Genomic DNA, 71018 nt, shown 5'->3' with positions numbered 1-71018 from the left:
CTGCCCAGAGCCACAAAAGAGCTCAGGCTCTGCCTGAACTGGGTTTTCAGGGGAGGTTTCCATATCCCTGCGAGATGTGCTCATCCTTCATCAGGCTGTGCCCAGCCTGGATCAGGGCAGGTTGGATGCCACATGGGATCCATCCTTTGCCCTGCCATGTGATCCTCCATGCAGTAGGGATAGAAAGCCCAGCACTGGGGAACCCCAGGTGCTGCAGCAGTGATAGTTTTGGGAGCAACACGGAGCTGTGCATGGCCAGCTTGAAGTCTGCACTGCTGTGAGCACCAGGCCTGCCATGCTGAGCCCAGGGCCACAACCAGTGCTCACCCGGGCTGGGACATTGAGTCCCAACATGGGATCCCATGGGACAGGGCACGCTGGGATTCGCCCCTGCAGCTCCCCAGTGTGTCCAGAGAGACAGCAAGGAGACAGTGACCTCTGTCAGCGGGGCCCTCTGAGTGGGACAACCACTGCTTGGGTGGCTGTGCCAGCTCCCCCATGAACCTCCAGCCCTGGGAACCGGGAGCAAGTGGAAAACACAACTTGGCCAATACTGCCTGTGCCGGAAGCAAATGGAAAGAGAACTGGGGTGTGAAAACCCAAGGTTGTTTATTTACATAAGAACAGCAATGAAAACACAGAACACATTTACTTTTGTAAGGATATTTGTAATAACAACAATTTATAGAATGTATATACCTAAGAACATATCTAACGACAATATTTGAAATGTATTTACAGAAGACAAAACGAAGCCCTAAAACCTATATCTCAAAAACAAGAACTAATTCTTAACACTATGTACAAAAGGGTGCCATTTGAGTCCAGGATCTCCATCAGTCCGGGAAGAAAAGCAGGTGCCATGGTCACTCCAGTCAGGCACAGAGGGCTCTTCCGTGTGTCCCCAGGCTGGCACACTGGGACTCTGCTGCCAGAGCTGAGGCTGGCTGGGTCTGGGGGCTGGGCCCCAGGCACTGCCATGGGGCTTGTGTGGCCCAAAGCAAGAACAGGACAGGCTGGGCATGGCCACCAGAACCCAAGGCACTGAGTAACACGTGCCTGAGCAGGGAACACCCAGCCCAATCCCGCCCCAGCCTGGCTGCAGGGAACCCACTGTGCCTGTGGGGACCACATGCCTGTCGTGCTGCTGGCATCGCTCTTCATCCCAGGACCATGGCCTCCTCTTCATCTTCCTCATCAATGTCCATCTCCTCGGTGTACTCTTCCATTTCCACGTCCATCTCCTCATCCTCATCAACCTCCATCTCTTCCTCTCCAGTCTGTTCTCCATCCACCTCCATCTCCTCCTCCGTATCCATTATTGTGTCCACCTCCATCTCTTCCTCTCCTCTCTTTTCTCCCTCCACTTCCATCTTCTCCTCTCTATCAGTCTGTCTGTCCACCTCCATTTTGTCTTCTCTGCCTGCAACAGCCTGCAGAGGTAGCAAAACCTCAGAGTGGGGTCCCTGTCCCACCCCATCCCCCCAGAACTCCAGCCCACACTCGGGCAGCTGGGGGGATCCACCTTCATGGAATGGCACCGTACCTTCCTCAGGACAAATGTGAGCATCCTGCAGGGATGGATGACACAATCCAGGCCTTAGGCAGCTTTTGAGACTGATGAGATGAGGTCTCGGGGGCAGGAACAAGAAGGGTGACAGGAGCAGCAGGAGCAGCGTGCAGCGTGTGCTGAGCCCAGGGCCAACGGCTGTGTTGTGCTGCTTGCTGGCTGCTGGCAGTTCCAGATGGGACATGGATTGTGACATGACCACTGAGCTAGAGAGCCTTTGGTTCCATGCTTAGCAACGTTCCCCCAGACCATGGTGCTCAGAGCCCTGTTCCCAAGGATGGAGCATCCACAGCCTGGGCCAGTGCCTCAGCACCCTCAGTGGAAGAGAGCAGCTTCCTCAGATCCAACTTCAATCAGCCTCCTGCAGCTGAAAGCCGTCCCCCCTTGTCCTGTTGCCACAGGCCCTGTGGAACACCCTGTCCCAATCTTTCTTGTGGCACCCTTGCAGTCCTGCAGAGCTGCAGTGAGGCCTCCCCAGGGTCTCCTCTTTCCAGGCTGAGCATCCCCAGCCCCACGTGGAAAGCAGGCAGTGTGATCAGGGGGAGTCCAGGCTGGAGTCAAATGGCATCAGGAACTGAGAGACGGAAGCTTTAGGCCCAGGTTTGCCTCTCAATGTACAAAATTAATAAGAGTGGAGGGCAAGATGGTGGGACGCTGCTTCTGCTCTAATTGGTGAATATAGTCTCTGTTTTTTTCTTTTTTTCTCTCATGCTCTTGCAGTTTTGGCTGTTTGAAAGGAAGCTTGGCACAATATCCATTGTCTTCTCCATTTGTGAATCACCGAGCAGAGTCTGGGCAAGCTGATGTTGCAGAGCAAATCCTGCAAATGTACTGGTCATCCTGAGCCTGGAGAATGCAGTTAAACCCAGCCAAAAGTAATTTCTGGAAAGTCAAGCCTGGTGTACATTCTCTTGACTTTGGCTATGCCAACTTCACCTGAGTCTTATGAAAAAGCAAACAAAAGACTCAAACCAAAACAGACAAAACCTAGAAACAAACCAACCCATGCAAACCAATCAAACAAAGAGACTAAAAAAACCCCAAATAAAACCAAAGGGAATGAAGAGTTAGTATTAGTTTTGAGTTCATCATAGCAGGTAAATGGCTGCTTTCCACAGGATCACCATAAAAAGCCACAGATAACAGCTGCTCCAAAATACACCCAACAGGAGAATCATCAAAGTGATACATAGCAACTCTGGGGGCAGCTCCCCATTAAGGTGAGGGATGAGCACACAGTGCTACAGCTCCAGCCTTCCCCACCCTGCAGGCTGCTCTTTGCTCCTGAGGTAAGAGCCTTGCAGGACTGTGGCCCCTCTCGGTGCATTATAAATCATTCCCACAGCTCTCAGTTGAGCCACTGGCATGTCCAGAGCGAGATCCAGGCACAATCCTACTGCCTGCTGAGCCTCTCTGGGAGATCCTGAGCATCTTCCTGCCCAGAGCCACAAAAGAGCTCAGGCTCTGCCTGAACTGGGTTTTCAGGGGAGGTTTGCATATCCCTGCGAGATGTGCTCATCCTTCATCAGGCTGTACCCAGCCTGGATCAGGGCAGGTTGGATGCCACATGGGATCCATCCTTTGCCCTGCCATGTGATCCTCCATGCAGTGGGGATAAAAAGCCCAGCACTGGGGAACCCCAGGTGCTGCAGCAGTGATAGTTTTGGGAGAAACACGGAGCTGTGCATGGCCAGCTTGAAGTCTGCACTGCTCTGAGCACCAGGCCTGCCATGCTGAGCCCAGGGCCACAACCAGTGCTCACCCGGGCTGGGACATTGAGTCCCAACATGGGATCCCATGGGACAGGGCACGCTGGGATTCGCCCCTGCAGCTCCCCAGTGTGTCCAGAGAGACAGCAAGGAGACAGTGACCTCTGTCAGCGGAACCCTCTGAGTGGGACAACCACTGCTGGGGTGGCTGTGCCAGCTCCCCCATGAACCTCCAGCCCTGGGAACCAGCAGCAAGTGGAAACCACATCTTGGCCAATACTGCCTGTGCCGGAAGCAAATGGAAAGAGAACTGGGGTGTGAAAACCCAAGGTTGTTTATTTACATAAGAACAGCAATGAAAACACATTTACTTTTGTAAGAATATTTGTAATAACAACAATTTATAGAATGTATATACCTAAGAACATATCTAACAACAATATTTGAAATGTATTTACAGAAGACAAAACGAAGCCCTAAAACCTATATGGCAAAAACAAGAACAAACTCTAAAAACTATGTACAAAAGGGTGCCATTTCAGTCCAGGATCTCCATCAGTCCGGGAAGAAAAGCAGGTGCCATGGTCACTCCAGTCAGGCACAGAGGGCTCTTCCGTGTGTCCCCAGGCTGGCACACTGGGACTCTGCTGCCAGAGCTGAGGCTGGCTGGGTCTGGGGGCTGGGCCCCAGGCACTGCCATGGGGCTTGTGTGGCCCAAAGCAAGCACAGGACAGGCTGGGCATGGCCAGCAGAACCCAAGGCACTGGGTACCATGTGCCTGAGCAGGGACCACCCAGCCCAATCCCGCCCCAGCCTGGCTGCAGGGAACCCACTGTGCCTGTGGGGACCACATGCCTGTCCTGCTGCTGGCATCGCTCTTCATCCCAGGACCATGGCCTCCTCTTCATCTTCCTCATCAATGTCCATCTCCTCGGTGTACTCTTCTGTTAGAGGGAATGCCGCGGGAGACAAGACTCATGATATCATGATCATCAAGTCTCAGTTTATTGTAACAGATTTCACAGTTTATATATGTTCGTTAATTAGCTCATACATATTGCAAAAGCCAAGCTCATGATTGGTTGCTATGTGACTTGTACTATTATCTTAAAAGTATCTTTATGTTCGATACATGCCTGTCCAGCTGGCCTTGCAGTTAGAACAGCTTAGTACCCCCTTTGTTCTTCTCTATCTACTTCTACATACTAAGCAATTTCAATATCCTGCTTTCTGCACATCATCTATTCTTCAGGGCCATGCGAACTTTGCAGCAGTCACGTAGCCCTCCCTATTTGGATTAATTTTACAGTATCATGTCCCTTGTCGTTCAACCATTCCTCTGTCAGGCTCTCTTCATCTCCCCCGTTTTCCTTTTGGACAAGAAGGTGTGCATTCAACATTTTCTGCAAAAGCTGCTGCATCAAGCCTTGTAAGCAAGTAAACACACAGGGCAAAACAAGCAAAAGTATCACAATTATGCTTAGAACTATTATGCCATATTTGATGATGTCCCTCAACCATGGTCCGATCCCCAATCCTTTCAACCAGCCTTCCAAGCCCAATCCGTCCTCCACCTTCAACTGTTGAGTTAGCTCGGTCAATTTTCGTATTTGCTTATGGATAGATGTAGAGTGATCAGATAAGTTCATGCAGCACATTCCTTCAAATTCCTCACAACCATGACCTTGGGCTAGCAATAGGAAATCTATAGCCGCCCTATTCTGCAGTGTGGCATGTCTTACTCAGTCTACGTCCAAAAGCATGTCACTTAAGGCCTTCGATGTAGCATTCGTCTGTTTAGCTAGCCAGCATCCCAGCTTGTTGAGTTGAGCTAATGCTCCTGCTGAGGCAACACCAGGCGCTAGGAAAGAGGCAGCAATAATCACCTCAGGGGGCCAAAATCTAACATTATCTTGACAGTTACTGGCAAAGTTATGTACACTGCATCACAATCTGCTGCCATGATGACGCCGAGCCATGTCTAATATCATTGATGTGTTGGGTGTCAGCAATGACAATCTTCCTAACGAACAAGGGCCTCCCTTTATTTTGGAAGGTATGCCAGCCCAAGCTCTGTCACCACAAATAAAGAATATTCCTTGGGGCAAAGAAAGCGGATTATTTGTTGACTTTGAAACCTTTTTGGCCGTGTACTGACACCAGATACTACTGTTTCTGTAAATTGGCAAAGTGGAATTAACGACAATTGCAGACTCATTGATTCTCTGTTGCTTGCTTGTCCAGTTAAAGTACAAACAGCAATCCATGCCAACTGCCCCCAGTAGCTCTAGCTCCTGGGGTTCTGCCGGGGCGATCGGTAAGTAGGGCACCCACCTGTCCCAATTATCTACAGTAGTATTCAAATTTAAATTATCACAAGTTGGAACACGTGTAGGACATGGCCATGTATCCAATGGTAGACCGACTAGGCAGGTGGAAAACGGATTGCCTGGGGAAGATAAAGCAAGACAGATGGACTCTTGCCCTGTTAGATTTGCCATTGTGACCCATACATTTGTTTTAGGTTGAGGTGGGACGTATGCCTGCACACTTAGCAGCACGGCTGCGACGACGAAACCTCCTACACTGCGTGTCCCATTCCTCTGGGTCAACTTGCCACTGAATGGGGATGCCGATACCATTCTGACAACAGGAATCTATAATCCCTGTCCTTTTAACACCTAGAATTTTCTCTACTAAGTGCTGTACCCTCCAAGCTAGCCTTCTTAATTCCAGGTCTTCTGTATTTTCTATTAATCTCAGGCTCTCCCTGATAGGCTGACCTGTTAGTCGTGTTAAAGCGCGCTCTGGTGAGTCAAAGCTCCACTGGCGCTGACAGGTAAGACACCAGAATGCAGAGGTAAGGTGGTGCTGATGAATCCACCAACGATGAGAGCACCCTCCACAATATATTTTTACCCAAGATTGGTGGTCATAACTATTGCAAGTCAAGCAAGCAAGCGGACAAAAGCGGTCAAAGTCTCTAGCTAAATGAGGCAAGAGGCAGTCTTCAACTTCTCTCTGCAAGTCAAACAGGAACTTAGTCTGAAACTCTTCTTCTAGATCATACAGGATCCTGGAGATCGTCCTCTGTAGGCGCTGCCTCCTCCTCTGCTCCGGGCTGGTCATTGGTGGGCCGCACCCACTTAGCTGGGACCCACACAGTACCTGTTGGTGTAGAAACACACAGATAGCCCCTGCCCCAGTATAATACTTTGGCTGGACCTTGCCAAATCCCTGTTTTTGGATCTCTATACCTGACTACCATTTGCGGAGGGGTAGGGGCTTTAGAGGCAAAATGAGTAATTGCTGCGGGTAACCCCCCATCTCCAAAAATACATAAGTGATTAAGCACAAACAGGCATTTCAATAACCTATCCTGCACGCTGACTGTATCAATGTATTTTTCCAGATATTGTTTAAGAGTTCCATTGGTTCTCTCTACTATTGCCTGTCCAGTAGGGGAGTTTGCAATCCCTGTAACGTGTGTGATGTTCCATGTTTGCATAAAGCGGGCAACACGTTTACTGCAATAAGCAGGGCCATTATCAGTCTTGATCGTCTGAGGCACTCCCATAACCGCGATACAGCTGCTGAGATGTCGCTCCACATGAAGGGCCCGTTCTCCTGTCTGAGCAGTAGCCCATATGTAATGGCTGTAAGTATCAATAGTCACATGGACGTACTTCAAGCGACCAAAACTAGGTACATGGGTGACATCCATCTGCCAAAGTTCATTAGCTTGCAGGCCTCGCGGATTTACTCCTATTCCCAGGCCCACTCCTCTGTTGTGATGGCTACATATGGGGCAAGCCTTAACAATAGCTCTAGCTTCTTGTAGTGAAATACGGAACTCCTGTGATAGGCCTTTGGCATTCTGATGAAAGATAGCATGGTTCTCTCGGGCCATTGTTTGCAGTGGAAGTCCTACTTGATGAGCAATTGACACTGACACTAATTTGTCGGCTCTGGCATTGCCTGCTCCCAGTCCTTCATTCCATTTGTGGCTGCAGACATGTATGATAGAATATGCCTCCCTTCTGTTCCTTAAGGTGCGCTTTAATTGAAGAAAGAGCTCGTAAAGGCGCTGATTTTGGACCTCCTTGATGGCGGCATCTTCAATCCTTGATGCCACTCCTACGACATAGAGTGAGTCAGAAACAACGTTCAGCGGCCCCAACAAGTGAGACACTGCCCAAATAACTGCCCTTAACTCCAATGTCTGTAAGTTGTCCTGAAATGTTGCCTCCAGTATCTGGTAATGCCATTGTTGTTCTGTCTTCCAGACCACAGCCGCTCTGCGTGATTTGCGGCCTGCGTCTGTGAAAGCTGTAATGGCATTTGAGATAGGCTTCTCCTTTCTGAGGGGTTTCTGTATCCATGTCCATTTTCCTACCCATTGTAATTGTTTGGGTGTAAGGGGTCCTGTACTAACAGTAGCTGCAGATGAAAGCAATGCTTCGGCAAGGGGTGCAGAGTTTAGAAGGTACCAGTCCAAAGTGGGTTTTTCCATGGGTATATTGATTTTTACTGGTTCTGAACCACTTATCTCTAAAATACGAGTACGTCCCTTCTTGATAAGTGTTGCCAGGCTGTCGACCTTGGAGGTTACTGTTCTTTTTTGCTGTAATGGGGGTGAGATCCATTCTAGCACCACCGTCTCCCCCGTTTTCTTTTCATGCTGGGTGACAGCCCCTAATAGGTGGTCCTCAGTGTTCCAAATGGTCAAATGTAAAGGAAGATCAGGATCAAGACGTCTCACAAAACCAGTAGAGATGCAGTGTGTAATGTCGTGTAAAGCACGACGTTGATCTGACGTCAGATGAACTGGAGTGCAGGGATCGGTTCCTTTGAGGAGTGGGCGCAGTTTATCTAAAAGAGTATTAGGAATTCCAGTAACTGGCTTGAGCCATTGTAGGTCGCCCAAAAGCCTTTGCGCTTCATGCAAGGTGTTGACTGATGACTGGATAGATAGCTTCTGTGGTGTAATTCGCTGTTGAGTGATCGTCCATCCCAAGTATTTCCATGGAGCAGAAAATTGAATTTTGTTGGCTGCAATGACGAGAGAAGACTTCTCTAAGGTATGCAGGATATAATGGATTTGAGAGTCTAAAAAGGGGGTTGCTTGTGCGAACAGAATATCATCCATGTAGTGATAGATGATGGTATCGGGCATGCGTTGTCGCAGTGGCTGAAGTGCTGCATCCACATATAGCTGACAAATTGTAGGCGAATTACGCATTCCTTGTGGCAAAACCGTCCATTCAAATCTCCTGGCTGGCTCGCCATGATTGAGGGCAGGGAGAGTAAAGGCAAACCTTTTAGTATCTGCAGGGTGCAGAGCAATAGTAAAAAAGCAGTCTTTCAAATCTATAACTAAAATGGGCCATTCTTGTGGTAACATAGCAGGATTCGGCATCCCCGGTTGCAGTGCTCCCATAGGTTCCATCTGATCATTTACTGCTCTGAGATCATGCAAGAGCCGGTAATTGCCCGACTTTTTCTTGATAACAAAGATCGGAGTGTTCCAAGGGCTTGTGGATGGTCTAAGATGTCCCTGCTTGTATTGTTCATCAACCAACAAATGTGCCTGCTCCAGACTTTCCCGTTTCAAAGGCCATTGCTTAACTACCACAGGCTCGTTAGTAGTCCATGTAAGTGGTAGCGGGAAGATCCAAGCAATGGCCGTCACTGAAAAGAATGATCGTTGGTAAGGACGAGGCCCAACTGGGCCAGAACATCACGGCCAATCAAGCATTGAACAGCAGGTGGTAAGGTTGTTATAGAGAGCGCTGCAGACGCCTGTCTCCCTTCAATTTCAACAGTCAGCACTGGGGTGCGGCTTGCGAGTGTCATTCCGCCAATGCCGCTCACCGTGGTTGCTGTGGGCTGGGTGGGCCAAGACGCAGGCCAATGACCTGGGTCAATAATGCTGGTATCTGCGCCCGTATCCAGAAGTCCTTTAAGCACAATGCTGTGTCCCTGATGGATCAAGCGACAGGATTTCCTGGGGCGGGTGTTGAGATCCAAGGTAAGCAATGCGAGACCTCCTGTTGAGCCAAATCCCTCTGGAGTCCTGGGGACTTGGGATATAGGTTCCAATCCTTTGGTCATTTGTGGCAGTGGGATTAACTGAGCAATCCTTTGACCTTTTGGTACTGTCACAGGGGGATATGGCGTATGAGCAATGATCATGATTTCGCCGCAGCAGTCGGCATCGATGATCCCTGGTTCCACAAAGAGGCCTAAAATAGAGGCTGAAGAGCGGCCAATAATGAGTCCTCCCATAGCTTGTCCGTGTATTCGCAAGGGGCCATGGATTCCAGTTGGAATTTTATGTGGTCTTGAAGTTAGGAGATCAGTGTCTACTGCGGCTGCCAAGTCCAGGCCGAGGCTCCCGCAGGTGGCAGGCTGGAATTGCTGAGTGGCTTCATTTCTGCAGCTGCTATTTGTGTCCCGGCGCGGCCGCTGATCGCGCTGCTCCTGAAGTTTCCCTGCTTCTTTTTGCATGCGTTAGAGTTGTGGGTGTTTGATTGGCATCTGCCACACCAGACTCCTGTTGCTCCACATTCCCTTTGAGTGTGACCTAAGTTTCCACAGCGGTAGCATTTTACACGTGCCCCCCCAGTAGTATTAGAATGGGGGCGCCCAGCCGTAGCCTGAAGGGGAGCAAGGGCTGCTAAAACCTGATTTTGAGAGCTTGCCTGTTCTCGTAATCCCTGTCCTATCTCTTGCAAAGCATTAACCAATAGTGCCTGAGTTCCAACTGGTACTGAAGCAGCCTTTTCTAGCAATGCTTGGACAGTCCAATCCCCAGGGATAGAAGTAATCAAATTTCTAGTTGTGGGATTGCTATTCTGGAGTATGCACTGCTTAAGTAGGGCATCCTGCATATGATCAGCCACCCCTGCTTTGGACAACGCCTCCATTATTTTATCTACGAATGTGCCAAGAGGCTCCTCCCTGCCTTGTTTAATCCCCATATATATTGGAATTCCACCCGGGGTCTTGACTTTGTCTATGGCTCTTCTTGCCACCACTGTGGCTTCTCTTAATTTGTCAGGTCCTAGTGCCGCCTGTTGTTCTAAGCGTACATGATTACCCTGTCCCATGAGTTCGGCTACAGTAAGCCCTGCCAAAGGATCCCCCTGAGCCCTTGGTAAATTGGCACTTCTCTCCGCTTCCTCTCTCCAGCGTGCCTCAAAAAGTAAGCGTTGATGCGGCGTGAAGATCAATTTGGCCATTCCCCTAACATTGGAAGGCAATAAAGTGTGAGCATTAAAAATAAAATCAAGCATTTGCTTGGCAGGCTCACTGGCGATACCATAGCTCCCCACAGTAGCGCGCAGCTGTGTCAACAGTTTCCAGTCCATGCTCTGGACCTGCGCAGTGTACCCCCCGTCGCCATTCGGCGAAAATATCACCGGAAACGCAAGGGTTTCCTGTGCTGCCGTGAAGAGCTCAGCGTCCCCCGTCTGCATGCCCTCCTGTGCAATAGCAGCCCATAACTCACGTCGTCCCTTAGCCATGGCCTCCACGAGGTCAGAATCTGCCCTAGGGACAGGCGCCTGGCCGGGAGACGGCGGATGCCGCGAGGAGGGTGCTACGGTAACATTTTGAATTACCGGAGGGGGACGCGATGGTGGGGGTAGAGGGGGAGCTGATGGCAGCACCTCAATGCCACGAGTATCTGTGGGCGGTGCAGGCATTTCAGGAGCAGAGATGGGGACAGGGAAATTTGTAAGGACCGGAGGGTTAGGCTCACTAGAAGAAAGCGAGGGTTCATATTCCTTATTTTTCTCCCCGGCCGTCTGTATCCCTTCCACCGCCTTCTTTTCTGCCTGACACATTAGCAATTCACTATGAACTACCCGCCAAAGCTTTCCCATCTTCTTACCCGTTTTATCCTCATCTAACACTAACTCCACCAACTTATCCCCATATTTCCTCCATTCGGAAAGTTCACGAACACTATGGGGGTTAACGAAAAAGCCGTAAGACTCAGCATGATGCAATAGCGAAGGGAGATCCTTATCTAAGTCAATCCCCCTAATCTGCCTTTTTCTAAGAGAAGCACTAAATAAATCATATGCTGCTTGCCTTTCCATGATTACGTCGGTACCGTTGCTGGCTCCTTCAGGCTTCGGCAGCACGTATCGGCTGAGCCCGCTTCTACAGTCACTCAGGGCGCAGAGCAGAGCGTTTCGCCTCTTCTCTTTATTTTCGCCGTCCTTCCAGCTGCAGGACCCGAACTCCAACGTAGCACCTCTCTCGCCTTAGGCTCGGATCAGGTCCCTGCTTTCGGGGGCCAGTTGTTAGAGGGAATGCCGCGGGAGACAAGACTCATGATATCATGATCATCAAGTCTCAGTTTATTGTAACAGATTACACAGTTTATATATATTCGTTAATTAGCTCATACATATTGCAAAAGCCAAGCTCATGATTGGTTGCTATGTGACTTGTACTATTATCTTAAAAGTATCTTTATGATCGATACATGCCTGTCCGGCTGGCCTTGCAGTTAGAACAGCTTAGTACCCCCTTTGTTCTTCTCTATCTACTTCTACATACCAAGCAGTTTCAATATCCTGCTTTCTGCACACCATCTACTCTTCAGGGCCACGCGAACGTTGAAGCAGTCACGTAGCCCTCCCTATTTGGATTAATTTTACAGTATCATGTCCCTTGTTGTTCAACCATTCCTCTGTCAGGCTCTCTTCACTCTTCCATTTCCACGTCCATCTCCTCATCCTCATCAACCTCCATCTCTTCCTCTCCAGTCTGTTCTCCATCCACCTCCATCTCCTCCTCCGTATCCATTATTGTGTCCACCTCCATCTCTTCCTCTCCTCTCTTTTCTCCCTCCACTTCCATCTTCTCCTCTCTATCATTCTGTCTGTCCACCTCCATCTTCTCTACCTACAACAGCCTGCAGAGGTAGCAAAACCTCAGAGTGGGGTCCCTGTCCCACCCCATCCCCCAGAACTCCAGCCCATACCCGGGCAGCTGGGGGGATCCGCCTCCATGGAATGGCACCGTACCTTCCTCAGGACAAATGTGAGCATCCTGCAGGGATGGATGACACAATCCAGGCCTTAGGCAGCTTTTGAGACTGATGAGATGAGGTCTCGGGGGCAGGAACAAGAAGGGTGACAGGAGCAGCAGGAGCAGCGTGCAGCGTGTGCTGAGCCCAGGGCCAGCGGTTGTGTTGTGCTGCTTGCTGGCTGCTGGCAGTTCCAGATGGGACATGGATTGTGACATGACCATTGAGCTAGAGAGCCTTTGGTTCCATGCTTAGCAACGTTCCCCCAGACCATGGCGCTCAGAGCCCTGTTCCCAAGGATGGAGCATCCACAGCCTGGGCCAGTGCCTCAGCACCCTCAGTGGAAGAGAGCAGCTTCCTCAGATCCAACTTCAATCAGCCTCCTGCAGCTGAAAGCCGTCCCCCCTTGTCCTGTTGCCACAGGCCCTGTGGAACACCCTGTCCCAATCTTTCTTGTGGCACCCTTGCAGTCCTGCAGAGCTGCAGTGAGGCCTCCCCAGGGTCTCCTCTTTCCAGGCTGAGCATCCCCAGCCCCACGTGGAAAGCAGGCAGTGTGATCTGGGGGAGTCCAGGCTGGAGTCAAATGGCATCAGGAACTGAGAGACAGAAGCTTTAGGCCCAGGTTTGCCTCTCAATGTATAAAATTAATAAGAGTGGAGGGCAAGATGGTGGGACACTGCTTCTGCTCTAATTGGTGAATATAGTCTCTGTTTTTTTTCTTTTTTTCTCTCATGCCGTTGCAGTTTTGGCTGTTTGAAAGGAAGCTTGGCACAATATCCATTGTCTTCTCCATTTGTGAATCACCGAGCACAGTCTGGGCAAGCTGATGTTGCAGAGCAAATCCTGCAAATGTACTGGTCATCCTGAGCCTGGAGAATGCAGTTAAACCCAGCCAAAAGTAATTTCTGGAAAGTCAAGCCTGGTGTACATTCTCTTGACTTTGGCTATGCCAACTTCACCTGAGTCTTATGAAAAAGCAAACAAAAGACTCAAACCAAAACAGACAAAACCTAGAAACAAACAAACCCATGCAAACCAATCAAACAAAGAGACTAAAAAAACACCAAATAAAACCAAAGGGAATGAAGAGTTGGAATTAGTTTTGAGTTCATCACCGCAGGTAAATGGCTGCTTTCCACAGGATCACCATAAAAAGCCACAGATAACAGCTGCTCCAAAATACACCCAACCGGAGAACCATCAAAGTAACACATAGCAACTCTGGGGGCAGCTCCCCATTAAGGTGAGGGATGAGCACACAGTGCTACAGCTCCAGCCTTCCCCACCCTGCAGGCTGCTCTTTGCTCCTGATGTAAGAGCCTTGCAGGACTGTGGCCCCTCTCGGTGCATTATAAATCATTCCCACAGCTCTCACTTGAGCCACTGGCATGTCCAGAGCGAGATCCAGGCACAATCCTACTGCCCGCTGAGCCTCTCTGGGAGATCCTGAGCATCTTCCTGCCCAGAGCCACAAAAGAGCTCAGGCTCTGCCTGAACTGGGTTTTCAGGGGAGGTTTCCATATCCCTGCGAGATGTGCTCATCCTTCATCAGGCTGTGCCCAGCCTGGATCAGGGCAGGTTGGATGCCACATGGGATCCATCCTTTGCCCTGCCATGTGATCCTCCATGCAGTGGAGATAAAAAGCCCAGCACTGGGGAACCCCAGGTGCTGCAGCAGTGATATTTTTGGGAGAAACACGGAGCTGTGCATGGCCAGCTTGAAGTCTGCACTGCTGTGAGCACCAGGCCTGCCATACTGAGCCCAGGGCCACAACCAGTGCTCACCCGGGCTGGGACATTGAGTCCCAACATGGGATCCCATGGGACAGGGCACACTGGGATTCGCCCCTGCAGCTCCCCAGTGTGTCCAGAGAGACAGCAAGGAGACAGTGACCTCTGTCAGCGGAACCCTCTGAGTGGGACAACCACTGCTGGGGTGACTGTGCAAGCTCCCCCATGAACCTCCAGCCCCGTGAACCGGGAGCAAGTGGAAAACACAACTTGGCCAATACTGCCTGTGCCGGAAGCAAATGGAAAGAGAACTGGGGTGTGAAAACCCAAGGTTGTTTATTTACATAAGAACAGCAATGAAAACACAGAACACATTTACTTTTGTAAGAATATTTGTAATAACAACAATTTATAGAATGTATATACCTAAGAACATATCTAACAACAATATTTGAAATGTATTTACAGAAGACAAAACGAAGCCCTAAAACCTATATGCCAAAAACAAGAACAAACTCTAAAAACTATGTACAAAAGGGTGCCATTTCAGTCCAGGATCTCCATCAGTCCGGGAAGAAAAGCAGGTGCCATGGTCACTCCAGTCAGGCACAGAGGGCTCTACCGTGTGTCCCCAGGCTGGCACACTGGGACTCTGCTGCCAGAGCTGAGGCTGGCTGGGTCTGGGGGCTGGGCCCCAGGCACTGCCATGGGGCTTGTGTGGCCCAAAGCAAGCACAGGACAGGCTGGGCATGGCCAGCAGAACCCAAGGCACTGCGTACCACGTGCCTGAGCAGGGACCACCCAGCCCAATCCCGCCCCAGCCTGGCTGCAGGGAACCCACTGTGCCTGTGGGGACCACATGCCTGTCCTGCTGCTGGCATCGCTCTTCATCCCAGGACCATGGCCTCCTCTTCATCTTCCTCATCAATGTCCATCTCCTCGGTGTACTCTTCCATTTCCACGTCCATCTCCTCATCCTCATCAACCTCCATCTCTTCCTCTCCAGTCTGTTCTCCATCCACCTCCATCTCCTCCTCCGTATCCATTATTGTGTCCACCTCCATCTCTTCCTCTCCTCTCTTTTCTCCCTCCACTTCCATCTTCTCCTCTCTATCAGTTTGTCTGTCCACCTCCATCTTGTCTTCTCTACCTGCAACAGCCTGCAGAGGTAGCAAAACCTCAGAGTGGGGTCCCTGTCCCACCCCATCCCCCCAGAACTCCAGCCCACACTCGGGCAGCTGGGGGGATCCGCCTCCATGGAATGGCACCGTACCTTCCTCAGGACAAATGTGAGCATCCTGCAGGGATGGATGACACAATCCAGGCCTTAGGCAGCTTTTGAGACTGATGAGATGATGTCTCAGGGGCTAGAACAAGAAGGGTGAGAGGAGCAGCAGGAGCAGCGTGCAGCGTGTGCTGAGCCCAGGGCCAACGGTTGTGTTGTGCTGCGTGCTGGCTGCTGGCAGTTCCAGATGGGACATGGATTGTGACATGACCATTGAGCTAGAGAGCCTTTGGTTCCATGCTTAGCAACGTTCCCCCAGACCATGGTGCTCAGAGCCCTGTTCCCAAGGATGGAGCATCCACAGCCTGGGCCAGTGCCTCAGCACCCTCAGTGGAAGAGAGCAGCTTCCTCAGATCCAACTTCAATCAGCCTCCTGCAGCTGAAAGCCGTCCCCCCTTGTCCTGTTGCCACAGGCCCTGTGGAACACCCTGTCCCAATCTTTCTTGTGGCACCCTTGCAGTCCTGCAGAGCTGCAGTGAGGCCTCCCCAGGGTCTCCTCTTTCCAGGCTGAGCATCCCCAGCCCCACGTGGAAAGCAGGCAGTGTGATCTGGGGGAGTCCAGGCTGGAGTCAAATGGCATCAGGAACTGAGAGACGGAAGCTTTAGGCCCAGGTTTGCCTCTCAATGTATAAAATTAATAAGAGTGGAGGGCAAGATGGTGGGACACTGCTTCTGCTCTAATTGGTGAATATAGTCTCTGTTTTTTTTCTTTTTTTCTCTCATGCCGTTGCAGTTTTGGCTGTTTGAAAGGAAGCTTGGCACAATATCCATTGTCTTCTCCATTTGTGAATCACCGAGCACAGTCTGGGCAAGCTGATGTTGCAGAGCAAATCCTGCAAATGTACTGGTCATCCTGAGCCTGGAGAATGCAGTTAAACCCAGCCAAAAGTAAATTCTGGAAAGTCAAGCCTGGTGTACATTCTCTTGACGTTGGCTGTGCCAACTTCACCTGAGTCTTATGAAAAAGCAAACAAAAGAGTCAAACCAAAACAGACAAAACCTAGAAACAAACAAACCCATGCAAACCAATCAAACAAAGAGACTAAAAAAACCCCAAATAAAACCAAAGGGAATGAAGAGTTAATATTAGTTTTGTCGTGGTTTGACACGGAAAGATAATTTTTTCCGGAAGGAAGAGGTCAATTTAGATCTTGTCCAATTGAAAGTAGACACGCCTCTGAGAACACAGAGGGGTTGAAAGCAGAATTCCCAGGGGAACTCGCTCTCTTTGGTTCCGGTCAGCGTGCAGTGCAGACCTTCCCCCGCCCAGCCACGAGCTGGGTGGGGGAGGGGAAGCCCCCATGGCCTGAGAAAGGTAGGCCGAAAGCCCCAAGGGTGGTGAAAGGACTGGAACCGGGCTGGCCCCTGCAGATGGAAGGGTGGAAGAAATCTGGGATGTCTCCATTTCCCCCCCCCAGAGTTCCTCTCCTGAGAGGGAGAGAGAAAGCCGCAAGGAAGGAGGAGCGGGGGGAGCTGCTGCAAGGTGCCCAGTTGTGTGGGAGTTGCTGAATGTCCGGGCATCGAGCCATCCTGGGAGTTCGGACTTTTAACCCTTCCTTGAGAAATGAAAGCTTTGTGAATTTTCCTTTCCCCTCCTCGGTTTGAAAGAGAGGAAGAGGGACACCTTGGACCCTGGGATGGGATGTTGGAAGGAGGAATTCTGGATGGGAGGGGGACAAGGAGTGGCTTTTGGCTCGACTTTTCCATGTTAGCCACAACCTGAACCAAATCTTCTCCTTCAAGAGGGACTGTGTTTTGGGAGGATGCCAGTGAGTCAAGAGACCTGCTTCAGCTGAGAAAAAGACAAAAGTGGAGTGAACAGAGAAAAGGTTGGGGGGTTTGTGGTGGCGCCCCCTTGCCCTGGAAAGGAAAAGAGAAGAGAAGAAGATCTCTGTTCTTGAGCCCTCGGCCCCAGGGGAAAATGGGGGGGGGACTGTGGTCCCAAACAATGAAAAACTGAACTGTTGTTTTCTCCCCTCTTGGCAGGGCATCCTTGAAAGGGAAAATCCTAAAAGCAGTCTGTCCATCCATGCATTGGTGGTGAGAGCACTGTGCATGGAAAGGAGAAGGGTCACCATGGCAAACTTTTTCTCCGGGCGCTGCCATGTGTGACATGGAAACACAGGATGTGAAGCTGTGTTTCTTGGGGGGTCTGTGGCACAGGAGAGACTCTGTTCCCTCGATGGACTGAGTATCGGTTGTTTGAAGAGTGGAAACCTGATTGGGGTCCAGATTGTGTCTCACTGTGGTTTGTTGGAGTTGGGTGGTGGGGGGGAGGAATGTTTTGCAAGGTTTTCATTTGGATCTTTGTGTGTTTTTTTTTTCCCTTCTTTAGTTTTCTAATTTCTTTTGTAGTGGTAGTTTAATAAAGTTTTTTCCTGTTATTAGGCTTGGGCCTGCTTTGCTCTATTCTAGATTCCACATCACAGCATTCAAGGTAGGGATCACATTTTCATGGGGGCACTGGCATTGTGCCAGTGTCAAACCATGAAAAGTTTTGAGTTCATCACGGCAGGTAAATGGCTGCTTTCCACAGCATCACCATAAAAAGCCACAGATAACAGCTGCTCCAAAATACACCCAACAGGAGAACCATCAAAGTGATACATAGCAACTCTGGGGGCACCTCCCCATTAAGGTGAGGGATGAGCACAGAGTGCTACAGCTCCAGCCTTCCCCACCCTGCAGGCTGCTCTTTGCTCCTGATGTAAGAGCCTTGCAGGACTGTGGCCCCTCTCGGTGCATTATAAATCATTCCCACAGCTCTCACTTGAGCCACTGGCATGTCCAGAGCGAGATCCAGGCACAATCCTACTGCCCGCTGAGCCTCTCTGGGAGATCCTGAGCATCTTCCTGCCCAGAGCCACAAAAGAGCTCAGGCTCTGCCTGAACTGGGTTCTCAGGGGAGGTTTCCATATCCCTGCGAGATGTGCTCATCCTTCATCAGGCTGTGCCCAGCCTGGATCAGGGCAGGTTGGATGCCACATGGGATCCATCCTTTGCCCTGCCATGTGATCCTCCATGCAGTGGGGATAAAAAGCCGAGCACTGGGGAACCCCAGGTGCTGCAGCAGTGATATTTTTGGGAGAAACACGGAGCTGTGCATGGCCAGCTTGAAGTCTGCACTGCTGTGAGCACCAGGCCTGCCATGCTGAGCCCAGGGCCACAACCAGTGCTCACCCGGGCTGGGACATTGAGTCCCAACATGGGATCCCATGGGACAGGGCACACTGGGATTCGCCCCTGCAGCTGCCCAGTGTGTCCAGAGAGACAGCAAGGAGACAGTGACCTCTGTCAGCGGAACCCTCTGAGTGGGACAACCACTGCTGGGGTGGCTGTGCCAGCTCCCCCATGAACCTCCAGCCCTGGGAACCGGGAGCAAGTGGAAAACACAACTTGGCCAATACTGCCTGTGCCGGAAGCAAATGGAAAGAGAACAGGGGTGTGAAAACCCAAGGTTGTTTATTTACATAAGAACAGCAATGAAAAGACAGAACACATTTACTTTTGTAAGAATATTTGTAATAACAACAATTTATAGAATGTATATACCTAAGAACATATCTAACAACAATATTTGAAATGTATTTACAGAAGACAAAACGAAGCCCTAAAACCTATATGCCTAAAACAAGAACAAACTCTAAAAACTATTTACAAAAGGGTGCCATTTCAGTCCAGGATCTCCATCAGTCCGAGAAGAAAAGCAGGTGCCATGGTCACTCCAGTCAGGCACAGAGGGCTCTTCCGTGTGTCCCCAGGCTGGCACACTGGGACTCTGCTGCCAGAGCTGAGGCTGGCTGGGTCTGGGGGCTGGGCCCCAGGCACTGCCATGGGGCTTGTGTGGCCCAAAGCAAGAACAGGACAGGCTGGGCATGGCCACCAGAACCCAAGGCACTGGGTACCACGTGCCTGAGCAGGGACCACCCAGCCCAATCCCGCCCCAGCCTGGCTGCAGGGAACCCACTGTGCCTGTGGGGACCACATGCCTGTCCTGCTGCTGGCATTGCTCTTCATCCCAGGACCATGGCCTCCTCTTCATCTTCCTCATCAATGTCCATCTCCTCGGTGTACTCTTCCATTTCCACGTCCATCTCCTCATCCTCATCAACCTCCATCTCTTCCTCTCCAGTCTGTTCTCCATCCACCTCCATCTCCTCCTCCGTATCCATTATTGTGTCCACCTCCATCTCTTCCTCTCCTCTCTTTTCTCCCTCCACTTCCATCTTCTCCTCTCTATCAGTCTGTCCGTCCACCTTCATCTTGTCTTCTCTACCTGCAACAGCCTGCAGAGGTAGCAAAACCTCAGAGTGGGGTCCCTGTCCCACCCCATCCCCCCAGAACTCCAGCCCACACCTGGGCAGCTGGGGGGATCCGCCTCCATGGAATGGCACCGTACCTTCCTCAGGACAAATGTGAGCATCCTGCAGGGATGGATGACACAATCCAGGCCTTAGGCAGCTTTTGAGACTGATGAGATGAGGTCTCGGGGGCAGGAACAAGAAGGGTGACAGGAGCAGCAGGAGCAGCGTGCAGCGTGTGCTGAGCCCAGGGCCAACGGCTGTGTTGTGCTGCTTGCTGGCTGCTGGCAGTTCCAGATGGGACATGGATTGTGACATGACCATTGAGCTAGAGAGCCTTTGGTTCCATGCTTAGCAACGTTCCCCCAGACCATGGCGCTCAGAGCCCTGTTCCCAAGGATGGAGCATCCACAGCCTGGGCCAGTGCCTCAGCACCCTCAGTGGAAGAGAGCAGCTTCCTCAGATCCAACTTCAATCAGCCTCCTGCAGCTGAAAGCCGTCCCCCCTTGTCCTGTTGCCACAGGCCCTGTGGAACACCCTGTCCCAATCTTTCTTGTGGCACCCTTGCAGTCCTGCAGAGCTGCAGTGAGGCCTCCCCAGGGTCTCCTCTTTTCAAGGCTGAGCATCCCCAGCCCCACGTGGAAAGCAGGCAGTGTGATCAGGGGGAGTCCAGGCTGGAGTCAAATGGCATCAGGAACTGAGAGACGGAAGCTTTAGGCCCAGGTTTGCCTCTCAATGTACAAAATTAATAAGAGTGGAGGGCAAGATGGTGGGACACTGCTTCTGCTCTAATTGGTGAATATAGTCTCTGTTTTTTTTCTTTTTTTCTCTCATGCCGTTGCAGTTTTGGCTGTTTGAAAGGAAGCTTGGCACAATATCCATTGTCTTCTCCATTTGTGAATCACCGAGCACAGTCTGGGCAAGCTGATGTTGCAGAGCAAATCCTGCAAATGTACTGGTCATCCTGAGCCTGGAGAATGCAGTTAAACCCAGCCAAAAGTAATTTCTGGAAAGTCAAGCCTGGTGTACATTCTCTTGACTTTGGCTATGCCAACTTCACCTGTCTTATGAAAAAGCAAACAAAAGACTCAAACCAAAACAGACAAAACCTAGAAACAAACGAACCCATGCAAACCAATCAAACAAAGAGACTAAAAAAACCCCAAAGAAAACCAAAGGGAATGAAGAGTTGGAATTAGTTTTGAGTTCATCACAGTAGGTAAATGGCTGCTTTCCACAGGATCACCATAAAAAGCCACAGATAACAGCTGCTCCAAAATACACCCAACAGGAGAACCATCAAAGTGGTTCATAGCAACTCTGGGGGCAGTTCCCAATGAAGGTGAGGGATGAGCACAGAGTGGTACAGCTCCAGCCTTCCCCACCCTGCAGGCTGCTCTTTGCTCCTGATGTAAGAGCCTTGCAGGACTGTGGCCCCTCTCGGTGCATTATAAATCATTCCCACAGCTCTCACTTGAGCCACTGGCATGTCCAGAGCGAGATCCAGGCACAATCCTACTGCCCGCTGAGCCTCTCTGGGAGATCCTGAGCATCTTCCTGCCCAGAGCCACAAAAGAGCTCAGGCTCTGCCTGAACTGGGTTGTCAGGGGAGGTTTCCATATCCCTGCGAGATGTGCTCATCCTTCATCAGGCTGTGCCCAGCCTGGATCAGGGCAGGTTGGATGCCACATGGGGTCCATCCTTTGCCCTGCCATGTGATCCTCCATGCAGTGGGGATAAAAAGCCCAGCACTGGGGAACCCCAGGTGCTGCAGAAGTAATATTTTCGGGAGAAACACGGAGCTGTGCATGGCCAGCTTGAAGTCTGCACTACTGTGAGCACCAGGCCTGCCATGCTGAGCCCAGGGCCACAACCAGTGCTCACCCGGGCTGGGACATTGAGTCCCAACATGGGATCCCATGGGACAGGGCACGCTGGGATTCGCCCCTGCAGCTCTCCAGTGTGTCCAGAGAGACAGCAAGGAGACAGTGACCTCTGTCAGCGGAACCCTCTGAGTGGGACAACCACTGCTGGGGTGGCTGTGCCAGCTCCCCCATGAACCTCCAGCCCTGGGAACCGGGAGCAAGTGGAAAACACAACTTGGTCAATACTGCCTGTGCCGGAAGCAAATGGAAAGAGAACAGGGGTGTGAAAACCCAAGGTTGTTTATTTACATAAGAACAGCAATGAAAAGACAGAACACATTTACTTTTGTAAGAATATTTGTAATAACAACAATTTATAGAATGTATATACCTAAGAACATATCTAACAACAATATTTGAAATGTATTTACAGAAGACAAAACGAAGCCCTAAAACCTATATGCCTAAAACAAGAACAAACTCTAAAAACTATTTACAAAAGGGTGCCATTTCAGTCCAGGATCTCCATCAGTCCGAGAAGAAAAGCAGGTGCCATGGTCACTCCAGTCAGGCACAGAGGGCTCCACTGTGTGTCCCCAGGCTGGCACACTGGGACTCTGCTGCCAGAGCTGAGGCTGGCTGGGTCTGGGGGCTGGGCCCCAGGCACTGCCATGGGGCTTGTGTGGCCCAAAGCAAGAACAGGACAGGCTGGGCATGGCCACCAGAACCCAAGGCACTGGGTACCACGTGCCTGAGCAGGGACCACCCAGCCCAATCCCGCCCCAGCCTGGCTGCAGGGAACCCACTGTGCCTGTGGGGACCACATGCCTGTCCTGCTGCTGGCATCGCTCTTCATCCCAGGACCATGGCCTCCTCTTCATCTTCCTCATCAATGTCCATCTCCTCGGTGTACTCTTCCATTTCCACGTCCATCTCCTCATCCTCATCAACCTCCATCTCTTCCTCTCCAGTCTGTTCTCCATCCACCTCCATCTCCTCCTCCGTATCCATTATTGTGTCCACCTCCATCTCTTCCTCTCCTCTCTTTTCTCCCTCCACTTCCATCTTCTCCTCTCTATCAGTCTGTCTGTCCACCTCCATTTTGTCTTCTCTACCTGCAACAGCCTGCAGAGGTAGCAAAACCTCAGAGTGGGGTCCCTGTCCCACCCCATCCCCCCAGAACTCCAGCCCACACCTGGGCAGCTGGGGGGATCCACCTCCATGGAATGGCACCGTACCTTCCTCAGGACAAATGTGAGCATCCTGCAGGGATGGATGACACAATCCAGGCCTTAGGCAGCTTTTGAGACTGATGAGATGAGGTCTCGGGGGCAGGAACAAGAAGGGTGACAGGAGCAGCAGGAGCAGCGTGCAGCGTGTGCTGAGCCCAGGGCCAACGGCTGTGTTGTGCTGCTTGCTGGCTGCTGGCAGTTCCAGATGGGACATGGATTGTGACATGACCATTGAGCTAGAGAGCCTTTGGTTCCATGCTTAGCAACGTTCCCCCAGACCATGGCGCTCAGAGCCCTGTTCCCAAGGATGGAGCATCCACAGCCTGGGCCAGTGCCTCAGCACCCTCAGTGGAAGAGAGCAGCTTCCTCAGATCCAACTTCAATCAGCCTCCTGCAGCTGAAAGCCGTCCCCCCCTTGTCCTGTTGCCACAGGCCCTGTGGAACACCCTGTCCCTGTCTTTCTTGTGGAACCCTTGCAGTCCTGCAGAGCTGCAGTGAGGCCTCCCCAGGGTCTCCTCTTTCCAGGCTGAGCATCCCCAGCCCCACGTGGAAAGCAGGCAGTGTGATCTGGGGGAGTCCAGGCTGGAGTCAAATGGCATCAGGAACTGAGAGACGGAAGCTTTAGGCCCAGGTTTGCCTCTCAATGTACAAAATTAATAAGAGTGGAGGGCAAGATGGTGGGACACTGCTTCTGCTCTAATTGGTGAATATAGTCTCTGTTTTTTTTCTTTTTTTCTCTCATGCCGTTGCAGTTTTGGCTGTTTGAAAGGAAGCTTGGCACAATATCCATTGTCTTCTCCATTTGTGAATCACCGAGCAGAGTCTGGGCAAGCTGATGTTGCAGAGCAAATCCTGCAAATGTACTGGTCATCCTGAGCCTGGAGAATGCAGTTAAACCCAGCCAAAAGTAATTTCTGGAAAGTCAAGCCTGGTGTACATTCTCTTGACTTTGGCTATGCCAACTTCACCTGAGTCTTATGAAAAAGCAAACAAAAGACTCAAACCAAAACAGACAAAACCTAGAAACAAACGAACCCATGCAAACCAATCAAACAAAGAGACTAAAAAAACCCCAAATAAAACCAAAGGGAATGAAGAGTTGGAATTAGTTTTGACTTCATCACAGCAGGTAAATGGCTGCTTTCCACAGGATCACCATAAAAAGCCACAGATAACAGCTGCTCCAAAATACACCCAACAGGAGAACCATCAAAGTGATACATAGCAACTCTGAGGGCAGCTCCCCATTAAGGTGAGGGATGAGCTCAGAGTGGGAAGACGCAGGACGCGTGAGTATAGGCCGGTTTCCCGCTCGGTTTGGGGTGGTTTTCCCGGAGTGCTGTGTGTGAGAGGTCTCGTAGAGACCAAGTGAGTGCGGACTCTGTATTAGTGCGTTTTCCATTCCCCGCGAGGGGCTTGGCCACGAACCAGGGGAGCACGTGTGTGAGAAATTGAGTGCACTCCGGAAGATGGGACAGAGGAAAAGCAAGCCCTCTGGTCCCATAGGAGAGGGGTCCCATGCTAAGCTTCCCCAGATTCCCAGGGATAGCCCCTTGGGTTTGATGATAATTAATTGGGATGCTTTCCCATCTAGAAAAGGGAAAGACAAAGTTAAAATGATACATTATTGTATGGAAGTGTGGGGGGGGAAACAAATTAGGGGAGACCATTTGTATTGGCCGGTATTCGGGTCCCTTGAGGATTGGATTTGTCAGGCTCTAAATATATATGTTAACTCAAAGGAAGCCTTTGATTCAGAAGAGAGCAAATATGCTTCCCTGTGGACAGTTGGGGAGACAAGGACAAAACTATTTGCCTTATCAGCCAGGGAAGAGAACAAGAAAAACAAGGAGGATTATGGCTGCAGTTGTGCGGGAAGGGCCTAACCCTAATTCCCGTGCAAGGAATGTAGAACAAAGGGAGAATCGGGAGCAGAGTTATATTTCTAGGGAAGGAAAAGGAAGAGGTCGTGAAATTGTCTGCTTCTACTGTGGAAAGAAGGGACATATGAAGAGGGGATGCAGACAATGGATAGCGGATGAGAAGGCCTTTAAGGAAGATTAGGGGTGTCAAGGGCTCTATTTGTTGGGGAAGAAACATCATAAGGAGCCCTTGGTAAAGCTTAAAGTGGGACCCCAACAACAAGAGATGGAATTTTTAGTGGATACCGGGGCTGAAAGATCCACGGTGCAAGCCTTGCCGCTTGGATGTAAAAAGTCATCTGACACTGTACATGTAATTGGGGCAAAAGGAGAGTGTCGCGGCGCGGCATGCGCCCCCCCTCGCCGTGATACCCCGAGCGGTGGCGTGCTGGGCGGCGAGAGGGAAGAGAAGGGGCGGCCGCTCCCCCCGGGGTGCTCTGCTGTCCCAGTCGGTGGCGCAGGAACAGAGGAAGGCGACATGGGACTTGGGGGTGAACAAGATGGATTTATTCAGTGAGCCCCAAGACCTTATGGAGAGGGTGAACAAAGGTTTTATACAGAACTCAAGAGGAGGGGAGTAGGAACAACAACCAATGAGGGTAGGGCTGGGGAGGAGTTTAAGGCAGGACTAACATAGCACAAACCAATCAGGGGAAACAGGGGAGGGGAGTAACACAAAGTAACCAATAGGGTGTTGAGCCTCACTAAATAGACAGGGAATGGTCTGGAAGTAGGGGAGGAGGCCGAGAGGAATGACAGGGAATGTTCTGGGGAAAGGGGCAGGGAAAGGGAGGATTGACAACTTGGAGGGGAGTGGGTTAGGGAAGAGCTTGGGAAGATTGACAGTTGGGGAGAGGAGGAGATTGGGGGGTTGGGGGGTGAACAGACACTGAACAAATATCAAATAAAATAAAAACACACCACCGCATCTCCCCCTTTCTTTTTACAAAAGGAAGGAGAGTTTTGGTGTTTAAACATATCAATACATCATATAAATAATACAAACTTCATATTCAAGATACAGTAAAATCATATGGTAAAATTACAAATTACTAAATGGACATAAGTTGAAAACTATCAGAAAAATATAAACTAATTACGATTACAGGATTACTTAATATAAAATATACAAAATTGTTTTTGATATATAATACAAAAGTAAATGGACCACATGAAATAAAAATTTTGAAGTACTTTAGGACAAAGCTTAGAGACATCTGCTATAATATAGTGAAAAAAACTTAACTCTACACATTAATGAAGTTGATGAAATCTGAGTTCTGGAAATAAATTAAAACAGATGCTTTGCTGTTAAATGACAGAGCTTCAATTAACTCAGAAAAAAATCATATGTCTCCCAGTCCCTACTGCCGATTAAGACTTTTCTAGCAAATTGTAATTTGTTTTTCTGGAAGAACTTACATGACTTGAACCTCAATATGTTCCACTATGAAATCTTATGGAACTGAAAACTCATGTTGATATAAATCAAATAAGGTTAAAACCCAATTTAGTTAAGAATTAATTCTTGGCTGCTGTGCAGATAATTTTAATTTAGTTTAAAGTGTAAACACCTAAGGCAGATGCCAGTACTGACACAAACATCCAGCAGCATCTGATTTAACATTGTGACACATTCTTATATTCTCTGTTGGACAGTATTAGCACGACCATTCGGAAATCAAAGTGAGGAAACATTGAAATGGAGTGCTCTTCTCCCAGGAAATAATTTATAAAACTTCTTTCAGACATTTCTGACCATTTGGCAACACACAGGCTAAGAAGCGCTATTGACTCCATGTACTTAAGATGAACAGTTGTGTTTGTAAACTTTTATATAATAGAATTAAAATGCTTATCATTTCACAATCACAACAAATTAATATCATATCATTACTTAAAGGAGTAAGAGTTCAAGACCAAGTATTTCTTCAGAACTCCAGAACAGCTAGGACAGAGTCTTATCTTCAGAGTTCTGGGAGCACTTATGCAGTTCTGTCTAAGAAAACACAAGCTATAAAGAATTCAAGGAAATGTGGTCATAGGTCTTAAATGTCTCACAGCTTTGTGCCATGGCATTTGTGTGAAATCATCAGCTCAAGGGTACGTATTTTTGTACTTGCTGGGATCCAATCTCTGCGACATAAACTGCTTCACTCCTCATGTCTACATCCACAAGATGTGGCTTGATTTCATCAGCCAGCTGGACACTGTGGACTACGGCACAGTCCCCAATGGAGCCAACTGGAGGTGCTGCCAAGATTGCCAACCGGTTGATATTCAGCTGAGCTACAATCAGGTATTTGTAATCAGCAGTAAACCTGACAGAATAAAGTCCATCTTCTGAAAAACAGCCGCTCCAATACTCGAGCCACTCTCCCGTAATCTTATCTGTGCCTGTTGGTGGCTTTGAGAGAGCCTGCCGCCGTGGAGGCTGGGCTTGTTGCTGCTGCTGTTGAGCCAGTTGGAGATGGGTGGCTGTGTAGAGGAGCTGGAACTGGTGGTGCTGGAACTGCTGCTGCTTGGCTCAGGTTGAGGGAATGGCCTGCAACTTTGTCTGGCCAAATTGTTCTTACATCAGACACAAAACTACTCAAAACTTTCTGTTTTGCTGCTCTGAGTAGCAATCTAAAATAATGTAAATAATATTAGATGGGATGGTTAAGTGATTGAAAACAAGCAGAAATAAATATTGGAATCTAATTGAAACAACTGCAATAAAACAATTGAAATAAAATATTTGAATTTGAATAAAACAATTATAATTAAATTAATTGGAATTAAAATTACATAATTGTAATAAAGAAACAATTGTAACAAACAATGATAATAAAGATAAATAATGCGTTAAAATAATTAAAATGAATAAATCTAAGAAACAATCAAATAGAATTGAAATCAGATTTACCAAGAATAATTAAAAATCAGGTGATTGAAATAGAAGGAAATAATTAACAGAATTTAAACTAAATAATGGAATTAGAGTGATTGAAATCACTACTATCCAACTTAAATAGAATGATTAAATAGAATTATTGGAATTAAATAATTAATTTGGACAATTTTTTGTCTAATAACACAATCAAATAAAGTAATTGATAAACTGAAAACAATTAAGATGTAGATTTAATATAAAACTATATTATTCAAATGATTCCAACAAAAACAACTAAATAAGATAATTTGAATAATCTATATTAAAAGATCAACTAAATATAACTAATAAATTTTAAACCTCGCAGCAATGCAGCAAGCCTAAAGTAGCGCAGCAGCTACATGATCCTTGTAGCAATGATGATCACAAATGCAGCCTTTCTTTCTATAAAATATAACTTAACAAGTAAATTATTTGAAAAATAATTAGAAGTAAAAGGAAGATTTTGTAGTTAAATAAAAAGGAACATTGGGTAGGGTACATTAAGGAATAGGTTGGGGAAATCAGACAATCACTTAATTAGTGATTGCCATGATTAGTAGGGGAATCGGTAAAGGGTGGACAGGGATGCCGCCATTTTAGGGGGAAGACAAAATGGCGGATCCTCAGTCCCGGGTTTCGGCTCTTTGTCCTTGGAGGAAGATCCCTCCCGACCTTCCCCTCAGAGGACGAGCCCGAAGAAGGAGGGGAATGTCCAACCCCGCCTCCCCCAATAGGAACTGGCCTCGTGCAGGGACGGTGCAGGGCCATTGGGGAAGGGATGGGACTGGCGGGAAACTAGGGGCGGAAAAGAAGGGTCAAGGCGGGAAAGCAGGTTCCAAGCAGCGTGGCCAGCGCCATCTTGGCAGGGGGTGCCGGGTACACTGCCCTTAGTTTGAGCAGTGTCCGGCAGGGCACTTGGGGCGGCTTGGCCATAGCCATCCCCAAGGGAGGATAGGGAAAAGGTTTAGGAAAGTCCGAGGGGATGAGGGTATGGGGAGCTTCACAGAAGCAAAGGGAAATTTACAGGAGGGGGGCCCGACTCAGGTGGATATAAAGAGCCTCTTTTAATAACCCTCCCATAATTAACATGTTGCCCTCTTAACTGTTCCTTATTGGTGTTTTTTCTCTACCCCCTCCGTCCAGCCCAGCATGGGGAGGGGAGGATAGAAAAAACACCCTCTCAAGAAAAAGAAAAAGCGATCAAATATGGGTCCCCACAGAAGACTAGGGGAAAAGTACTACTCAAAGGTAGCCCCCCCCCAGAAAAAGAAAACCCACCCGCCTGCCAGGGACATGCAAGGCTACAGCCCCTGTCTGGGCGCAGACGGGGGTTAAAACACGAAAAGAAAAGTGGCAGACCCAGCCACCCGTCGGGGCGACCCCAACCCCGTATAGCCCACCTTACCTTCTGGGCCCGGGCGGTGATGACTTGAATCTTTTTCTTGATCTGATGGAAGAATCGCCCTCGAACTGGAGGTGTTCCCTCTCGGTCTGGCCCTTCCGGAGGCCTGGGTGTTCCCGTTAAACCAGGACTCGTCCCCGAAGCCCTGGTTTCGGCCACTATCGGCCTCTGGTGGTCTCACTGCCAATGCTGACCGAGGAACCCCTTCTCGGTCAGCCCTTCTTCGGGCTCCCCCGAGCCACTGCCAGACCGCCCCTCTTCGCCCTTAGGTAAGTCTACCCGCCAAAAAAATTTGCAGCCCGGCCGTGGCTGCTCCCAGGCAGGGTAGAGAGCACGATGACAAGGGCGCAAGAGGGTCCCGGAGCCTCAATCTTCTCCGCTCGGCGTCCGGCTCCTCTTAGCACCGGGCAGAGCTCTCACGGCCGCAGATGTTCTTCTTCCCTCCTTCTTCTCCTGTGAGGCGGGCGCCCCCACGAATTTGCCCGTTTCTTCTAGAAGACGAAGGAGGGAACCATCCTCTGCTACCATTTGTCGCGGCGCGGCATGCGCCCCCCCTCGCCGTGATACCCTGAGCGGTGGCGTGCTGGGCGGCGAGAGGGAAGAGAAGGGGCGGCCGCTCCCCCCGGGGTGCTCTGCTGTCCCAGTCGGTGGCGCAGGAACAGAGGAAGGCGACATGGGACTTGGGGGTGAACAAGATGGATTTATTCAGTGAGCCCCAAGACCTTATGGAGAGGGTGAACAAAGGTTTTATACAGAACTCAAGAGGAGGGGAGTAGGAACAACAACCAATGAGGGTAGGGCTGGGGAGGAGTTTAAGGCAGGACTAACATAGCACAAACCAATCAGGGGAAACAGGGGAGGGGAGTAACACAAAGTAACCAATAGGGTGTTGAGCCTCACTAAATAGACAGGGAATGGTCTGGAAGTAGGGGAGGAGGCCGAGAGGAATGACAGGGAATGTTCTGGGGAAAGGGGCAGGGAAAGGGAGGATTGACAACTTGGAGGGGAGTGGGTTAGGGAAGAGCTTGGGAAGATTGACAGTTGGGGAGAGGAGGAGATTGGGGGGTTGGGGGGTGAACAGACACTGAACAAATATCAAATAAAATAAAAACACACCACCGCAGGAGAGCCCTTTGAGGTATCTGTTATCAAGGATGTGATGGTAGAAACTGATTCCAAATTTGGTATAGGTTCTTTACTACTGGTACCTGAAGCAGATTACAATTTATTAGGGAGAGATCTGATAATAGAATTGGGTATTAATTTAGAAATTGTAAATAAAGAATTACAGATAAAGCTCTGCCCTTTAAGGGTGGAGGATGAAAAGAAAATTAATCCTGAGGTGTGGTATACCCCAGAAACGGTGGGGAAATTGCAGATTAAGCCTTTCTCAGTGGAAATAAGTAATCCTGGCAAACCCGTAAGAATAAAACAATACCCTATCCCTAGGGAGGAAAAATTAGGACTAAAACCTGAAATAGATAGGTTATTGGAAAAAGGGCTTTTAGAGCCCTGTATGTCTCCCTTCAATACTCCCATCCTGCCTGTAAAAAAAGTCAGATGGGTCCTACAGATTGGTGCACGATTTAAGAGAAATAAATAAGAGGACTTTGGCCCGGTTTCCAGTAGTTGCAAATCCATATACTTTGTTGAGCCGTCTGGGACCTGAAAATCGATGGTATAGTGTTATTGATCTAAAGGATGCCTTTTGGGCATGCCCCCTGGATGAGAAAAGTAGGGATTATTTTGCATTTGAATGGGAGGAAGGGAATTAGCTCACAGGCCTTTTGCCAAAATACAAATAGACCTCACTGAAATGCCTAAAGTGGGTAGATATAAATATTTGTTAGTAATAGTAGATCATCTCACCCATTTTGTAGAGGCTTACCCCACTACTCGGACTACTGCTCAGACAGTGGTCAGAATATTATTAGAAGAAATAATCCCTAGATATGGGATAGTAGAAACAATAGATTCTGATAGGGGACCCCACTTTGTGTCCAAAATAACTGATATCTCACATACTCTGGGAATTAAGTGGGAATACCATACCCCATGGCATCCCCAAAGTTCGGGAAGAGTGGAAAGAATGAATGGGGAACTAAAAAAGCAATTAACCAAATTAATAATAGAAACAAAATTGACATGGGTCAAGTGTCTCCCTTTAGCCCTATTGTACATAAGAACAAGACCCAGAGCAGATGTTGGGATTTCCTCTTTTGAAATGCTATACGGGATGCCATATGATTTGGAGGAACCCCGAGACCACCCCCGGTTGAAGGACTATAAAATAACCTCATATATTATTGCCTTAATAAAACGCCGCAATGAACTTTGGGAAAAAGGAATCATTACGCAAAGACCCCCTTTAGATTTAAAAATACATAAAATGCACCCAGGAGACTATGTGTTAATAAAATCCTGGAAAGAATCTACACTAACCCCACAATGGGAAGGTCCTTATCTTGTGTTACTCACTACAGAAACTGCAATTTGGACTGCAGAAAGAGGATGGACACATGCCAGTCGAGTAAAAGGACCAGTTAACAACACTGTGTGGCAAGTAACCAGTCCTCCCGGGAACCTGAAATTGAAGTTACAGAGAAACTAATGGACTCTTATCAGATTGAATACACATCAGACTTATATTACTTAGATAGTGGACTAATTAGTAATTCAAGTGTTAGAGTAAAGTGTAAAAATCAAAATTGTAATTGCTATCCTTTTGTATGCTATATCTGTAAGGTGTGTGGGGAACGGTGGTGGTCACATTGCAACAGAGGGTATCCTCCACGAGGAACTTGCAATTCCTGTTGGAACGTACAAAGAGAGATTACAGCTTGGGTACTGACCTGTAAAGTGACTAGAGGGGAAATCCGATTGGAATCTAAAGAGTGGTGGGAAATTTTCTCAAAGGGCATTCACCCAGACTATTACTGCTACCATACAAACGAGCCGAGCCCATTTGTGGCAGAGATCATAGAAGGCCTTTGTAGGAAAGACCTAAAAGGGGTCAGTTGTACCGCACCGGAGGTAAAAGATCAGAATTGGCGTTCTTATTGCATGCGGCAAGGCACTAGAGGGCATAAATCCCCTCCTGAAGAATACTCTTGCTGCCGAGAAGATGGTACACCCTGTGGCTCGAAGCACCCGAGTCGACGGGCGAGGCAGAGGAGTAAACAGCTGTGGAGGAAGGAGTCCTCAGGATGGAATACGCAAGCAATATTTGCGGAACTACCCCGGGACTGGGAGTAACAAAGGCAGAAATAGTTTTTGGGCTCAAGGGTATTTTGGTGATAACCAGCTAATAGAGGGAAAGAAGTCACAAGTGTATAATTGTTGCAGTGTGAGAAACCAGACCCCACATGCCATTTGCTTACTGCTTGTGATTTTCCTTTGTATATCTTGTAATACTGCGGAAGTAACAACTCATGAACCTTTCAAGTGGACTTTAGGAAGATGGGAGGATTCACGAGTTATAAGGAGCTGGAACTGGGGTGGCATCCCTAGTAAATCAACAAAAGGAATTTAAAGCATTAAGAATTTCAGTAGATAAAGATCTGAGTAAAATTGAGCAGGCCATCGATGGATTAGTAAAATCATTACGGTCCCTATCTGAGGTGGTGTTGCAGAACAGAAGGGGTTTAGACTTGCTATTATTACAACAAGGGGGATTGTGTGTAGCCCTGAAGGAGGAATGCTGTGCATACGCTGATCATACTGGAGTTGTTACAGACACCATGGCAGAATTAAGGAGAAGATTAGAGCAGAGAAAGAGGGAAAGAGAGGCACAGCAAAGTTGGTATGAATCATGGTTCAATCAATCTCCTTGGTTAACTACCTTGTTATCCACCCTTGCAGGACCTCTGATATTGATAATATTGGGACTGACCTTTGGGCCATGCATCTTCAATAAGGCAATAGAAATAGTGAAGGGACGCTTAGAGGCAGCACATTTAATGCTCATTAGGGCAAAATATGAACCCATACACGATGTAGATGAGACCCTAATACTAAGTCACCAAGAGTTACAAAGATTCAGTGAACAAAATAAAGATGAACAAGAAAAAGGGGGGAATTGAGATAAGTAGAAGATCATTTGTTCACTGTGGTATGCTTGCTTACCTTGGTTTGCATAAGAATGTACTGGTGTGTCTTTGAAATGCTTATTTGCTTACAAGGTGATAAGGAGGTTGAGATTAAAGTCCTGGGTGTGTGTATCTGGTCTGCTTGCTGTATCTCAAAAGAAGAGACTTAGAAACTATCACAACGACCAGACTCAGACTACATCTGGAGAGTCACGCCTGCAAGGAGAAGGGGGGGAATAAAAGGAAGGTTGGGACAGAACATTTTTGCGCGCCGTTGGTGGAGAAGGAGACTCCCGGCCGCCCAGCGCTGTGCTTTGCCTGCCTTACTCGCTTGCTATTTTAAATAAAATTTCTTTATTGAATTAAGACACTTCAAATTGTCGTGTAACAATTTATAACAGGGCCCTAAAAAATTCTGCTGGATTGAGGGATAAGCATGCCCAAGAGCATCCAGGATTAAACCTGCTGGGTTGAGGGATTTGCATTCCAAGAGCACCCAGGGTTGCAAGATTTAAGATATGCCCACGGGGATCTGGGGTTGGACAACAGTAACATTAACACCTAAAATTCTGCTGGGTTGAGAGACATCCAGGATTAAACATGCTGGGTTGATGGATTAACATTCCATGAGCACTCAGGGTGTAGATATGTAATGTAGACTGTTTGAAAGTAAAAGGTATCTTCTTGTTGTATGTGAGAGTGAGTGAAAAATAAAAGTGAGTAAATGTAGATTAATGGAAGTGTATATAATGTAGATTGTTTATTTTGAGCTTTACTTTATCTCCTTGGAGGGAGGTGGATTGTGTTGAATGGTATTGTGAGAGAAAGGACTTTTTGAATAGTTGAAAGAAGGTGGTATTCAGGTTGTTAGAGAAAGTGGGAAACAGAGGCAGAGGACTTGTGAAGAAACGTGAGGAATGGACTATCACATCTAAACTGGTGACACCAAATTGACTTTCAACCAGGACTGGGTGGTAATGGTTTGGGAAGACCCAAATGATCCAAGGCAGGTACAAAGAATAACACCTAACTGAGAAATAAGGCAAAGTTTGCATCACTGGTTCTAAGCCCTGCCTGAATAAGCCCTGAGACGCCTCCGACACCTTCTTGGAAGAGGAACACTGCCACTTCAAACAGGAGGATCGGGAGTGTTTGAGTCAAAGAGTTCTTATAGTCTGGCCTTAGCCTGTGACTTGTACAGGGAAGAAAGGAAATTGCCATCAGTGCTATACTGTATACTTTATTTGATTCATCCCAATACTGGACATGCCAGCTGGGTTACAAGTGAATGTTCAAATTATGGGAATAATTGGTGTTGTATCTCACAAAATCTATGTTCTTGTTGCAAGACGTATCAGTACTGAATCAATTCCCAATAGAGATAGAACTCAAAACAACTGAAGTAATAACTCTGTTTTGTGGATGGGAATTATTAGTGCCTGTTGACTGAGAGATACCTGAGGAACAATGGGAAACCACAGTTAAGGAGTGTCAAAAAGGACTTGCCTAAAAATATCAGTAAAAAGGAGTGACAAGGGAAACAGAGGGCAAGCCTGGATTGAGCACTGTACTCACCAGCGAGAAGATCACACGTACCTGCTGTGGGCAGCAACCCCACAGGCAGGGGAGGTGGGGGTATAAGCCATGCCAGACCTCTGTCATTCCTGTTTCTGTCTCCCATTTGTTGTCTTTTCCCTTCTGAGATAGCAGCAAGATCGTGTCACAAATGTTACAGAAAGTGTTACATGGAAAGAAACCAAAGTTCCTTTTTGTTACACACACCCATGTCAACAGCCACAGACTCACCCAAATTGAGTACCTGCAGGCAAAATGGGGAAAAATATTGGATTACAAGGAAATTAGGAAAATGTGATAATAGATGGGGCATCGAATGTCTGAAAGGAGAGAGATGGATTTGCTTTACATTTGATCTTAGAGATATAGTCCAAGATTTGGTATAAAGACAATTAATAAACAAAAAGGTGAAACCAGCACAGCAATCTAGCTCTGTATTGACTCCAAATTGTATACTGCGTCATATTATAGGCCTCCATGCTGTTATAGAGGAGATAACAAAGCTGCTCAGGCACTGGAATTAATATCAAATTGTGAGAAACTGCATTGACTTGTTTGTTCATCAAAAGTATGAAATTAGGATAAAAGGGGGGGAAGTCGGGACATGGAATTTGCAGGCTTGACTGGTAACCACAAACAAAGATTGTGAAAGATTTTGCAGGACTGGCTGGAACTGATAACCGCAGTGGAAACCCATTGTTGCTGAAAACTGATAAACCGAAGTGGAAGAAGACACACCACCCCACTTGTGAAATCCATTGTTTTTGGGACTGATAACCACGGTGGAACGAGACTCACCACCCCCACTCATGCAAGATAAAAAGGGACTGAAGAGAAGGAAAGGTTGTCAGCTTTTGGTGGAGCCAGGCTCCCAGCTGAACCCAGCGCTGTTTTGCTTGCTATCGCTTGCTGTAATTAATAAAATTATTAATTGATCTTAAAAGGCTGAATCAAATTATTCGCCTCAACTTATAACAGATTTGGTGCCGTGACTCAGATCGGAACACCCAGAGAGGAGGTCTCCTGAGGAGGCGCCCCACTGCCTTTGCTTTAACAGTGGCCTTACGGGGACACTCCTCCCCGGACTCCGACCGATGAACCTAAAATCCGATAGCAAGCAAGGAACTGCCGGCTACCCCCTTAATCTTTGTGCACGAAGCCCCAGGCGAAGACACCGGATGGTGTAAGTATTTTCCGAAGGACCTGGTGTCCGGAGGAGGCCTGTTCTGGGAGAACGGGACCGCCTGGTCGGGGGTGGGGATCCTGGAGTGTGACGAGTGTGATGTATGAGAGGGGAGCCGGCAGCTCGGACTGCCCAAGCAAGTGCGGACCTCATAGTAGTGTGGTTCCCATATCTGGCGACGGACTGGGCCACGAATTGAGGGAAGCAAGTGTGTGTGTGAGAGAAGGCACTCCAGAAGATGGGTCAGAGGAAAAGCAAGCCTGCTGAACCCATGGGTGGGGGAATCCCTGTAAAACTTCCCCATATTTCAGAGGATAGTCCATTAGGCTTAATGATTAAATATTGGAATGCCTTTCCTTCTAGGAATGGAAAAGGTAAAGTAAAAATGGCTCATTACTGCATGGAAGTTTGGGGGGGAAAACAAATAAGAGGGGATCAGTTATATTGGCCAGTATTTGGGTCTTCTGAGGATTGGATCTGTCAGGCCCTAAATATTTACGTTAATTCAAAAGAACCCTTTAATCTAGAAGAAAGTGAATATGCAGCCCTCTGGATAAGAGGAGAAACAAGAGCAAAATTATTTGCTCTCAATACCGAGAGGAAGAAAAAGAGGTCAAAAGAAATTTAATTACCTCCAGGCATTCCCCCTCCATACATACCACCACCACCCCCACCTCTTCCATTGCCACCTCCACCGCCACAGCTTTTAGACCCCCCCCTCCTGGAACCTTCGCTAATCGACCACCCGGGTCCCTCGGCACCCACCCAAGAATTATCGGAGGATGAGGGACCGGAAGGTGAAAGGTTGGAGGAAAATATCCCTGAGGGTTCTCGGCGAGTAACCCGAAGCCAGACCCAACAAAAGGGAAAGCAAGAATTGGGTATATTTCCCCTTAGAGAGCATGGAATGGGAATGGTGCCTAACCCGAATGCTGCGCAACCAGGACAGCCTGCTCAGATTCTGGGAATAGGGTACATATCCGTCCCATTAAACTCAGGGGATGTTAGGGAATCTAAAAAGGAAATGGGACATTTGTTAGAAGATCCTTTAGGGGTGGCGGAGCGGTTGGATCAATTTTTGGGACCTAATATTTATACTTGGGAGGAGATGCAATCCATGTTAGGGATTTTGTTTTCTGCAGAAGAAAGGAGAATGATTAGAGAAACGAGCATGAGAATCTGGGATGATGAACATCAACAGGGACCATTAGCAGATATTAAATGGCCCCTACATAATCCCCAGTGGAATAATCAAGACCCGTTACACCGTACCCATATGGGCGATTTGCGAAATATAATAATACAGGGAATAAGGAAGGCTGTCCCTCATGGACAGAATGTACAAAAGGCATTCAAGGAACAACAAAAGAAGGATGAAGATCCAACTGAGTGGTTGGAGAGGCTGAGAAAAGCCTTTCAGTTATATTCAGGGGTGGACCCTAACACTCCTGAAGGTGACACATTGTTGAAAGTTCATTTTGTGGTAAATTCGTGGGTGGATATTGGAAAGAAGTTGGAAAAGTTAGAAGGGTGGCAAGCAAGGGGGCTGGATGAGTTACTGTGGGAGGCCCAGAAGGTTTATGTTAGGAGGGAGGATGAGAACTACAAGAAGAAGTCTAAGATTATGTTAGCAGCTGTAAGGGAAGGACAGAGGCAATCTCCCCAGAGAAGGGGTGGTGGTCACCCAGGAGGTTTGAGGGGAGCTGGTCGACAGGTGCATGAAGGAAGACAAGGTGGAGGAGATAGAATTGTTTGCTTTTATTGTGGGGAAAAGGAACATATGAAGCAGGAATACTGACAAAGGATGGCTGATGAAGAGCAGTTTAAGGAAGATTACAGGTGTCAGGGGCTCTATCTGCTGGGGACAAGAGAAAGAACAAAGCCCTTGGTAAAATTAAAAAAAAAAAAAAAGTCCCCAGCAGCAAGAATATGAGTTCCTTGTGGACTCAGGGACGGAAAGATCGACCGTCCAGACCCTTCCCCAAGGGTGTAAGATTTCATCTGAAATAATACAGGTGATTGGAGCCAAAGGGGAACCCTTTGGAGTACCTATAATCAAGGATGTGCTCTTAAAAAGTAACTCCAAATTAAGAATTGGGTCGTTTTTATTAGTACCAGAAGCAGATTATAATTTACAGGGAAGGGATTTAATGATTGAATTAGAAACAGGGATAGAGATTAATAAGGGAGAACTGACAGTAAAATTGTGTCCTCTCCAGGCTGAAGATGAGAAAAAGATTAATCCAGAAGTTTGGTACACCCCTGAAAGTATAGGAAAATTAAGTATTAAACCCTTTGAAGTAACTATTAGGAACCCGGAGATACCTGTCAGAATTAGACAATATCCTATATCTAAGGAGGGGAGGCAAGGACTGAAACCAGAAATAGAAAGGCTTTACAAAAAAAAAAAACAAAAAAAACCAGGCTTACAGGCGATAGTGGCCACTGCTCTCCTAGTAGAGGAAGCTGGGAAGATAACCTTTAGAAGTGAGCTAAAAACCTTATCTCCCTATAACATTCATGGAGTTTTGCAACAGCAGGCCGACAAATAGATAACGGATGCCAGATTCCTAAAGTATGAAGGCATCCTAGTCTCCTCTCCTAAGTTAAGAAACAATGGGCCTGAAAAACCCAGCCCAGTTTTTTTTATATAAAGAACCAATTACAGAACTAACACATTATTACCTCCAACAAATAAAAGAACAAACAAAAATAAGGCCAGATCTTGAGGAAGAAAAACTAAAAGAAGGGACTCAATTATATGTGGACAAGTTCTCTCAAGTTCTGAGAAAAAAAAAAACAAAAAAAAAATCCGGGTATGCTATAATAGATGAGAAAAACATTTAAGACAGTAGAATCTAGTCCCCTTAGCCCCAGCTGGTCGGCCCAAGCATGCAAATTATATGCTGTGCTTAAAGCTCTAAATTTATTGAAAGGAAAAAGTGGGACTATTTTTACTAATTCTAAATATGCCCATAAAGTAGTTCATACTTTTAGTAAAATTTGAGAAGAAAAGAAGACTACAAAAACTGCAATACGGATGGCCGAAAAAGAGTGGACGCATGCCAGTCGAGTTAAAAGTCCAGCCACCACGGATGACCAGTGGAAGGTAGACAGCCAGCCTGGGAATTTGAAGGTTACCATTAAGAAAAATCTATGAACTCTGTGTACATCATTTAAGTCGATCGCAAAAGAGAACAAAAAGGGATATAATTACCTACTTATTAGTAATTATTTAGTAGTTTATAATAAGGTAAATTATAATTATTATCCTTTTGTATGTGTTAGTAATTATTTTAACGATTATTTAATAATTTGTAATAAGGTAAATTGTGATTGTTGTCCTTTTAAGTGCTTTACATGTAAAATTTGCCAAGAACGGTGGCAGGTCCATTGCCAAGGGGGGAAGCCACCAACTGGGGTCTGAACAGAAATTGTGGTAAAATCAAGAAAATTGAAAAATCAGTAGATTTGTTTGGAGTCTGAGGACTGGTAAAAAAAAAAACAAAAAAAAAAACTTTATATATATATATATATACACACACCAAAGGAGTGCATCAGGAAACTTTTGTTTCCATACTAACGAACCCACTCCATTTGTTGCCCAAATTCTAAAAAGGTGTTGTCAGAGGGAACTAAAGGGGGTCCCATGCCACCCACCCCCGGTCAAAGATAAAAATAGGGAACAGTACAAAGTTAGGCGGGAGCAGGGGAAGGGACGCCTAGGCAAGTACCGCTGCTGCCGAGAAGATAATTTACCTCGCGGCTCGAAGCAACCGGGTCGGCGAGCGAGGCAGAGGGGAAAAAGCCAGGTCCCCCCGCAATGGAATAATGCTGAAATGCTCCAACTATTGCCAACTGAGTACTAGGCTCCCCCAGACGACCGGTCTAATTTCCTCTGAAACACCAGAAAGGCAACAAACCCAAAAAGGGAAAACAGAATATCATGCCACAAAAACAAGGTCAGGACCCCACCCTTATTGGCAAATTATAAGTATTTTAATGCTTTATATCATACATAAGGGGGAGAGTTCCCCGGTCCTGCACCAGCCCTTTAAGTGGACGCTAACCGGAATAGATGGCAGGGTAATTCGGAGTCAGATAACATCCAAACCCCCTATTTTTACCCCACAGTTATGTGAACTAGCCCCTGTAGAGCCCTGTTTTAATACCGCAGGATTTTACATGTGTCCAGCATCGAACCCAGGAAAGGGGTATTGCAATTACCCTGGAGAATATTTCTGTGGGTACTGGGGGTGTGAAACAATAGCCTCAGACTGGCAAGCAGCAGGAGATAAATTTCTTAAAGTATCATGGGGACCCTATGGGTGTACCCCTCCACAAAAGGATTCTAGTGGCGCCTTCTTGGGCGGGTGGAAAGGGAGTTGCCAATTTGTACATTTAAACATAACTGAGCCCACAGACCCAGGATGGATGGTGGAAAGATCATGGGGCTTTCGGTATTGGGAACCTGGAAAAGACAGAGGGAGCGTATTTACCATAAAGAAAGGGCCTGTACCAGCAGACACATAGGCAGTGGGCCCTAATCCTGTAATAGTTGGGGATTTAACAGCTAGGAACCTGATAACGGATAACCAAACTACAACTCCTACAACAGCGCCAAGTGGGGATTCCCGGTTTAACACTCTCTGGAAATTAATGGAGGGAGTATATAAAGTCTTAAATGCTACTCAGCCAGAATTAACAGAACACTGTTGGCTCTGCTTTGATGTTAGGCCTCCATTTTACGAAGCTGTAGGGATATCTGAAAAAGCGAGACGTCTTAATAGTAGCAATCCCCCGCAATGTAATTGGAAAGATTCCCGGGGTAAAGGAATGACTTTGGCTTCAATAACAGGGAGGGGACGATGTATTGGCAGAGTACCCACACACCTGGAATATTTATGTGAGACTGTTACTAAAGCTAAATGGGAAGATACTCCAGCTAAATGGCTAGTTCCTGCTAAAAACACCAAGTGGATCTGCTCAAAAGGAGGATTCACCCCCTGTATTTCCTTAGAAATATTTAACAAAACCTCTAACTATTGTATACAGGTGGCTGTGATTCCCAAAATTATCTATCACCCCAACGAATATATGTATAATGTACAAAACATCCCAGAACACCACATACAAAAACGAGAGCCTTTGACCGCACTTACAGTGGCAGTTTTAATGCTTGCAGTGGGAGCAGGTATCGGTACGGGAGTAGCCTCCCTAGTAAAACAAACAAAGGAGTTTAATTCCCTGAGGATTGCTGTAGACGAAGATTTGGAACGTATAGAACAATCAATATTAGCATTGGAAAAGTCAGTAAGGTCCTTGTCGGAAGTAGTTCTGCAGAATAGAAGAGGACTAGATCTTCTATTCTTACAACAGGGAGGACTGTGTGCGGCTCTCCGGGAAGAATGTTGTGTGTATGCAGATCACACTGGGGTGGTACGAGACACTATGACAAAACTGGAAGCAGGACTTGAGAAAAGGAAAAGGGAAAGGGAGGCCCAGCAGAGCTGGTATGAGACCTGGTTTAATCACTCCCCTTGGTTAACTACCTTGCTATCTACAATTGCGGGTCCTTTAATATTATTAGTGTTAGGAATAACATTTGGCACATGTATATTCAACAAGGCAATTGAAATAGTAAAAAGAAGATTGGAAGCAGCACACCTGATGCTAATCAAACCCAAATATGAAACTCTCCCTGGAGAACCTGAAGTAAAAGGGACTTTGATTCTAGCCCACCAAGAAATAAAACGATTTGATGAACAAAATGATAAAATATGAAATGGGAGACTGTGAGAAACTGCATTGACTTGTTTGTTCATCAAAAGTATGAAATTAGGATAAAAGGGGGGGAAGTCGGGACATGGAATTTGCAGGCTTGACTGGTAACCACAAACAAAGATTGTGAAAGATTTTGCAGGACTGGCTGGAACTGATAACCGCAGTGGAAACCCATTGTTGCTGAAAACTGATAAACCGAAGTGGAAGAAGACACACCACCCCACTTGTGAAATCCATTGTTTTTGGGACTGATAACCACGGTGGAACGAGACTCACCACCCCCACTCATGCAAGATAAAAAGGGACTGAAGAGAAGGAAAGGTTGTCAGCTTTTGGTGGAGCCAGGCTCCCAGCTGAACCCAGCGCTGTTTTGCTTGCTATCGCTTGCTGTAATTAATAAAATTATTAATTGATCTTAAAAGGCTGAATCAAATTATTCGCCTCAACTTATAACAAATTCATAAAGGCCAAACAAAAACTGCAGTGTACCAGAATAGGCTGGCTTTAGACCATTTATTGGCTAATGAAGGGGTGTTTGTGGAAAGTTTAATATATCAGATTGTTGAAAATAGATGACAACGGGGAGGTCATCCTAGAAAAAAACAACCCAGATACCAATCCAAAAATGGGAAAACAATGTTAAAAACTAACTAGTGGGGTAATGTATTGAGCATGGGATGGTGGAAGAAATGGGGATTCTTCCTTTTATGTGTTACAACTGTTATAAATTAAAATTTGTCCAGCCAAATTAATATGAAAAAATAAAATATTTATTTTGCAATCAAATTCTATCTAGGCCAGCCACAAGGAAAGAACAGAGCCGAGCCCGGGGTCGGCCCTGGGTGTGCAACGAAGAGGTCAGCCTCAGCAGAGGTTTTCCTCTAAGCCCACACACCTCCATCCTGGCACAAGCGGTTTTTATAGGGAAAATTCTGCCTGAGGCCAAGATTTCAGCAATCAGTCTTTTCTTCCATTAAGAGTCTATATGTTAGTGAGATTTTCTTTTTTGGTGATGAGGGAGAACAATTCAGTGTCTGGAGTTTGTTGAATCCCTTGATGAAATTTACGGGAGGGAACGCTGCATTCACCTGTGTCTGCCCAAGGATTTCCATGATATCCATCTCGGGTCCTTCAGGCAAGGATCAGCACCGGGGTTCCTGTATCTCCCCAGCCATGGCCCATCTCCTGGGGAGCCGCACCTTCTTACTTGTAAATCAGTTTCCAATATACACCCGGTCTCACCTGCGAGGGTGGGGGGGGGGAATCCTTATACAAACGTGTAGAGTGTTAGAGTGTTCTAACAAATCCAACAAATATTCAATGTCACATATATCATATTAGAAATGGCGCCAATTATATCTGCTACATATAACAGTATGGTAAATGTAGCTTTGTAGATAAAATGAAGCTTTAGTAGTAAAAAAGAAACTATGTATGTGTGTGGGGGGCGGGGGGTTTAAGGAATGAGATACTCGCTTCAAGGAACACGCAAATTCTCCAGAGAAGAGCAATTTATGGTTTTCTTATTAGAAGAAGCTGATTTCTTCACGCCTTGCTCAGACTCGAAGACCCCGTGGGGATTAAAGAAAACAGTTGACATACAACAGAGTTTTTTGTTTCAAATATAATGTATGCATAACCACGAAGGATATATGAATATGCAACAGTGTATTGTTTTAGGGGTGATTCCTTTATTCACAAGGTACATTCCTCTTGGCTTAAGTACCAGAGAGCAGCTGGACCTCAGATATTCTTTCTTTTTTATTGTCTTGTAATTGTCTTAACTCTAAATTTTTATCAGTCTAATTCTATTCCTATTTTTTCCACCATTTTATTATTATAAAAATTTTAAAATTCTAAAAACCAAGTGATTGGCATTTTTCACAAATTCCTATCAGGAGACAGAGAACCCATTTATCATTTCAATGGCATCATTAGATTACAAACTGTCCTCGGAATGAGAACCAACCAGACAGCTCCAGCTCCTGACCTTCCTGCCGACGAAGCCACTGAAATGAGGAACACAACATTTCACCAGGGGATGGGATCAGATTATCTGTTAGCAGGAAAAAAAGCAGTTTGAGGAAAACTACATGACTCAAACTGCTGCTGGCAAAGAGATGACAAGGGGAAAGTGTTGAAAAAGATAATAAAGGAAATAGGAAAGCAGTTTATGTACGGGTCCAAGCATGGAAAGGATGGGAATGAGACACGGTTTTTCGGCTCCCCGGCAGACCAGGGGTTAAACGTTGGGTGTCTCCTGGATTGTCCCCGGAAAGCGCCCATCTCTGCACCGAGCTACCTTTTTTCATTTGTAAATTAGGTCTTTCTTTCTCTGCCAACAGTGGTTTCTCCAGCCCCGGCTGCAGTCACTGGTCATTTAAAACTTTAAGAATCTTTTTGTACAAGCACAACTGACTTGATGCATATTTTATATAAGCACGAATTATTCCATAACATATATTAGAATGGGGCTGAGGAAATCTCCCTGCAGGTCCATGGAGATGCAGAGATCCCCTGCGGGTCCATGGGGATGCAGAGATCCCCCTGCAGGTCCATGGGGATGCAGAGATCCCCTGCAGGTCCATGGGGATGCAGAGATCCCCTGCAGCCCCTGGAGGAGCCGGGCTGGAGCTCGGCGATGCCTGAGAGGAGGCTGTGAGCCCGCGGGCAGAGGGGCCCCGCTGGAGCAGCCTGTCCTGGCAGGACTGAGCCCGTGGCACAGTGACCCACGCTGCAGCACTCGGAGGGGGCTGTGCCCAGGGGATGGACTCCGCTCCAAGAAGTTCCTGGAGAAGTCTCGGCCGGGAGAGAGCGCAGGGTGCAGCAGGGAACGACTCCTGTCCCTGAGCAGAGGGAGAAGCCCCGGGGGATGAGCTGAGCATGGCCCCATTCCCTGTCTCCCGCCCTGCCGGGGGAGGAGGCGCAGCTGGGAGCAGGGAGGCGTGGGGAAAGCTGCATTTAAGGCTCTGCACCGACTTCTCCTTCTCCTGCTCCGAGTCTTTGGAGTTTTCTGCCAGAAATCTCTCCCCTGCCCCACCCACCCACAGGGCTTCGGGCAGGTTTCCCTTTTCGGGGGAAATCAAAGCGAAGCACTGATGCGCTAACGAGGGGCAGGGGAAGTGAGGCTCCTGGGCTTCCCGAAGAGGCGGAGGCACGGGAGGCGCAGGGCCGGGAAAGCCGTGGCGGGAGGCGCGGAGAAGTTTGTTTGTGTGGGCAGCTCAATCCCGGCTCGGCCCGGGCCCGTGCCGGGGCTGTTCCTCATCTCCGGCTTTCCCCTCACGCAGCCCGGGGGCGCCGAGAGCGCGGGGCGAGGCGGGGCCGTGCGCAGAGCCCGCCCCGAGCTCGCTGCCATTGGCCGCCGGTGCCGTCAGTCGCGGTTGCGGCGCGCTGATTGGTGGGAGCGGGGCGCGGCGCGGCCCCGGCGGCGGGCTGAGGGCGGCCGTGGCCGCCCAGCGCCGCCATTGGCCGAGCGGCTGTGCGGGCCCGGCAGCGGCGGCAGCGGCCGGAGCGCGGTGAGGCGGCGGCGGCGGAGCTCGGAGGCGGCCCCGGCGCAGGTGGGAGCCGCGCTGGGCTCTGCGGGGGCTCGGGGCTGGCTGCGGGCGGAGGGGGCGGCAGGGGGCTCCGGCGGCTCGCCGGTGCCGTGTCCGGCCCGTGCCGGCCCCTGGCTGAGGGCGCTGCGGGAGCGGCTGCCCGCGGTCTCCTTCCCGCCGGGGCCGGGCAGGAGCCGCTGCCGGAGCAGCGCTGGCTCGGCCCGGCTGCTGTGGGTAGGACAGAGGGGCTGCCCCGCGGCCGGGAGCGGGCGGGGAAATTCCCGTCGCCGGAGGTTCGTGTGCCCGGGGGAGAGCGAGGAGTCCTGTCAAAGTGACTTTATTGCCGAGCAGGGGCAGAGGCCGTGGGGCATTTGCCGTGCGCTCTCTGCCGTGGCTGTAGCCCGCAGCCTCCTTTTTATCCTCATTTTCCCGGCCGATCTCCCTCTGCCTCTGCCCACCGGCTGAGTTCCTTGGAAGGTTCCGACTTCCCGATGCGCCTGGAGCCTGTCCTCGTTAATGTGCACCCTCCATTTGTAGAACAGCCGATATTCATGGCTCTGTTAAGTCTTTGTTCTTCTCCTCGAAGTTCGGGAATGTAGCGGCACTTTGAGCAGCTGTCTGGGTAGATTTGGAACATTTATTGGACCTGATGGTTTCTCACGTTGCTTCCTTATCTACAAGTGCCCGGCCCTATCTCCAGGCAGATTCACTCCTTGACTCTGTTTTGTTCTTCCCGGGTCCTCTTTGGTTTTGGGATTATTCTCGGTGCCCTCATTCCCTGTCCTTTTGTCGCCGTTTGTGGATCAGGAGGCCTGGCTGCCACCTGCATGCCCTGGCTCAGCTGCTGGATGAGCTGCACTGCCAAGGTGTGGAGCATGGTAAAAAGATGAGAGTTGCTGCAGCACAGAAGAGGAGAAGCAGCATTCCTTTAACCCCTGGTGTGCTGGGTAGCCACGAAAGGGTGTCCCATTCCCATCCTTTCCATGTTTGGAGGAATACATAAACTGCTCTCCTATTTCCTTTGTTAGCTTTTTCAGCACTTTTCCCTTGTAATTTCTTTACCAGCAGCCGTTTAAGCCATTTAGTTTTCCACAAACTCCTGTTTTTTCTGCTAACAGATAATCTGATCCCATCCCCTGGTGAAATGTTGTGTTCCTCATTTCAGTGGCTTCGTCGGCAGGAAGGTCAGGAGCTGGAGCTGTCTGGTTGGTTCTTATTCTGAGGACAGCTTGTAATCAAATGATGCTATTGAAATGATAAATGGGTTCTCTGCCTCCTGATATGAATTGGTTTGGGTTCCCAGGGGCTGGTCCATGGTGTTGTAGGATTTGTTCTGGTGGCCCTTCAATGCTTTTCCCCATTTTAGGGTGCTCCCGCAAGCTAGGGTTGCATCAATTGACCGTTTTTTTCTTATTCCATCATCAAATACTTGAATTCCAACTGATTTCCCTAAACCTCTTCTAGCAAAAACCCCAGTGCTCTGATACAGCCTGTACAGCACAGACAGAGGCAGCAGATGTTGGAGTGGGCAGAGGGATGATCCCCCCCCCCTTATTTTAGTGAAGTTTTCCCAACATTCTCCATTTGCTGTTTCCCTTTGCAGCTTCAGCTTTTCTGTTTCAGAGTCAGACATCCTCATCATGGGCTCTGCCTTCATCTGTGCAGATTCCATCTGTGCAAGCAGGCAGAGCTCGGGGTGAGGGGCAGAGGGGATCAGCCAATTCCTGCCCCAGGCAAGAAGAGCCAGGTACATTGTCTCCTCTATGCCCCAGCGGTGTTAATTTGCATTTCTAAAGCTCCTGTCCAGACTGCCTGCTTAAGAGTTTAGGGGTCACCTTTATATCTCTTCTAGTGATGCAGCCTAAAGGTGAACTTCAAAAAACCCAGATCAAAATTTTGGTATCTTTTACAGCTACGCACAAACATAGACAAAAAATCCCAAGGTAATTCATCTTTTTCTACTTCCCCCCCCTCAGAAAAAAAAACTCATTCTCACATCCTTTACCCAAACATAACCAGCTATATAGAAGTATGAGTAATAAAAAAATACTCTGTTGCTATAAACTTTGCACTGAAACTTCAGGAAAAAGGAGAACTTCACTATTCTTTTTAGTGTTAGAATGAAGGCATTCCTTGATTCTGGCCAGGATGTGCAACAGAAGTCATTCCATTCCCACATAGCCCGAGAAAATTGTTCCATTACATATGGGTTTTACTCGGTTTTTCCCAAACTTGTGCTGTCTGAAGCAATCTACATCCACTGGTTTAATGTTCTATAGTTTCAAGTCCTGTAGTTTTTAGTATTTGGTTTCCTCTTGGACCCGGATTTCTTTGCTTCTGCTGTTAATGAGGTGGGAAGTGCTGGATTTCCTTCTCAGCCTTTTGCAGACCAGGTGTCTGCAGCCCTGCCCGGGGCAGTGTCTGGGGTAGGTGTTGGTCGCTGTTTGCTGCTGGGGTTGATGTTTTGCTGCTGGTCGTTATCTTTGTGGGTATCTTTTGGGCCATTCCCAGTGTGTTGAGATGTGAAACTCATCTCCACTGAGTGGTGTAACAGCCCTTAACAAAACCTTTAACATTTGTTTCCCCAAGGCCAAGGCAAAGCAAGCCTGAGTAGAGAAATCAAAGGTTAACAATGTTCAAGTCTGTGAGCTGGTCTATTTTCCATGGATGCACTGGCAGGCAGGGCAGTGTGTGAGTGTGAGTGAGAGCCAGAGTGGAATTGTCCCGGTGTGTCCCCAGCAGCTGTGGCAGTGCAGGCCCAGCGAGCACTGAAGCTGCAGCAGTGGCAGCAAGGGCTGGCCCCGGTGGCTGGAGCTGCCCAGGGAGGGTGGCCAGGCCGAGGATTTCAGCAGAGGAGGTGTGGGCAGGCCCAGGGCCTTGCCCCGCTGTGGAGCCCTGGCTGCTGCTGCGCTGCCTTCAGTGCAGGCTCAGGGGGGCCTCCCATCCTCCTGCTGCAGGCGGGAAGTGCAAATCTCCGGGGCTGCAGAGACCTGGAGCCCAGGCTGAGGGGTCCCCCCGTGTTCAGCTGTGCTAGCGGCTGTTTCTGGCCTCGGGGCCCCTTGGCATGGGCCACGCCACTTGGCCACCAGTGGTGCTGCTTTGCACTCCTTAGGCAGAGCCCATGTCCTGCTTGGATGTTGGCAACAGCAAAGTGCCAAGGCAGGCTCTGTGCCAGCCCAGCTTCCTGGGGGAGAGATTGCACCAGAGACAGGATTCTGGCCACGGACTGCTTTAAATGTGCATCCCTTATCTCCACCCTGCACTAGGTGGAGAATTCCCAGGTAAGGATTCCCGAGATCAATTGCAAGGGGAAATAATGGAATATCTGCCCTGGGTGTGGCCCTTCTTCTTGCCCAAGCCAATGGCAAAAGCCGTCCCCATGGCATCTTGGTTTCTATCCCCAGCTTCCAAAGGTGTTTCTTTCTTTCCCCATTCATTCTTTGTACCCAGCCTGAGCTGTGGGGGTGCCAGGGGTTCTGGAGGTCCCACTGTATTCCTAAAGCTGCCATAACCCCCTGGAGAATCTTTCCTGGAGAATGAGTTCTGCTTGTCTGAGTCTGTTTCTTCCACAATCCCTTTTATTGGAATTATTATTTTTAGAAATACCCTAATAAGTGATCCAGTAGTTGCTGAGCAATCAGAATTGCTTTTGCCCCCGTTAGGTAAGGTGGTGTCACCAGAAGATATTGAAGCCTTCCTGCTCAGGGCATTTCAGTGCCAGGCTCTTACAAGCACACACAGCTGTGCTGGTTGAGCTGACCATGGGGGTAACCTGCGCTTTGTCTGATTCCCTTTCCTCAATAACAGCGTGTCGTGGAACTCTTTTCCCTTCTGCTGCCCTTGAAGAGCCATCCACAAAGACATTTTCTGTCTCAGGCCAGGCAATGTCTCCTGAATCTCCCCCAGGCTGGGTCTGGAGCTGTGTCACTTGAATGCAGTGCTGGGTTTCTTCCCAGCCCCTCTGTGGGCTGTTCAAACAGGAGGCTGGGTTAAACCCTTCCCCTGTCCTCAGTTCTGAACCCTCCTGTGCCACTGAACAAGTTTCACACTGTAATAACCGAGCACTGCTCATCCATTGCGAGGCTCTTTTGGTGATCAAAGCTTGAACTTGATGGCAGACTGGAACAGTTGGAGATCCTGTTGTCATCAGGTTTTGGGCCTCGGTTCTGTTGAAGCTGTGGCTGCACAATTCTGCAGACAATGAGGCCACTTTGGCCACTGGGTGAAACATTTTGGCCCAAGGATTCCTTTGGCATGGCCCTGTTGAACATTCACCTGCAATTCCAATTTCTTTTCTGAGTGTGGAAGAGCCCCAGCTGAGGCATCAATATTTTTGGTTGTTCATTTTCTCAAGTTTTGCTCACTTTCTCGTGTCCATACCACAGCCTGGAGGCTGTCTGGGGTTAAAAAGTCCTGCAATGCTCTGGCTGGAACAGAGAATCCTCAATCCAGGCTGTGGAATTCCTGTTAATCCTCAGAATTGTCGCAGATCTTTTTTGGTCTTGGGAAATGTTACTTCTCATATTGCCCAGACCTTCTCTAGGTCAATCTACCATAAACCTTCAGTCAAAATATGTCCCAAATATTTAATCTTTGTCTCCATCATTTCCACTTCTTTTTCAGATACTCAAAAGGTATTTTTTCGATAGCAAATTGAGCCATTTCACAGGGTCTTTGGCTAGCACTTGTTCTTGTTCTCCTCATTGGAGCCATTCGATTCCCTGACTGGCAGGATAGGAGTGCTGTAGGGAGACATCCCTGGCTCCAAGAGCCCTGCCTTTAGCAGGGACTCCATACCAGGCTGTGAGCCCTTCCTTCCCTCCCCTGGAACAGGGTGTTGCTTTTAGACACCACTTGTCCTGGTTGCTTCCAAGTAACTTGGAGAGGCTCCACATCAAATTTTCCCTGGGGCTGCCCACACCTCTGGGTTCCCTTCAGCAGAGGCCTTGGCAGACATTTGACACGAAGGTACAGCAGCAATAGCCTCTGTATCACCTTTTACAATATTGCAATGCCACCATCAAATTCCTTCCTAGTTAATAACAATCAGAGTAGGAAGAAAAAGAAATTAGTTTATTTCAAATCTATCCTCCAAAGCATGTAATAATGATTGAACAAATGATACCAGCTCAGCTTTCCCATTTATTCCCTTAATAATGAAAACATTCCTTTACAGTTTTCCCCCCTTAGGTGTAAGATTCAGAGTGGATGGAGAGGCCCCTGTGTCCATCAGGAGAGGCTTCCTCTGGATGCAGACCCAGCCTGAATGTTCTCCAGGGCTCCAGTGTGGTGGGTCCCCGGTGGGATGGGAGCTCAGAGAGCCCTGCCAATCCATGTCCATGCAGGGGTGGACTTGCTCCTGCTGAGGGTGCTGCTGTCTGTGCTTGCAGTGTCCTTGTGGGCTGCAGCTGGAGCCCTGACTCCTCACCAGGGGCTGTTTGGGTGGGCTGTGCCCTGGCCAGGAGGGCAATGCCTCTGCCAGGTGCTTGTGGCCGACCCCGTCATGCCCCGGGTGCTGGGGCCCCCTTGGGCCCTGGGGTTGATCCCTCAGGGCTGTGGGAACTCTGCCGTGGCCTTTGCCTTCAGCTTGGCCTTTTGCTCATCCCTTCTTGCCTTCAGCTGCTGTGCCCTTGTGCCCAAGTGCTGCAGGGCCTTCTTGTGCCACTCCTGCAGCCCCGGTCACTGCCTGTGGGTGCTCATCCTGTGAGAGCTGCTGAGCTTTCTGCAAAACCTTTCCTTTCTGCAGGGACCCAAACCAAATCCTGAACAGCAAATCCTGATCCTTCCATGTGCACTCTGCATTTCCCAGCTGTTCCTTTGTGTTCCCCGTTGTGCTCAGGGTCCCTGCCCAGCCCGTGTGGCAGAGCCGGTGCCTGTCCTGCCGCAGTGTCCAAAGGCGGCCCCCCCGGCGGGCAGGGCCGGCAGCTCCCCGGGGCCGGGCAGCGGCCGGGGCGTCCCGCAGCCTCCTGGGGGCCGGGGGCCACTGCCGGCCCTGCCCGGGGCTGGTGGGGTCAGGCAGCGCCCGGCGCTGAGCCCCGGCTGCCCCACAGCCCCGGCCTGGCCCCGCAGCTCCCCACAGGCCCCAGCCCGTGCTCCCGGTGCCGCACCTCTGCGCCCGGTGCTGCCGCAGAGAAACCCCTGGCATCCTGACCTCCTGCTTTTCCTCTCCTGGAAACTGGGAATTCAAAATATTAGCTGGCAAATTGTGAGGTTAAGACTCTGTGGAAAAACATCCCTATCCAGAGTATTTTTCTCTTCCTCCTCTTTGCTATCATCCTTTTTCTTACCACATCGATTCCTCCTGCTGCTTCTTGCCTGAACCATATTGCTGCACACTCCCCTTCACCTGATTCCTTCCCAGCACACCAACTCCATCCATCCCCTGTTGTCCAAATCCCTTCTCCACTTCTTCTGCATTCTCCCAAGGGACCCTTCAGAGACATTTTGGGATCATCATCCCTTTGGCCAGGACCCCTCCCTGGCTTTCCCTTTTCTCCCCTCCATGGGTGCCCTGCCATGTTCACTCCCCGAGGATCCCAGGGCACTCACTGATGAGATTTTCAGTGCTCTCTCCCTGCTGACTCTTCACAGACCCCCTGATGTGTCACTCGTCTGTCTCCTGCTCACTCCCGGGTCCCCAATCAATCCCCGGTGCTGCCGCCAGCCAAGGGAGCCGATCACCCAAAGTGGGTGAGGCACCTTCAGCTGCACTCCCTGCCGCCGCCCCGGAGGGTGGAAGGAATTTGGGATGAGCCCCAGGGTGTGTGGAAAAATTGACATCACCAGAGGATTCTGTCCACAGAGCAGACAGAGGAGTCCTGTAAATGGAATTTTATTCCTAAAAATGGGAGAGGCCATGGGACATTCCCCATGGGATCTCTCCAATTGTTGGAGGACACAGCTTCCTTTTCATCCTATTTCTCCTGGCCACATCTCCCTCTGCTTTCCCCATTGGCTGAAGTACTTGAGCGCTACAGACTTCCCAATCCACCTACTACATACCCACCTTGATATGCTCCGTGCTTTCATATAGCAAACGATATTCATGGCTCTGTTAAGTCTTGTTCTTCTGGAAGCTCATGAATAGAGCAGGACCTTGGCTGAGCAGCAGTCTCTATCATCAATTAGTAACATTTTCTGAAACCGATGTCTTCTCCTGTCACTTCCTAACATAAAATTCCCTGGCCCTATCTCCGAGCAGATTCAGAGCATCTGTTAGTAAAGACACTTTCCTGTTGTTCCTTTCATGGGGTCCCCCGTTTGTGGGACATCCCCCCTGGAGCAGGGTGTCCCCTCTGTGCTGCAGCCCCAGGGCTCGGGCAGAGCTCAGCCAATCAGAGCCCGCGGCGCTGATGACTCACCAGTTGCCAGGCAGACTCGCAGCTCCCCGCGTTCCCCACCTGGACCCACCTGCGCCCCCCCTCGGCCCCATGGCCCCGCGAGGGGAATTCGGGGAGGTGGGAGTGGGGCAGCACCAAGGCCGGGCCCCCCCGCGCTGTCCTGGCGGGAGCGGCTGCAGTGGGGACCGAGTGCGGGCGGGAGCGGCCGAGAGCCCAGCGCTGCCCCAGCCCGACCTGCCCCAGCTCCATCCCTGCCCCTGCGCTGGGATGCTGTGGGTGTGGGGGGAAGAGGGAGCCGGCAGTGGGTGCTGGGCCTGGGGCCAGGAGGAGAAGGGAAGGAGAAGCAGGCTTGAGGAACAGAATGGTCAAAGGATGCAGGTGGCAGGAGAAGGTGGGATTGTGCAGGAGAAGGAAAAATAGCAGGAGGAAAAGGAGTGTGAGGAAGAGTAGAGACACAGGAGGAGGAGGAGGAGCAGAAAGAGGAAGCAGCAGAAGGTTCCACCCCTCCCTGTGTCTGCAGCCTCCCCCCCAGCCCAGGAGTGCTGCTCCCCCCACATGCAGCAGGTGACTATGGAGGGGGGTCCACGATTTTCAGGGGGTGAATCTTGGTGTTTCTGAGCTTTCTTGGGCTAAATGTTGGTGCTTTGGTTTTATGTGGCAGCTGAATCTTTATGTTTTGGAGGAGGTTTTTCCTGAGCTGTGATGTTTAGGGAGTTTTTGTTCTGTGTCTTGAAGTTTGCAGGATTTTTGGGCTGAATCTTGGTGTTTTGTGTCTTAAGAAACCTTGCTTTCCCTGGGGTTTCTTATAGACACAAGATTCCCAATAACTTCCTCCTTGGGCAAGGAGGAACCTCCAGTCCAAGATGCTCTCCTCCTGTTTTTTCCCCAAACCAGGATTTGACATTACCAGGGCGTGGCTGGATGGAGGAGGAGGAAAAGCCCCGGAGATGCTGCAGGAGGAGGAGCTGCAAACCCAGCCCAGGGAGCTGCAGGGAGGAAAGAGCCCCCCTGAGCCAGGAAGGCGGGCGGAGATCCAGGCAGAGCTCGGAGCTGGTGGAGAAGCCTCATGGCAGGGAGAAGCCCCACAAGTGCTTGGAATGTGGGAAGGATTTCAGCCGGAGCTCCAGCCTGGTCTGTCATCAGAGGATCCATACTGGGGAGAGGCCCTACGAGTGTGAGGAGTGTGGGAAGAGGTTTCGGACCACTGCCAATCTCCTCCTACATGAGCGGATTCACACAGAGGAGAGGCCCTACCGCTGCCCCGACTGTGGGAAGGGCTTCAAGCAAAACTCCAACCTCATATGCACCGGCGCATCCACACTGGAGAGAGGCCCTACGAGTGTGGGAAGTGTCAGAAGAGTTTCATACACATGTCTGGCCTGATCGAGCACCAGGTGATCCACACTGGGGAATGGCCCTATGACTGTTTGGAATGTGGGAAGAGCTTTGGGTGGAGCTCTGCCCTGAGAACACACCAGCGCATCCACACTGGGGAACGGCCCTACGAGTGTCCCCAGTGTGGGAAGAGGTTTCAGACCAGCTCCAGTGTCCTCAGACATGAGCGGATTCACACAGAGGAGAGGCCGTTCCGCTGCCCTGAATGTGGGAAGGGCTTCAAACGAAACTGCCACCTCACCATGCACCAGCGCATCCACACCGGGGAGAGGCCCTACGAGTGTGGGAAGTGTGGGAAGAGCTTCTCCATGAGCTCAAACTTGACCACACACCAACGGAGGCACCACTAAGGGAAGCCCTGTGAGTGCCCCACGTGAGGAAAGAGCTTGGAGTGAGGGAAGAGAGTGAGGAAAGAGCTCAGTGTTACCAGGTGATGTGATGTCATGAAGAATGTGTACCCAATGGGAAATTGTTACCAAAAACAGAGCCCTCTATAAGCCCCATACAAGTCAATCCCTGTATAAACACCTGGTACACTCAATAAAATTGGCTTTGCTCTAAACTGGGATGTCCCCGTCTCTCCATGGTGGATAACCCTGTTGTGGGTGATCCCCGTTGGCTGGGGGAAGGCGCTGGAGGGATTTCTTTCCCTTCTCCTGGTGCTGCCGTGGTTTGGTTGGTAATAAATTCCCTCCCTGTGCCCAGGCCGGGTCTGTTGTCCCCGTGCCGGTGCTCGGGGCGGGATCTCTCCCGTTCCTTCTCTGCACTGCCGGGCCTCTCCTCAGCCAATGAGAGAACGCGGTGGAGAAGAGTCAGCCAATCAGGGAGAGCGGGGCTGATGACTCACCAGTTGCCGGGCAGACCCGCAGCAGGCAGTGTTCCCCACCTGGACCCGCCCTCCCTGCCCAGGGCCGGCCCCGCCGTGGGGTCCCCCCAAGTCCCTCCCCAGTGCCCCCATGAACTGGGCTGGGTTTAACTGGGAAGCTTTACTGGGAACACTGGGAGCAGGGGGCAGGGGCAGAGTGACAGCAGGGCTGGGGGACACTCGACCCCCCCAAAATCAGCCTGGGGATGGAGTGGGGGGGTGCTGGCCGGGCCCGAGGCCACGGGGAGGGGCTGGTCGGCTCAGGAGCTCAGTGGGCAGAGAAAAGGGGGTGACACTGGGCTGGGGGCCCTGGGGAGCACACAAACTCCAGAGGAGAGGGGACACGACTCACGGGACTCCCCAGACTCTCTTGTGCAGGTAGAACCCGATCCCCAGTGCCAGGAAGACAAAACCCAACTCAGGAGTCTCCAGTTCCTGTCAGCATCTTGCTGTGGCAGCATCCAGCAGCATCTCTGGAGTTTCCACAGGGGTCAGGATCTCCCAAAAACTCTCACAGACACCCAGACCCCTCCAAGCACCCTCCAGGTCACTCCCAGCCCACTTAGGATCCCCTGAAACCTCCCTCTTGATCCCTTCCTGACCTCCCCAGGACCCACCAAAGCCCCTCCTGTCCCTCTCAGGATCCCACAGCCTCCTTCCAGTCGCCCCCACTGCCCCAGGACCCCCAAATCCTCTCCCAGTCTCTTCCCAGTGCCTACCAGGACTTCCAGAACCCCATCCTACCCTCCCCAGTATCCTTCAAACCTCTTCTTAGCCCTTCCAAACCTACAACCTCCTCTCCCAGTTAAAATCAGGCTCTCTCCAACTCCCTCCCAGGTGCTCCCAGCACATCCCAGTGGCTCTCCCAGCACCCCCAGTTCCTCCCCCGTACCCCAGTTCTGGGTCACAGGGAGTTCCAGGCTGAGGTGAGCCCAGCCTGGGTTGGGGTTTCCAGCAGCACCAGGAGCTGGTGGGTCCAGTCCCCGTTGGGGACCACGTTGGTGGCCACCACAGAGAACTCCTGCTGGCCCTGGAACCACCTCAGCTGGATGGGAGCAGGCGGCTGGGGCCGGGCTGGGAGCTCGAGGGCAGCAGAGAGATGGACACGCTGGGGGGCACTGGGAGAGAGTGGGTGTAATAAATAAAATGGTCGGTGTTCATCAAAATGAATGTTAAAGGAGATAATTTGAACTGAGTAGGGAATGCAACTAGCATAGAAGACTGTGTAACTAATTATATACAAGTTGACTTTTAGGCCAAGGACAATCTGCAAGGAAGATGAGGAGCCTTCATTCCTATGACCACCAAGGGCAGAAAAAAAGACCCCCAGCAACCAATTGCACCGGCACAGAGTGCATCGAGAGAAAATACGTCACCTGGAAATAAAAAGGGACTATAAAAACAAAAAGGTCAAAGTGGGAAGGTGTGCCGTGGCAGAGCAGAGGCTCCCCGGCCACCCAGCGTTGTTCTTTTGTGCCCTGGGCTGTGGGGCCATCTCCGCGTCTCTGCTGCTCTCCAGGCTTCTCAGGAAACGCTGCTCTGTGCGGCCGAGTTCCTCAAGAGGAGGGATCTTGGAGAGCTGGTGCAGAACCAGAAGCTGTGGCAGTTCCCCGAGTGCCTGGTAAGGAGGGCCGGGAAGCCGCAGCCCCAGCCTGGAGCAGCCCCTGAGTGCGGTGCTCGGTGTGCGGGCTGGCAGCTGTGCCCCTGCCCGCTGCTGCAGCCCGAGGCCGCGCGGGCTCTGCTCCAGGCTCCTGTGGCCCGAGCCGGGTGCCCATGGAGCCCCGGCCCGGGGGGCTGCGGGGCCAACCCTTCCCTCCTGCCGCTCTCTCCAGCTGGCAGAGGACAGCAGCAGCGTGGCCGAGCACCTGCGCCGGGCCCTGCCCTACCTGCAGAGCCCACAGGAGCCCCTGCGAGAGGCGGCCGTCAGGTTCATGGGTGAGCCACGAGCCGGGCCAGGAGGGCGTGTGGGCACAGGGCTGGCGGCGCCGCTGGCAGGGAGCTGTGCCCTGGGCCTGACAGGCTCTGTGTTCCCAGGGACGGCCGGGCGGCACCTGAGGGGGAGGAAGGAAGAGCTCCAGCTCCTCTCTGAGGGTGACCGAGGGCAGCGGGCTGCCAGCGGGGGCTGCCGGGGGAGCTGTGAGCCCTGCCCCGGCTGCGGAGGGCTCTGCTCCCAGTGCGGACCAGGGCCGGCGTGGGCAGAGCACACAGAGCTTTCAGGGCACCTGGGGATTCGTGGCCAGCAGCTTTGGGCTGATCCAGCTGGTCCCTGCTCCCTGCTGGCCATGGCCAGAGCCGGCTGGGATGGCCCTGGCACAGAGTCCCCTCGGGTCCCCTCAGATGTGGGAACTGACCATGGCTCTGTTCCTCTCTCTTTCAGCCCTTGAAGGCTTGGAAAATGACATCAGTGTGGACGTCGCAAGCCTGGCAGTTCAAACACCGTACATCGTCCAGGAAGCAGAGAGAGCTCCATATTCCATCTTTGACAGCCTGCGTGATCGGCTCTGCAGGGCATGGAGGAGACGGCCTCGTCTGTCGGGGCTCGGCTGGCTGCGCTGCTGGAGCTCTGCAGAGAGCTGATCCCAAAGGCTCTGTCTGCTGGGGCCACCTGAGCCAGCAGGAATGTTTAGTTTCTTTAAGATTGTTCTTTTCTTTCTTTTTGTTTTTCTTTAGCTTTAAATATAGGATGTGTTGCTATAGACAGACTCCCAGGATCTTTCTTTGGCTACCCAGGCTCTGCAGGGCCAAGGGGAAGAGGGAGAAAAGGGTTCCTGGGCTCAGCAAGCTGCCCAGGCATGCAGGGTTGCAGGGAAAATGGCCAGAAGCCCCTTGGCCTTTGGTGGTTCTGCTGAAGCCTCTGTGCTGCCCACAGAGCAGATGGGCAGGGCCTGGAGCTGTGGGGATCTCTGTGAGAGCGGTGCCTGTAGATGGCCACAAGCCCTGTCCCAGCCAGGAAGCGCCATCCGTGTCCTCCTGCCCGTGTGTTGCTGGCTGGATTGCTGAGGGCTCCCAGGTGCCTCTTGGTGGGGCTCCTCTGGAGCTCCTGTGGGGCTGTGGCGCTGCTGCCGGGCAGGCTGGCTGGGCTGGGGAGACCCTGAGGGGACGGGGCCACAAAGGGATGAGGGGCTGCGGGAGCCCTGACAGGACAAGGCAGTGGGAAGGCACGGGGGGGACGTGTGAGGGAGTGGGTAACGTTGGCTCGGGGAGGAAAGTGGGTTGGAGCCAAAGAGACCACTCACCCCGATGTTCGTGAGGCAAACAGAGCACATTTATTCTCAAGCCCTTCTTTCAAAAGGGCCTTTGAAAACCCAGTCTGGATGATTTCACTGCTCTGATCTCTGTGCCCCTTCAGATTCTGGCCTGGGCAATGCCTGCAGCCTTGGGAGAGATGTGATGGGCCTGGCCCCTGTCAGTCAAACCAGGGCTGGTACATTCACCCCGTACAAGCCAGCCTGCACAGTGACACGGCAACAGAGTGCGAGGCACAGCTCCGGGAGCTCCCCGTGAACCTCAGCTCTGGGACCACTGTCTGCCCCAAGCTTCAGAGGCTGCAGTGGGAGCCCGGTTGGGCTCTGCCCTGGGGCCATCCTGCAGGGACAGCTGCAAACAGGGAGCATTCCCTGCCACAAAGAGCCAAGGCAGGGCTGCAGGGCAGCTGCTCCAGCCCCGACTGCACTGCTGAGTGCTGTGCTCTGGGGCTGGGGCTCCCCGCACAGGAGACTGCACTGGTGTGCCAGAGGAGACACAGAAGCTGCAGCTTCAGCCTAACTGAGGTGGGTGCGTGGGCTGGGAAGAGTGGGGAGGCTCCAGGGGATTCACAGAGCTCATCCTGCTGCAAGGACGAGGAAAAGGGAGCGGGAACTCAGCAGTGAGGAGAGCTGGGGGCTGGAGAGCAGCTCTCAATGACACTAAAATCCCACCAGACCTCTGAGACATTGCTGCTCCTCAGCCAGTGACAGGATGAGTCCCTATGCCTGGGGCTCAGCCTTCCTCATGGTGAGGGGCACCAGGGAAGGCAAGAGTGTGATGGAGACTGGAATAGGCTGGGAACTCACTGGGGGAAAAGAGGGAGCAGTTGGGTAGTAAAAGGCAGGTGGGAGAGAGAACTGTTCAGAGAAGGGCTGAGCTACTTCTTGAGCAAGCTGCAAAAACTCATTTGGGGTCATCCCAGATTGATTTCATTTCAGAAGTTATTGAACAAGCTTATTTTTGGGTGGTGGCATGTTTTCTCTTGAAGGTGTACACTCTGCAGACTTGAGCTGTGTGTCCTGGTTTGTAAGATAAGCTTGTATTCTATTTGCCAGCTGTTGAAGGTTGGGGCAGGTTTGTTATCTCTCCCAAAGACAATGGTTTGCCCCGTAGAGGTAATGGTTTGTTTATACACCATTGACTGACTCACTGCAGGGCTGGTAAATGTAACACCATCCCATTGTGAGATGTTCCACCCAGAGGGGGAAGCCAAGCACTCTTTTATGGTATAAAGTGGTACCTTTTTGGGGACAGAGCAGCTCTCTCTTTGGGGGATTGCCAGAGAAGCAGCTACTTCGGCGGGATTCCTGGAGAAGCGGCTGGAGCGCAGTGAGGCGGCGGCGGCGGAGCTCAGAGGCGGCCCCGGCGCAGAGGAAGACCGACCTGACTGCCACCAGATCTTCAGAGGAAAACTATACCCTTCTAAAGATCACCACTGCAGCTGCAATTCATCACCCACTGCAAGAGGAGCAGCTGTCATTCCAACTGGACTGCTACCAGCACCCCGACTCCTCAGGGTGTCAGGTCGTGGACTTTATCACTAGTTTTTGTTTGTACCAATTGCATTTGCCTTTTTAAATTGTTATCTAGTTTTCTCCTAGTAAAGAATTGTTACTCCCATTCCCATATCTTTGCCTGAGAGCCTTTTAATTTAAAAATCCTGGTAATTCGGAGGGAGGGGGGTTTACCTTCTCCATTGCACAGGAGGCTTTTGCCCTCCTTCACAGACTCCTGTCTTGTCAAACCAAGACAGATTTTGGCGCATCAATGTGGGGCTCGAGGGCATTGAGAGGGAAAAAGGATTAACAGTTCTTAAGTAATTTGGTTTTTTGTTGTGTGTAGAAACATCTTAAGCATCACCATGTGGTCTAGTTTATCTTGGTTTGGGTGGCATGTGATCGTAGCTATACTTTTCCCATTTGCAGACCCTTATCTAAAAATGGGTCCTATAACTAAGGCTACTGTGTCTGTTATCAAGTTTGGCTTCTGGGTTAATTAGGTAAGGAATTCATGGATCTTTAATTTCCTCTGGAAGGCAGGTACATGGATTCATAGCTATCACACATTAACTGTATGTTTTTGGGGTTACTTTAATAACGGTACCTACTGCGAGGAAATAGCACCTGGGCAAACTTTCTCCCAACCTTTTAACCATCATTTTGGGTCTGCTCCACCAGTTCTCAAAGGGTTAAGATCCTTTCTAAGTGCTAATGATATCGTACAATGGGTGGTGTTGCTGATCTGCCTGTTTTATTTAGCACTCAGAGATAAGGGAAGATTAACCTGGATAACTACCCTCACACCTACACCACAGACTCGAGATGCTGCTGCTCCAGAGCCTGACCCTGCCCCACAGCCCACCTCAGAAATGAACCGCCCAGATTGGGTGAGGGCTCTGGTTAAGGAGATACGAGAGATGCTGAAGGAGTGCATTTCCCCAGCTGGTGAGAAACCGGCCCTTTGCCTTGAGGAGGGACAGTCTAATAGCACAGCTGTGGAACCCACAGATGTTACAACTGTCCAGGTTCCAGCTGAACCACAAAGGCAGTCACGGTCAGCAGCAGTTGCCCCGGTAGAAACAAGGAAGTCTAAGGTGAAAGCAGAGCACCCTGCAGATAGGGACAGGAATGGAGGAACCTCACAACCCACAGGGGAGCCAGAGATTGCTATCATCACCGAGTCCCTGACGTACGAAAGTCTTCGCAATCTGCATAAAGACATTGTGCGACAAGGGCATGAGGCTTATGCTACCTGGCTACTCTGGGTTTGGGATCTTATGGGTACAGGCGTGCAGCTGGATGGTGGTGAGGCAAGGAACTTGGGACCCTTGACCCAGGACTCGGGTATAAATCAGGTTTTTGTAAGGGAACCAGGGTCCCTTTCTCTCTGGGAGCGGCTCTTAATGAGTGTCAGGGAGAGGTTTGTCCACAGAGAGAGAATGCAAGAGCACCATCATAGAATGCGCTGGAAGACCCTCGAGGAAGGGATCCAACAGCTGAGGGAAGTGGCAGTATTGGAGGTACTCTTTGGGAGGGATGGACGACACAATAATGACCCCGACAAGGTCAGGTGTACGGGACAAATGCTGTGGAGTCTGGCAAATCTTGGGCCATCTCAATACACCACCTTCATTGCAACAATCAATGCTGACGCTCACTGAGAGACAGTGGGTTCTGTTGCCAACATACTTAGGAATTATGAGAGTATGATCAATGGCCCAATGCAGGCTCATATCTCAGCTGTGATTAAGGAGCAGCAAGATGATGACAAGAACTGGGGACTCCGAGTTGGGCTTCGTCTTCCTGGCACTGGGGATCGACTGTACCTGCGCAAGAAAGGGGGGTCCCAGGGGTCGTGTCTCCCCTCCCCCAGAGTGTGGGTGCTCGCCGGGGTCCCCAGCCCCGTGTCACCCCCTTTTCTCTGCCCACAGAGCTCCTGAGCCGCCGGCGGCCGCAGCCTCTCCCTGTGACCTCGGGCCTGGCCGGGACCACCACTCCATCCCTACGCTGATTTTGGGGGCGTCCTGTGTCCCCCCAGCCCTGCTGTCACTCTGCCCCTGCCCGCCTGCTCCCAGTGTTCCCAGTAAAGCTTCCCAGTTAAACCCAGCCCAGTTCATGGGGGCACTGGGGAGGGACTTGGGGGGACCCCACGGCGGGGCCGGCCCTGGGCAGGGAGGGCGGGTCCAGGTGGGGAACACTGCCTGCTGCGGGTCTGCCCGGCAACTGGTGAGTCATCAGCCCCGCTCTCCCTGATTGGCTGACTCTTCTCCACCGCGTTCTCTCATTGGCTGAGGAGAGGCCCGGCAGTGCAGAGAAGGAACGGGCGAGATCCCGCCCCGAGCACCGGCACGGGGACAACAGACCCGGCCTGGGCACAGGGAGGGAATTTATTACCAACCAAACCACGGCAGCACCAGGAGAAGGGAAAGAAATCCCTCCAGCACCTTCCCCCACCCAACGGGGATCACCCACAACAGGGTTATCCACCATGGAGAGACGGGGACATCCCAGTTTAGAGCAAAGCCAATTTTATTGAGTGTACCAGGTGTTTATACAGGGATTGACTTGTATGGGGCTTATAGAGGGCTCTGTTTTTGGTAACAATTTCCCATTGGTTACACATTCTTGGTGACATCCAGTAACCTGGGAACATTTATTTTATCACAAAGTCTCACACCATGTTGCTTGGCCACTTCTTGCCCAGGGAGACTTAAACTGTGTCTGTGTCTCCCACAGTTTCTGCTCAGTCAGGCCTCAGGTATCGGGCCCCTTTATCAGCTCCATTGCTTTACTCTCTGTTTTATTCCCCATATGGGGGCACCAGGGCTCTGCCCCACGGGGGTCACTGGGGATCATCCAGCCCAGATCCTTCCATGGGGGATGGAGCTGCAGCAGCACACCAAGCTCTTCCCTCACTCTCTTCCCTCACTCATGGCACTCACAGGGCTTCCCTTAGTGGCGCCTCCTTTGGTGTTGGGTCAAGTTTGAGATCTGTGAAAAGCCCTTCCCACACTTCCCACACTCGTAGGGCCTCTCCCCAGTGTGGATGCGCTGGTGCACGGTGAGGCTGGAGCTTTGCTTGAAGCCCTTCCCGCAGTCAGGGCAGCGGAACGGCCTCTCCTCTGTGTGACTCCGCTCATGTCTGAGGACATCGGAGCTGGTCCGAAACCTCTTCCCACACTGGGAACACTCGTAGGGCCTTTCCCCAGTGTGGATGCGCTGGTGTTTTCTCAGGTCTGAGCTCCACCCAAAGCTCTTCCCACAATCCAAGCACTCATAGATAGGGCCGTTCCCCAGTGTGGATCACCATGTGCCGGAGCAGGTCCGAGCTGTCTCTGACACTCTTCCCACACTCCCCACACTCGTAGGGCCTCTCCCCAGTGTGGATCCTCTCGTGCCGGATCAGGGTGCAGCTCCGGCTGAAACCTTTCCCACATTCCAAGCACTTGTGGGGCTTCTCCCTGCCATGAGGCTTCTCCACCAGCTCCGAGCTCCGCCTGGATCTCCGCCCGCCTTCCTGGCTCAGGGGGGCTCTTTCCTCCCTGCAGCTCCCTGGGCTGGGTTTGCAGCTCCTCGTCCTGCAGCATCTCCGGGGCTTTTCCTCCTCCTCCATCCAGCCACGCCCTGGCAATAAAAAATCCTGGTTTGAGGGAAAAACAAGAGGAGAGCACCTTGGACTGGAGGTTCCTCCTTGCCCAAGTTCATCTCAGGAAGTCATTGGGAATCTTGTGTCTGTAAGAACCTCCAAAACACCAAGATTCAGCCCAAGAATCCCACAAACTTTAAGACACAAAACAAAACCTCCCCAAACATCACAGCTCAGCAAAAACCTCCTCTAAAACATAAAGATTCAGCTGCCACATAAAACCAAAGCACCAACATTTAGCCCAAGAAAGCTCAGAAACACCAAGATTCACCCCCTGAAAATCGTGGACCCCCCTCCATAGTCACCTGCTGCATGTGGGGGGAGCAGCACTCCTGGGCTGGGGGGGAGGCTGCAGACACAGGGAGGGGTGGAACCTTCTGCTGCTTCCTCTTTCTGCTCCTCCTCCTCCTCCTGTGTCTCTACTCTTCCTCACACTCCTTTTCCTCCTGCTATTTTTCCTTCTCCTGCACAATCCCACCTTCTCCTGCCACCTGCATCCTTTGACCATTCTGTTCCTCAAGCCTGCTTCTCCTTCCCTTCTCCTCCTGGCCCCAGGCCCAGCACCCACTGCCGGCTCCCTCTTCCCCCCACACCCACAGCATCCCAGCGCAGGGGCAGGGATGGAGCTGGGGCAGGTCGGGCTGGGGCAGCGCTGGGCTCTCGGCCGCTCCCGCCCGCACTCGGTCCCCACTGCAGCCGCTCCCGCCAGGACAGCGCGGGGGGGCCCGGCCTTGGTGCTGCCCCACTCCCACCTCCCCAAATTCCCCTCGCGGGGCCATGGGGCCGAGGGGGGGCGCAGGTGGGTCCAGGTGGGGAACGCGGGGAGCTGCGAGTCTGCCTGGCAACTGGTGAGTCATCAGCGCCGCGGGCTCTGATTGGCTGAGCTCTGCCCGAGCCCTGGGGCTGCAGCACAGAGGGGACACCCTGCTCCAGGGGGGATGTCCCACAAACGGGGGACCCCATGAAAGGAACAACAGGAAAGTGTCTTTACTAACAGATGCTCTGAATCTGCTCGGAGATAGGGCCAGGGAATTTTATGTTAGGAAGTGACAGGAGAAGACATCTGTTTCAGAAAATGTTACTAATTGATGATAGAGACTGCTGCTCAGCCAAGGTCCTGCTCTATTCATGAGCTTCCAGAAGAACAAGACTTAACAGAGCCATGAATATCGTTTGCTATATGAAAGCACGGAGTATATCAAGGTGGGTATGTAATAGGTGGATTGGGAAGTCTGTACCTCTCAAGTACTTCAGCCAATGGGGAAAGCAGAGGGAGATGTGGCCAGGAGAAATAGGATGAAAAGGAGGCTGTGTCCTCCAACAATTGGAGAGATCCCATGAGGACTGTCCCCTACTCTTTCCCATTTTTAGGAATTAAATTATTTTACAGGATTCTCTGTCTGCTTTGTGGACAGAATCCTCTGGTGATGTCAATTTTTCCACACACCTTGGGGCCCATCCGGAATTCCTTCCACTGTCCGGGGCGGCGGGCAGGGAGTGCAGCTGAAGGTGCCTCACCCACTTTGGGTGATCGGCTCCCTTGACTGGCGGCGGCACCGGGGATTGATTGGGGACCCGGGAGTGAGCAGGAGACAGACGAGTGACACATCAGGGGGTCTGTGAAGAGTCAGCAGGGAGAGAGCACTGAAAATCTCATCAGTGAGTGCCCTGGGATCCTCGGGGAGTGAACATGGCAGGGCACCCATGGAGGGGAGAAAAGGGAAAGCCAGGGAGGGTCCTGGCCAAAGGGATGATGATCCCAAAATGTCTCTGAAGGGTCCCTTGGGAGAATGCAGAAGAAGTGGAGAAGGGATTTGGACAACAGGGGATGGATGGAGTTGGTGTGCTGGGAAGGAATCAGGTGAAGGGGAGTGTGCAGCAATATGGTTCAGGCAAGAAGCAGCAGGAGGAATCGATGTGGTAAGAAAAAGGATGATAGCAAAGAGGAGGAAGAGAAAAATACTCTGGATAGGGATGTTTTTCCACAGAGTCTTAACCTCACAATTTGCCAGCTAATATTTTGAATTCCCAGTTGCCCAGACAGGAAAAGCAGGAGGTCAGGATGCCAGGGGTTTCTCTGCGGTGGCAGCGGCAGCACCGGGCGCAGAGGTGCGGCACCGGGAGCACGGGCTGGGGCCTGTGGGGAGCTGCGGGGCCAGGCCGGGGCTGTGGGGCAGCCGGGGCTCAGCGCCGGGCGCTGCCTGACCCCACCAGCCCCGGGCAGGGCCGGCAGTGGCCCCCGGCCCCCAGGAGGCTGCGGGACGCCCCGGCCGCTGCCCGGCCCCGGGGAGCTGCCGGCCCTGCCCGCCGGGGGGGCCGCCTTTGGACACTGCGGCAGGACAGGCACCGGCTCTGCCACACGGGCTGGGCAGGGACCCTGAGCACAACGGGGAAAACAAAGGAACAGCTGGGAAATGCAGAGTGCACATGGAAGGATCAGGATTTGCTGTTCAGGATTTGGTTTGGGTCCCTGCAGAAAGGAAAGGTTTTGCAGAAAGCTCAGCAGCTCTCACAGGATGAGCACCCACAGGCAGTGACCGGGGCTGCAGGAGTGGCACAAGAAGGCCCTGCAGCACTTGGGCACAAGGGCACAGCAGCTGAAGGCAAGAAGGGATGAGCAAAAGGCCAAGCTGAAGGCAAAGGCCACGGCAGAGTTCCCACAGCCCTGAGGGATCAACCCCAGGGCCCAAGGGGGCCCCAGCACCCGGGGCATGACGGGGTCGGCCACAAGCACCTGGCAGAGGCATTGCCCTCCTGGCCAGGGCACAGCCCACCCAAACAGCCCCTGGTGAGGAGTCAGGGCTCCAGCTGCAGCCCACAAGGACACTGCAAGCACAGACAGCAGCACCCTCAGCAGGAGCAAGTCCACCCCTGCATGGACATGGATTGGCAGGGCTCTCTGAGCTCCCATCCCACCGGGGACCCACCACACTGGAGCCCTGGAGAACATTCAGGCTGGGTCTGCATCCAGAGGAAGCCTCTCCTGATGGACACAGGGGCCTCTCCATCCACTCTGAATCTTACACCTAAGGGGGGAAAACTGTAAAGGAATGTTTTCATTATTAAGGGAATAAATGGGAAAGCTGAGCTGGTATCATTTGTTCAATCATTATTACATGCTTTGGAGGATAGATTTGAAATAAACTAATTTCTTTTTCTTCCTACTCTGATTGTTATTAACTAGGAAGGAATTTGATGGTGGCATTGCAATATTGTAAAAGGTGATACAGAGGCTATTGCTGCTGTACCTTCGTGTCAAATGTCTGCCAAGGCCTCTGCTGAAGGGAACCCAGAGGTGTGGGCAGCCCCAGGGAAAATTTGATGTGGAGCCTCTCCAAGTTACTTGGAAGCAACCAGGACAAGTGGTGTCTAAAAGCAACACCCTGTTCCAGGGGAGGGAAGGAAGGGCTCACAGCCTGGTATGGAGTCCCTGCTAAAGGCAGGGCTCTTGGAGCCAGGGATGTCTCCCTACAGCACTCCTATCCTGCCAGTCAGGGAATCGAATGGCTCCAATGAGGAGAACAAGAACAAGTGCTAGCCAAAGACCCTGTGAAATGGCTCAATTTGCTATCGAAAAAATACCTTTTGAGTATCTGAAAAAGAAGTGGAAATGATGGAGACAAAGATTAAATATTTGGGACATATTTTGACTGAAGGTTTATGGTAGATTGACCTAGAGAAGGTCTGGGCAATATGAGAAGTAACATTTCCCAAGACCAAAAAAGATCTGCGACAATTCTGAGGATTAACAGGAATTCCACAGCCTGGATTGAGGATTCTCTGTTCCAGCCAGAGCATTGCAGGACTTTTTAACCCCAGACAGCCTCCAGGCTGTGGTATGGACACGAGAAAGTGAGCAAAACTTGAGAAAATGAACAACCAAAAATATTGATGCCTCAGCTGGGGCTCTTCCACACTCAGAAAAGAAATTGGAATTGCAGGTGAATGTTCAACAGGGCCATGCCAAAGGAATCCTTGGGCCAAAATGTTTCACCCAGTGGCCAAAGTGGCCTCATTGTCTGCAGAATTGTGCAGCCACAGCTTCAACAGAACCGAGGCCCAAAACCTGATGACAACAGGATCTCCAACTGTTCCAGTCTGCCATCAAGTTCAAGCTTTGATCACCAAAAGAGCCTCGCAATGGATGAGCAGTGCTCGGTTATTACAGTGTGAAACTTGTTCAGTGGCACAGGAGGGTTCAGAACTGAGGACAGGGGAAGGGTTTAACCCAGCCTCCTGTTTGAACAGCCCACAGAGGGGCTGGGAAGAAACCCAGCACTGCATTCAAGTGACACAGCTCCAGACCCAGCCTGGGGGAGATTCAGGAGACATTGCCTGGCCTGAGACAGAAAATGTCTTTGTGGATGGCTCTTCAAGGGCAGCAGAAGGGAAAAGAGTTCCACGACACGCTGTTATTGAGGAAAGGGAATCAGACAAAGCGCAGGTTACCCCCATGGTCAGCTCAACCAGCACAGCTGTGTGTGCTTGTAAGAGCCTGGCACTGAAATGCCCTGAGCAGGAAGGCTTCAATATCTTCTGGTGACACCACCTTACCTAACGGGGGCAAAAGCAATTCTGATTGCTCAGCAACTACTGGATCACTTATTAGGGTATTTCTAAAAATAATAATTCCAATAAAAGGGATTGTGGAAGAAACAGACTCAGACAAGCAGAACTCATTCTCCAGGAAAGATTCTCCAGGGGGTTATGGCAGCTTTAGGAATACAGTGGGACCTCCAGAACCCCTGGCACCCCCACAGCTCAGGCTGGGTACAAAGAATGAATGGGGAAAGAAAGAAACACCTTTGGAAGCTGGGGATAGAAACCAAGATGCCATGGGGACGGCTTTTGCCATTGGCTTGGGCAAGAAGAAGGGCCACACCCAGGGCAGATATTCCATTATTTCCCCTTGCAATTGATCTCGGGAATCCTTACCTGGGAATTCTCCACCTAGTGCAGGGTGGAGATAAGGGATGCACATTTAAAGCAGTCCGTGGCCAGAATCCTGTCTCTGGTGCAATCTCTCCCCCAGGAAGCTGGGCTGGCACAGAGCCTGCCTTGGCACTTTGCTGTTGCCAACATCCAAGCAGGACATGGGCTCTGCCTAAGGAGTGCAAAGCAGCACCACTGGTGGCCAAGTGGCGTGGCCCATGCCAAGGGGCCCCGAGGCCAGAAACAGCCGCTAGCACAGCTGAACACGGGGGGACCCCTCAGCCTGGGCTCCAGGTCTCTGCAGCCCCGGAGATTTGCACTTCCCGCCTGCAGCAGGAGGATGGGAGGCCCCCCTGAGCCTGCACTGAAGGCAGCGCAGCAGCAGCCAGGGCTCCACAGCGGGGCAAGGCCCTGGGCCTGCCCACACCTCCTCTGCTGAAATCCTCGGCCTGGCCACCCTCCCTGGGCAGCTCCAGCCACCGGGGCCAGCCCTTGCTGCCACTGCTGCAGCTTCAGTGCTCGCTGGGCCTGCACTGCCACAGCTGCTGGGGACACACCGGGACAATTCCACTCTGGCTCTCACTCACACTCACACACTGCCCTGCCTGCCAGTGCATCCATGGAAAATAGACCAGCTCACAGACTTGAACATTGTTAACCTTTGATTTCTCTACTCAGGCTTGCTTTGCCTTGGCCTTGGGGAAACAAATGTTAAAGGTTTTGTTAAGGGCTGTTACACCACTCAGTGGAGATGAGTTTCACATCTCAACACACTGGGAATGGCCCAAAAGAGACCTACAAAGATAACGACCAGCAGCAAAACATCAACCCCAGCAGCAAACAGCGACCAGCACCTACCCCAGACACTGCCCCCGGCAGGGCTGCAGACACCTGGTCTGCAAAAGGCTGAGAAGGAAATCCAGCACTTCCCACCTCATTAACAGCAGAAGCAAAGAAATCCGGGTCCAAGAGGAAACCAAATACTAAAAACTACAGGACTTGAAACTATAGAACATTAAACCAGTGGATGTAGATTGCTTCAGACAGCACAAGTTTGGGAAAAACCGAGTAAAACCCATATGTAATGGAACAATTTTCTCGGGCTATGTGGGAATGGAATGACTTCTGTTGCACATCCTGGCCAGAATCAAGGAATGCCTTGATTCTAACACTAAAAAGAATAGTGAAGTTCTCCTTTTTCCTGAAGTTTCAGTGCAAAGTTTATAGCAACAGAGTATTTTTTTATTACTCATACTTCTATATAGCTGGTTATGTTTGGGTAAAGGATGTGAGAATGAGTTTTTTTTTCTGAGGGGGGGGAAGTAGAAAAAGATGAATTACCTTGGGATTTTTTGTCTATGTTTGTGCGTAGCTGTAAAAGATACCAAAATTTTGATCTGGGTTTTTTGAAGTTCACCTTTAGGCTGCATCACTAGAAGAGATATAAAGGTGACCCCTAAACTCTTAAGCAGGCAGTCTGGACAGGAGCTTTAGAAATGCAAATTAACACCGCTGGGGCATAGAGGAGACAATGTACCTGGCTCTTCTTGCCTGGGGCAGGAATTGGCTGATCCCCTCTGCCCCTCACCCCGAGCTCTGCCTGCTTGCACAGATGGAATCTGCACAGATGAAGGCAGAGCCCATGCTGAGGATCTCTGACTCTGCAACAGAAATGGCTGAAGCTGCAAAGGGAAACAGCAAATGGAGAATGTTGGGAAAACTTCACTAAAATAAGGGGGAGGGGATCATCCCTCTGCCCATTCCAACATCTGCTGCCTCTGTCTGTGCTGTACAGGCTGTATCAGAGCACTGGGGTTTTTGCTAGAAAAGGTTTAGGGAAATCAGTTGGAATTCAAGTATTTGATGATGGAATAAGAAAAAAACGGTCAATTGATGCAACCCTAGCTTGCGGGAGCACCCTAAAATGGGGAAAAGCATTGAAGGGCCACCAGAACAAATCCTACAACACCATGGACCAGCCCCTGGGAACCCAAACCAATTCATATCAGGAGGCAGAGAACCCATTTATCATTTCAATGGCATCATTTGATTACAAGCTGTCCTCAGAATAAGAACCAACCAGACAGCTCCAGCTCCTGACCTTCCTGCCGACCAAGCCACTGAAATGAGGAACACAACATTTCACCAGGGGATGGGATCAGATTATCTGTTAGCAGAAAAAACAGGAGTTTGTGGAAAACTAAATGGCTTAAACGGCTGCTGGTAAAGAAATTACAAGGGAAAAGTGCTGAAAAAGCTAACAAAGGAAATAGGAGAGCAGTTTATGTATTCCTCCAAACATGGAAAGGATGGGAATGGGACACCCTTTCGTGGCTACCCAGCACACCAGGGGTTAAAGGAATGCTGCTTCTCCTCTTCTGTGCTGCAGCAACTCTCATCTTTTTACCATGCTCCACACCTTGGCAGTGCAGCTCATCCAGCAGCTGAGCCAGGGCATGCAGGTGGCAGCCAGGCCTCCTGATCCACAAACGGCTACAAAAGGACAGGGAATGAGGGCACCGAGAATAATCCCAAAACCAAAGAGGTCCCGGGAAGGACAAAACAGAGTCAAGGAGTGAATCTGCCTGGAGATAGGGCCGGGCACTTGTAGATAAGGAAGCAACGTGAGAAACCATCAGGTCCAATAAATGTTTCAAATTGGCCCATACAGCTGCTCAAAGTCCCGCTACATTCCCGAACTTCGAGGAGAAGAACAAAGACTTAACAGAGCCATGAATATCGGCTGTTCTACAAAAGGAGGGTGCACATTAACGAGGACAGGCTCCAGGCGCATCGGGAAGTCGGAACCTTCCAAGGAACTCAGCCGGTGGGCAAAGGCAGAGGGAGATGCGGCCGGGAAAATGAGGATAAAAAGGAGGCTGCGGGCTACAGCCACGGCAGAGAGCGCACGGCAAATGCCCCACGGCCTCTGCCCCTGCTCGGCAATAAAGT

The 71018-nt window shown here is 50.4% G+C and overlaps 2 protein-coding genes across 2 annotated transcripts; one reads left to right on the top strand and one right to left on the bottom strand.

Moving 5' to 3' along the window:
* Window positions 1-9638: 9638 nt before the first annotated feature.
* Window positions 9639-12703, bottom strand: LOC146763314 (endogenous retrovirus group K member 6 Gag polyprotein-like). The gene has a single exon (XM_085570619.1). The coding sequence runs from the start codon at window positions 11385-11387 to the stop codon at window positions 9645-9647; it is 1743 nt and encodes a 580-aa protein (XP_085426745.1). The 5' UTR covers window positions 11388-12703; the 3' UTR covers window positions 9639-9644.
* A 32362-nt stretch (window positions 12704-45065) lies between these two features.
* Window positions 45066-54440, top strand: LOC146763313 (uncharacterized). Its single transcript, XM_085570655.1, has 2 exons — window positions 45066-45167; window positions 53394-54440. Exon 2 carries the CDS (start codon window positions 53785-53787, stop codon window positions 54226-54228), a length of 444 nt encoding a protein of 147 aa, XP_085426781.1. The 5' UTR covers window positions 45066-45167; window positions 53394-53784; the 3' UTR covers window positions 54229-54440.
* Window positions 54441-71018: the final 16578 nt, after the last annotated feature.

The sequence above is a fragment of the Lonchura striata genome, chromosome 4A (assembly GCF_050655825.1).
Source record: "Lonchura striata isolate lonStrDom1 chromosome 4A, ASM5065582v1, whole genome shotgun sequence".
Lineage (NCBI taxonomy): Eukaryota > Metazoa > Chordata > Aves > Passeriformes > Estrildidae > Lonchura > Lonchura striata.
The sequence above is the reverse complement of the archived record's forward strand: the minus strand, read 5'-3'. Positions and strand labels throughout refer to the sequence as shown.

Coding starts and splice junctions, on each gene's coding strand:
- LOC146763314 (XM_085570619.1), bottom strand. CDS start 11,387: ATGGAAAGGCAAGCAGCATATGATTTATTTAGTGCTTCTCTTAGAAAA.
- LOC146763313 (XM_085570655.1), top strand. CDS start 53,785: ATGCACCGGCGCATCCACACTGGAGAGAGGCCCTACGAGTGTGGGAAG.